The following is a 71,267-nucleotide window of genomic DNA, read 5'->3' as shown; positions in this document are numbered from 1 at the left end:
ACTGAAGAATGTCCGGCGGCCATCATCCTCCTCATCATCCAGCTGGTCCTCACCATGCTGATGGAGATCTTCATCACTGGCACCTTCCTGGCCAAGGTAGCCAACAGTCAAAGAGTTGAATGTCTCTATACAGTGAAACAAGAGAGGGATGCCTTGTATTTACTATATGACCGTGTAGTTTCCATAATCACACTGTAGAATATACAAGAGAGTTATATAGGTCAAAAGAGTGTGTAATTGTATTTCCAATGACTCACACACAGCTATTTGCAACACCCTGCATGTGGTGTACCAGAGACGTTGGGTGTACTCAACTGCTCTCTATGGTGAGAAACTGTGTGTGAGATCATCAAGCTGAAACCAGTGGTTGACAGTTTCCTCTGCTCAGGTCGCTCGGCCGAAAAAGCGAGGAGAGACGGTGAAGTTCAGCCAACACGCCGTGGTGTCGACCCACGAAGGCCGACCCTGCCTGATGATCAGGGTGGCCAACATGCGCAAGAGTCTCCTGCTTGGATGTCAGGTAAATGTTTTATAGATGAGTCCAGATGATCAGATATGAGCTTACTGAACACGCTGACAGGAACATTCATTGGTCACCGTGCGGTTTGTGTGGTTTTCATCTGTCAACAACAATCCGAGAAACAGTTCAGCAAAAACACCACGTGGTTTTGTTTTAGGTGACTGGGAAACTGCTGCAGACGTCTCTCACCAAAGAAGGTGAGACGGTTCGCCTGGACCAGAGGAACGTCCCCTTCCAGGTGGACACGTCCAGCGACAGCCCCTTCCTCATCCTGCCCCTCACCTTCTACCACGTCATTGACGACAGCAGCCCCCTGCGGGCCTGGGCAGCCAAGGGTGAGGTTTGTCGTGGTCGTGTGTGGTCGTAGTTTCACATGCAACATGAAACTAAGTGAAATGTCACACATTTTGGCTGCAGATTCAGGCCCACAGTTCTGGGACCACCCCTTATCTGCAGCAGTGCCACCTACTGGACGACTGTAAAACTGAAACTGAATTAACGTTAAACCTAAATAACACTTTTTTTTTTTTTGTAGTCGTACCCAGTGTTGGGGGCAGCAAAAAACGCGATTAAAATTGATGCAGTCAAACCGGAGTTACACCATGGCTACCCGGCGCTAGGATAGCGACAACGCTAACCCATGGGGGCAATTCTTTCAACCACAACAAACACTCAAAAAACAATCAAATATCTATGGTACATTTACTCAAATCCATACGACACACCACTGAACTCATATAGTGTACAGTATAAACAGTATAAACTTTGTGTTTTTGCATGTAGTCACTCACCTCAGATAGCCTAACTCTGAAAACAAACGGTGGAGCAGTGCAGTGGTAATGTCCATAATATCTCCGACCGTTTATTTTTGTAAAGAAATCATCACAACAAGGAAAAAGTGTTCGTTTCTGTGGCGGGGAGAGCAGGCGCTCTGTGATGGGATAGTAATGTCTTTCCAGGATGTTTCAGAGTTCAGCTATCTGAGGTGAGTGACTACATGCAAAAACACAAAGTTTATACTGTTTACACTGTACACTATGAGTTCAGTGGTGTCTCGTAGGGATTCGAGTCATGTATCATATTGTTTTTTGAGTGTTTGTTGTGGTTGAAAGAATTGCTCCCATAGGTTAGCGTTGTCGCTATCCCAAGCGCTGTAGCCATGGTGTAACTCCGGTTTGCCTGCATCAATTTTAGTCGCGTTTTTTGCTCTCTGCAACACTGGGTGACCATCAGGAAAAAGGATTTAGGGGTCAAAAATGACCGTAATTCTCCTTTAAGGTGAATGGCATTTGTATTTGGGCGTAATAAAAATGTCAAATTGTAACTTGTTTGACAAAAAGTGCTATTTAGATGGAGCTCCGTCTCCTTCGATATGTGTCGGGTCTGTCACAGTTAAAGCAGAAGTAAGCGATCCGGTGGTTTTGGCTAACTTCCTGTCAGCCGATGGAGTTAGCAGTCCCCGCCCTCGTCCTCCCACATTCACGCGCATCCCTTGGCTGCACACACAGAGAGGACTGCCCCTTTATGCCGTTCTCTCTCCTCATTGGATAAAGGTTGTAGGATACAAGGAAAGTTTTCTCCTCGGCTCAGAGCAGAGCAGAGTGACTGACAGACCCGTGTTTCTGACCAAACACTCTATGTAAGTGATTGCTGTCGGAAGATACAACTATTTAAGACTTATATTAACACAAATATTCTGCTTACTTCTGCTTTAAAAAATGTTGAGATTTAAAAAAATCTTCACCAGGCTTGAGTCTCCTCATATCTCGTTTTCCTCCACCAGGTGGCGGCTGGACGGACCCGGAGCTGGCCGACTTTGAGCTGCTGGTGATCATGAGCGCCACGGTGGAGCCGACCTCGGCCACCTGCCAGGTCCGCACCTCCTACCTGCCCGACGAGATCCTCTGGGGCTACGAGTTCCCGCCCGTGGTCTCCCTCTCCCCGTCGGGCAAATACGTAGCAGACTTTGCGTTCTTCGACAAAGTGGCCAAGACCAAGACCGCGCCCGTCTTCAAACCGTCCAGCCCCCAGCACGGTTACCAGAGCAACGGGGGCGGGACTGTGCCCGAGGTGTCCGACCCGGAGAAGATCCGCCTGGAGCAGAGCTACAGGGAGCGAGGGGAGGAGCGCGGCCGGGCCAGAGAAACTCCTCTCAGCGTTCGCATCAGCAACGTGTGAACAGACAGGGTTGACGGCAGGAAGACTGACGAGTTCAGTGTCCACAGAAAATCATCGGAAAACATCAAAACAGCTCTGGACGCTGTCTTTTTTTTTGGGGCGGTTGAAAACTTGAACTTACATCAGAACGATACTTTGGTTCTCAGTAGCACAGAACGATGCAGAAAGCAGATTTGGAAGAGTTCGAGAGACTCCTGTGTGGTCAATTCAAAATCTGTCACTGTCGTACATCTGCTGGGATAATTCATGGTTTGACTGCAGCGTATGACGCCATAAAAACACTACCTAACAGCCACTACCATTCACACTTGTGTGGCGAGTGTGCATTTACATCTGTACTGTTTTATAACTAAAAAAAAGATAATAATAGGTTGGATTATTTATTCATACAGAAAACAACAATATGAAACACAACATGAAGCAAACTATCTCCCTATCTCCTAATAATCGTGTTTATATACAACTAAACTGCAACAGCAAATGCATTTTGAATGAAAGACGGTTGCGACTGCGTTATGTTTTTATTAACTTAATGAAGATGTGTTGTTGATGTATTTGTTAGGTTGCAAATATGCAGTTAAGTAACAACACGAAAAAAGTTCACAGAGAGATATATTTGGTTTTCTACCAAGATATCATTTTGGTGACAGTTGCCACAAGTCTTATCTGCCCCAATCAGTAACATACGATAACTCATACTGAAGATAAGAACGTTTTTTTTTCTTTTCATAAGATACATCAAAATCTTATTTGAATCATAGTTTTCTTGACAAAGTTAACATGCATCTAGGTGTTTCCAGTTAGCACACGATGCTCGGTCATGCATGTGAGTTATTGTCACTTTACAAGTGAGACAAAAAGAAAAAATTGCTGGGATTTCCTGTAACATCCCTGTTCGATGTTGCAACATTCGCCAGGGTTGGGTCAGCTGTAACATCTGAAAGCTTGGTGTAAATAACAGAGGGATGAGACTTCATTATCATATATAAATGTTATATTATATAGTTATTGGAGACAAATACAACAAATGTTGCAACTGGTCCAATGGTATTCATTCAAAAAACAAAAGCAAAAAACAAAACAAAAACATGTTGCATATGAAAAATTTTAATTTGCAGTTTAGTTGTATAGAAAAGACATTTTCCAGGAGACTGGGTTGCAGAAAAAACAAAACGTTATAGACACCAAGTCATAAGGAGAAAAAAACTCAACAGCACACAACAAAGTGGCAGACAAAACGAGCGTAAACTTTCCAGTGTATGAGGCGTAGACGAGTATGTGGGTGATATAGGTGGTTTAAGTCAGCAGGAAACACACCCACACTCACAGGTTTATAAAGGTAAAATCCTCCTCTATACATGTAAGGTTAAAACACACCTAATGCTTATATAGCAAACGCGCATTTATTTAAAAAAAGGCCAGCGTTAAAAAAACACACTGGTTAAAAACCCCATGATAGTTCTTTTTATCTCCGCCCCACACTTCCTTTTCTCAGCACTACGTATATTTTTATCTTTCCTGTTGCGATAGCCAGACAGAAGCACACACTCACAGCCATCACAGACATTTACTGTGCATATATATACATGCACAATAAATGCACTGGAGGTTATGTTTCACTAATGTAGCACTACAAGTAAAATTTTGACGCACAGAGAGAATATGCTGCGTTTACGGTGCTCTATAAGCAGCATCTCTTTTGGGTCTTGAGAATTTCTTATTGTGCAACACTTACTGCTGATTCAAAACCGAAAGCTAGCACTTTATATATGTGTGATGTACATTTGCACCTATTAGAGCTGCCTTAGCGGTTGATTTGTACAGTAATACCACTATAGAAGCACTTACACCTTGAATATCTATGAATCTATGAACTTAGAAGAAACTAGAACACCTTCCTTCCAACACAGCTATAGAAAAATGAGAAAAAAATAATGCTGTTTCTCCCTCTCAGTGGTTTCAAACAAACAGCTGCTCATTTGGTAATTTTACTTGAAGAAGCTTCTCCTCTCCGTACGAAGAAGTCAAATGAACCACAGGCTTTTTGTTGAAGCCCCCCTCCCCCCTCTGTTTTTCAGTCTAGACTCCAAGGTGAACGTGAAGAGGACTTGGGCCGAGGTGAGTGCTGAAAGGTGACGATGTGATGTCTGTAAACTCACTGGTAACTCTGGTGGAAACGTGAGACGACGGTCATGGTTGTGTGATGGACATGGATATGTTGGAAACATGTATTTGTATTTGTAATATTTTCTTAATTAACATCGAGCTATGTGTGTAAGAGTGTACAGTAATTAGTGTTTAAAGTGCAGCTGGAGAGATCGAAGGAGAAACTTCTCTCTAAAAAAGTGATTAAATAAAGCTAATTATGAATCATTAAAGACTGTGTTTTGCTTCACTGGAGATATTTTCCTGACTGGACAGAGAGAGAGAGACACACACACACATTTGTCATGAAGAAATGTCAGTGATGACAAAGGGGAAGGACGCATTAAATAAAGTCTGAATGAAATACAACAATTGTGTTAATCAGGTGAATCAACAGAGAGTCAGAGATGAATAGTAGAGTCGTCTTCCACCCCTTTCCATATGTCTTGTTCTTGCAGATGTGTGGAGGCGTTGCAACAGAGCAGGCAAGGGGACCAGAGACGGCTGACATTGGTCCATATCAATGACAACATGACATGACATTGCTGATAGTTGTGAACATTGTTTTGAAAAAAAGAAGGGAAAAAAGTATCATCAATAGTTTTGGATTTTTGGATTAATTAACAGTTCATTTTTGCAGCCACATCTGGGGGTGGGAGTGGCAAGGTGCCCCCTTGCCTCGGGTCTCCAGAGTGTCTAGCTCTGCCCCTGTAGATGTGCCATGACCTCCACCCTTTATTTCCCAAGTCAGAGAGAGAAGGATGTGATAGACGCAACACTTCCATATTTTCTGCTGTGCCGACAGACTTAGGAACATTTCCCACATTAAAGGATTTATTACAGCCCCCATAATCTAATCTCATCTGAAATCTTTGAATGACAGAGGAAAGATATGTGGCATAAAACTGTAAAATCCTCCAACATTTTACATCAGTGATTTAAGTCCACAACACACACACATGAACAAACTTGGTCTCATTAAAAAATGCTGTTTTTATAGTTTACACAGAATAAAAACGTTGGGTCTTTACATTATATCTGGTACACTACATGAGTGATATTTGTAGACGGTCCCTGAAGACTAAACTCACTCACAAGTTTTTCTAAACCATCACTTCTTTTTTTTTTAGCCACACCCTATTGTGAAATAATAAAACATGCTGCCTTAAGTTCAGCTTGGTAAAATGAACTGACATTAAAAAAGGGGATTATTTATTTAAAGTTTAAAATCAGCCTTTTACATTAGCTATAGTAGCCTACTTATTACAGGAAAGGTACTGCTGCACAACAAATACTCTTCGAACTTCCTGCACAGCACATTTAGCAAAATGGCTTCGTTTGTGATGGTTCTGCTTTCTATGTCTCTGCTGTTTGAACATGAAGTTCACGGTAACAACACCATTTTCTATTCATTTTCCTCTTTAAATACTGTTTTATTGTTTTATTGTGTTGTTGATGTAGTTTGGCACTATTTTAGTATTGTAGGATGTTTGATGTTAAAACAATTGTTTTGAGGAATTGCACCTTAATGTTTGATGGCAACTACTTTGTGATTCTCAGCTCAGCTCTTTTTGTCAGTAGATTCAGAAGTGAAGTCTGTCTCTTTCCTCAATGACAGAAAATCACATGTCTGTTTCTTTTTAGTGTGAAAGGAAAATTACTTTTCTTTTTAGAGTTAGAGAAATTATACAAAACCATCATCACTATCAGCCGGGTGCTCAGCAAGGTCATCTGATATCATGTGTAGCTGGATCCAGAAAAAAATCTAACAAAACAGTTTAATTCTCATTTCAAATTGTAAAAACTTCCTTTTAAAACTTATTTTGAAATTTCCTTTCTTTTATGCTTGGAACTTAAATAATCCTTAAAATTTAACATAGTTAATGTTTGGATTTTCTCAGCCTTTACAAATCTACATTGCTGAGCCGCTTTTGTGTTTAATTATACTGAAAAATGTACAAACTGGTTGATGGATTTGTTTTGTTTTTTCATAGTGTGAGAAAAGACGTGTGAATGGCCTGTTTCTTTACACAGAAAACCACTTGAGGAAACAAATGGCTGCACAGTTCTTCCTTTTTTTTTTTTAGTTCCCAGAACTGTTTGGTTACTGTATGTTGTTTCCCCATGAGCTAATTACAGACTATCTTTAGCACTTGTCGATGGATGTATAACACACAGCGTTACGGTGGAGATTCTGCAAGTTAGTAACTGATAAAATTTTGACTATAGATAATTTAATAATGATTGAACGAGCTTGAACGAGCAAAAGCAGTGTGTCTGAGAAAGTAAAGTGTAATATTTCAGTGTAACAGAACATGGAATAAGAAACATGTGTATGATGTTAGGATGTCTTTATGTTGGTAATGACTCTGCTCCAGTGAAGATGGAGACATTTTAGAGGAAAAACTTATCACACTTCACCTTCTTTGTTGGCACTAAAGAGTTTGGACATTACAGAGGAAAGATGGAACAAAGGAACAAACACACACACTCAATGCAACAACTACAGTATAGGTTCTAAAACTCAGTCATAATCCTCCTTGTATCACTTTGATCAATGTTTAATGTGACTCATCAAAGTGACTAAATTGAACATTCAAGTGATTTTGTGATGTTGTTTTGTTTCCACAGGGTCCAGAGCTCAGACTCCTGTGTTTGTGAAGACAGGAGAGGATTTACATCTGGAGGTCAAGGAGGCTGATGTACCTGAGGATTATGATGATCTCACCTGGATACTCAATAAAACTGATCTTCTGGTGAAATTTTCAGCTGGTAGAGATCCAAGAGTTTTTCCCTCTTACAGAGGAAGGGTTGAGGTCACTATGGGAAATTTCTCAGTGAAACTGAAGAATCTACAAAAATCAGACATTGGAGTTTATACTGCACAACTGACAACTGATAAAATTAATCAACTACTTGGATACCTCGTCACAGTTGAAGGTGGGTTTGTTAACTCTTCAGACGCTGCCAGAGAGAATCTGCTGCTGTTTCTAAAACTCTTCCTGTAAACTCTCCCCTCAGATCCAGTGTCTCCAGTGAAGCTGAAAGTGAACTCCAACAGCGAAGCCTCTTGTAACCTCACTGTGACCTGCAGATCACTGGACTCACAGATCAGCATCAGCACCACTGTTACCTGTGACAACACCAGCTGCAGCCAGGAGGGAGGAGGGAAGTCAAAGAACACAACCTCTGGTTCTACTTTCCATGTTTATCTGAAGAATGACATGATCATCTGTGACCATAGCAACCGGGTCAGCAGGACCAATGAAACGATGAATATCAGGGGTTTCTGCCCCAAAAATCCTGTTGGTAAGAGTCACAGATTGTTAACGATTCCTTCTCTCAACAGAAACAAGAGTTACACGTCGAGAGAAAGTCTGTGTGGTGTGTAAATATGATCTAGTGGATCCAGTGACTTTTGAAACAATAATGGTCTAACAGTCCTGAAGACTCTCAGACATGTACTCATGTATTTATACTGCTTATAGAGTAGAAGTATTTGTGACATGGAAACTGTAGGTATGGACCATGTCAACATTTCTGATAAAGTTCTTGTTTTTGTTTCTTTACAGTTATTAATGCAGCCGTCATAATTGGATCTTCAGTTTCAGCTGCTGTTGTCGTTCTGGTTTCGATCCTTTGCAGCGTCCTTTACATGAAGTGTAAGTCCCAGTGTGCAGAGATTGATGCAGTAAAAGTCGTTTTTTTAAACACACGCATGAGAATACATCAATATGTCTTCCTACACTAAACTTCTATATTAGACAACAGAATCAGGATAATTAAAAGATTTATTTTTACTACACAGTGAATTCATTTTGACCTCAGGATATTATTTGGTTTTCAGTAATGCCTCCTATTACAAGCTGAAAATCTCTAGTCTCCAGTGTGTCATAACATCATCAGATAATATTATCACGAACATTAATAGCATTTTTCTAACTAATTCATTCAGGTTCAGTTTTGAGTGTGAGAGTAAGATAGACGAGGGATTACTGTTGAGCCTTTCTCTCATCATAACCCTTAATGTTTTCATGCCTTTTTCTGTGTGTCAGTAAAACTTACTAACCTGAATCATGATCATGTTTCCAACTTCAGAGAAATATTGTTTCTTTATTCTCTACACCCAGATTAATACACTGGTACTGTGAGGGATTGAAAAACTAATAAAAACAGAATGTAAAGTTGAGCAGAATAAAATCAAAAGTATTGTCAGAGCGGATGTGTCCCTCTGTATCTTCAAGAATCTTTTGAAGATTCATCTCTAACACAAACACCTACATCTCTAACACCTCTAACAAGATAACACCTATAGGGCGCACCTCTCCTCCACATCTGGTTTCACTTTGCCTCATTTAGAGCTCGATGCTAACACCAAAGTTTCCTGCTGCTCTGAGGCTTCAGTGTTGTCCCTCACATGTTGGTCATTTTCGGTTTAAGTGTCTGCCGGTCCTGTCTTTGGAAAAAAAAAGTGGCTTTACTAACACAGTAACTACAGTGGCTCACTGGATGAAGCAGTTTGAACAGTTTGGAAACTGGTAAAGATCAAGTAATTTCAGGTGTTTGATAGTGTGATAACTTCTAATGACACGCACTCATGTAAGATGACACATGATGTATGATGATACAATAAAATACAACTGCTCAAAGGAAACAGACAGTAACACTATGAAGTTATACCAAATGATTGAGAAATCAAAAGGTTTTTGATGTAGATTTAAAAATATTCAATGGAACCTGCATCCCCACCTGATCCTGCTGCCTGCTGAGTTTTTATTGATCTTGTGGCCAATTAAATAGTTACAGGAAGTGTGGTAATACATATGGGATGATTAGATCTGATAGATATGAGGGTGCAAGCCCATGTAGAGATTTATATTATATATGTAGGGGTTATGTAGTCAGATTTCCTGGTCCTGGTCAGTATTCCGGTAGCTGCAAAAAAAGGACATTGCAGTAGTCAAGTCTAGATGAGATAAAAGCTTGTACTAAGATTTCTGCCTCTGAAGCATTTAGCAAGGGACGGACCTCAGAGATGTGAAAATGTTGATTTCCCTAAGAGAGCTGAGTCAAAGGTCAAGCCAAGATTTTTTACTGTTTGGGGTTTGGCACAATTATGCAATTGTTGATATTTAAACGAAGGTCAGTGAGGAGTGGTAACTGGGATTTCGGACCAATGACGAGTAGTTCAGTTTTGTTGGTGTTTAATCACAGAAGGTTTTATGACATTCAAGTAGTAACAGCGGCTAAGCAGGATTCAATATTTGCAAGTTGGGAGTGGTCATTGGGTCTAATGGGAATGTTTATTTGAGTGTCGTCAACGTAACAGTGATAGTTAATACCGAACTGATGAAAAATTTCGCCAAAGGGCAGTGTGTATATGCCAAAGAGCAGAGGACCTACGATTGATCCCTGTGGGACACCAAACTGCACGGGTGAAAAAATAGATGCATAGGTTTATGGGTTTATGTGGGTATAGGTTTATGTTAAGATTTAAAATCATATAGTGTGTGGCCAGCCTGACTCACATTTTGACTTTGACTTGAATTATTAAGGAAATCAACACATATATACATATATTTCTTTTATGACTGACCTACAGGTAGAAGAAAGGACAGCGAAAATACAGTATATGCAGTTCCTCAGGTAAGCATCAAGTTTTATTTAATAAGGTCTGTCCCAGTCTTGGCCAGTCAATCTGAGGAATTGTAGTTTTCAGAAGGAGGTGAAATAAAGAAATGATCTTAAGAGAGAGCTTTGTGTTGGTTGTGCAACAGAAATACAATCTTCTGCCTGTTAACTGGTCAGTCTGTCTGACATCCATCCATCTCCTTGCTGCACTAACTGCTTCATCCAGTCTGCTGTCACTGCTGCAGCTACAGGACCTGCCACATGCTCATGCCACTGTTTATGCACTGTGTGTTCTGCTGATTCACACTCAACTCAATAACTTTCAGATGCACTGACATCATCTGCTCAAGTGATGTGTGTTTTGGTAAACTAATGGCAGACATGTATTTTTCTAACAATGTTGTTATTGTGATTTCTTTCCAGGAGACGGCTACAGTCCAAACTCAGAGTGAGAGTGCCGGAGAAGGCTGTACTACCTATGCTTTGGTGCAGTTTCACACTGGACCAGATGTATCCACCAAGACCAAAGTCCCAGACAAGCCAGAGACTATATACGCCGAGGTTAACAAAGGCCGAAAGCTCAAGACCAAACCCCCCCCAGAACCAACACAGAGAACTGAGATACCCCGATGAAAGATACTTATGGGGCTAAAGTGCTGGATACTTGGACTGTATTATTTGAAAAATATTTTATATTTTCTCAAAATACAAAACATACAGAACTGCTCAGACATGACAGAAAAGAGGAGAAAAAAACAGAATGTGGGTACAGTAAATAGAAAAAAGTTATGGAAATAAAAATAAATGACAATGGGCACATTTTCCAACCAGCCCCCTCACTTAGGCTGTATTTACCACCTTGTCCACAGGCGGCTGTGGTAAAACAAAAAAGGAAGAAAAAATTGCACTTTGTGTAAGAATTTGATTGTATTTGATTATGATTGTTTGTTTGCATGTAAATTTATTTGTACTTGTATTTGATATACTATATGTGTGTGTGGCAAGGTGAAGAGGGCCCAGGCGGGGATTGAACCCACACCTCCCAGGTAAGGTAAGAGTCACGCACGCTTGCCAGTCACCCAAAGGGACATCTCTTTGGCCAAGTAGCCAGGGCGCATGATCAATTGGAGGCATAGTGACAGGGACCTCAACTGTCACATGTGTATGGTGTGTGTGTGTGTGTGTGTGTGGCCCAGCTGTCTATTTGTGGAAATATTACAATTAAACCTCTTTGTAATAAATAAATAAATATTTTTGTAACAAAGACACCAGAAATATCAAATTCAATGCATCTAACTCCAGAATTATTATTATTAATTTAATTATTAGCAATTTATGGTCATTTTTTGTTATAATATATCCTGGGGCCGCATGGTGGTACAGTGGTTAGCACTGTTTCCTGTTAGCAAGAAGGCTCCTGGTTCAATTCCTCTGGTCCAACCACAGTGTCGTCTGGTTTGTGCAGTTAAGAATTAGACGCTCTGTACAGGAAGCGTAAAACCCCCCTGCAGCCATGAACAGTTATTTCCATTGGACATTTTCCTTCATTAATCATTCAAGATTGATTTGCTTTCAGGGTGGAGCTGCATGTTCTCCCTGTGTCTGTGTGGGTTCTCTCCTCCAGGTTGTACCTCCATATCCAAGACCTTAGTATAAACCTACGAAGGAGTATTAGCGCAAGGGAAAAAAGTAAGCAAAAAAAATAAAATCCGGCACAAAAAAAAAAAGTCCGGCAAAAAAAACAAAAAAAAAAACTGCAGAGGCTTGACCACGTACCACAACAAAGCGACTGTCGGCTCAATGACAGCAGCAGAGTGACAGACAGGCTGTCAAACTCTGCAGCGCCATAAAAGTGAACAATAAAGCCGATTAACTTTGACTCAATGCCGGAGTATGACAATGAAAACACGAAAACTTAAGCGGTAGGCCTACTTCAGAATCGGCACATGAATCACTTCTGTGTCCAACCCCTGCTACTAACGTACAGCAATCAGCAATGCATGTTCTTCATTGCTGCCCCCCCCCACCCCCCCCCCCCAAAACAAACAACCTGCCTCTTTTTTTTTCTTGTGCTGGATTTCTTTTTTTTTGGCTGACTTTTTTTTTTTCTTGTGCCGGATTTTTTTTTTTGCTTGCTTTTTTTTTTGGCTGGCCCTAATACTCCTTCGTATAAACCAGTACTTCAGTAAGTGCAGGAAAAACGTTAACAGGACTCTCCAGCAGAGCCAGACTGAGGATGTGCAGGCAGGGAACAGAGGAGGAGACAGGAGGAGGGAGAAAGGAGGACAGAGGAGGATCAGCTGTTGTATTCAAGTTCTCACTGTTGAGCTGAACTCAGGGCCACGACTAGGTGATTTGCTAATCATCTGCGTTTGGAGTCACACCTTCTCAGAATCACTACGGAGCAGCAGTGGGAACAAGCAGCATGAAAGGATTTGGACTGAAATACCAAGACTCTTCTGTGCAGAACTAAGCTTACAAGGAAGAAGCAGCCGGTGTCCATTTATTGTCTTGGTTTGGATCTAACTTTGTTTGTAGTAAAATATATTATATTCAAGGGCTACATATTAAAAAAGACAACGTTTCCAGCGACTGGCTCTTTATCAGGTCAATGATTGCTCTGTTATTTGCTACTTTTTTTTTTTTTTACAAGGTTTATTTCTGGTTATCTAAAAGGTCAAGTATTTAATTCTGAGTGGAATCCTGTGAAGTCTTCCTGAATATTAACTGCTTTTTCAAGTGGGGTGTTTGCACACTGATACCTTGCAACAGTGAAGGCACTCACAGATGTTATAGTTTTATTGTGATCTGTACATTGCAAATAAAATTAAATCAAAGCTTAGCTCACTAAGCATGAACACATGCGCAAGAGGAGCAGGAAGTGCATTTCACTCAAAGAGAAGTTTACTTCCTGACATAGATCACTGTGGCATGTGTCACTATGGGATGTATTTCATTTATATTTGCCATTTTGCTGGTAATACAAGGTAAAACTATATGTTTTTTGCTTGTTTTTACTGATATGCCATGTTTTGGATTTTCTGTCTTGTTAAATTCTGGTTGTTGTAGCTCCGCACTGAAACATTGCCACGAAGTCAGGAAGTCAGGAAGAGGTAAATGCGCGAAAAGGGGAAGAAATTAAAACTTCAAGAGAACAAAAAACTGATTAAATGTTGTAAAGTGAAACAGCAGACAGAAAAAAGCTGTTAAAGCTGTACTGACCTAAATGCTAAAACAGTTTATATTTTCTTGTTTTAATTTAATATGAAGTAATGAGTCTGATTCTGATCAAAGTCATTGATCAACTGAAGTCCAGAGGTTTTGTTTAACTGTGATCAGGTTTGACTGGTGGTTCAGGTGATTTGGTTGATATAGTTGTGAGACTCTTTGTAAAATGTATGATATACTGTAGCTATACATGACAATTAACAGAGTAACAGAGTAATCATCACATAGCCTGTTTTTTCAGTTTAATCTTAAAGACATGTTGTATCATAGTTGTAGTTAGTAGCCTATATGGTGTCATCCACTCAGCTATAAAACTCTTTATAACCAAATTTTAACAGTTAAAAAATAAGAGATTATGTGTAAGTCAGATGGATAACGATCTGAAATAAATTTAGACTGTCAATATGTGGAAATGTAGAGGAAGAGGTGGACGCAGTTTTTTTTCTTTCTTTTTTTACACACCTTGTGAACAGGAAACTGAACTGCAAACTCACTTCCTTATTCATTTTATTATTATATTATTTTTTTATATCTTTTTTGTTTGTTGCCTGCACAAAGCATCTTCTTGGTCGGGTGTTGCAGCCTTCAGCGCCTCAAGCATTACACAGGATGTGCTCTCTCACCACTCGACCACCTTTGTTTTTTTTAAAATCAAAAATATATTTATCTTTTTAATAGTCATTATTTATCTGATTGTATGAGACAGTGTTGCTTTGAGACTTTGAATCTTCACTGAACACTACTGTGTGGCTTTATACTAAATATAAAGTTTCAGTTACATTTTTTTTTTTTTTCAAAGGAGGTTAAATCGAAAGCAACTGGACTTAGTTATTTGTCTAGAAGACGTTTCACCTTCATCCAAGAGGCTTCATCAGTTCATGTAGCATCTGACCAGGCTGGGACTGGTCCAACTATCTGGTGTGGAGACTCACTATTTAACCTCTTGTGTGGGCAGTATTGTAAATTGGAGATAGGTGGTGTCTGAGACCTCCTCCCCTGTTGAGGGGTCTCAGACACCACCTATCTCCAATTTACAATGCTGCCCTTTCATCCCTTCCCAGGAGATTCAACAATCTAGCCTCAAAGAACAACTACTGTTCACAAGTGGCAAGTGCCCTTTTGTGCTCCAAGTGCCAACGACAGTCGTTTAAATGACTGTCTTTGATGGAAAGTTGGTTTCGACTTCGTTAGTGCCCTATTGTGTTATAACGACAGTCGTTGGAGTCACTTGCCACTTGTGAACAGTGGTTGTTCTTTGAGGCTAGATTGTTGAATCTCCTGGGAAGGGATGAAAGGGCAGCATTGTAAATTAGAGATAGGTGGTGTCTGAGACCCCTCAACAGGGGAGGAGGTCTCAGACACCACCTATCTCCAATTTACAATACTGCCCACACAAGAGGTTAAATAGTGAGTCTCCACACCAGATAGTTGGACCAGTCCCAGCCTGGTCAGATGCTACATGAACTGATGAAGCCTCTTGGATGAAGGTGAAACGTCTTCCTAGACAAATAACTAAGTCTAGTTGCTTTCGATTTAACCTCCTTTGAAATACTATGACCTGAAAAAATGAGAATATGCACCGGCTTATTGTTTCAGTTACAGTATTACAGTTATAATGTAATGGTCATTGTTAAAAGAAACTTAAAGATTTGTTCCATTAGAATAATAATAAAGAAACTATAATCAGACACATCTGATTGGTTCATGGTCCTGACATCAAGGAGTTTTCTATGTTTCTCTAATGCTCTTCTGTACTAATAAGTGTGTGTAGACACTGGATGGTTGTAATAACTCCACATGATTGCATGAGGTTTTAACTCATCATCATGAATCTGAAGAAAAAAGAAAATACAAAAACAAAGAAGTAAATATATCATCGATTTAACCTCCTTTGAAATACTATTGACCTGGACAAATGAGAATATGCACCGGATTATTAGATGTGTTTTCCAGGGAACAGTAAAGTTGTGAGAGCAGGAAAGTTTCTGTTCTTCAGAGGAGACAATGGATCCGCTGATACGTAGGACGAAAAAAAGTAAAGAGCTTGAGTGACGTGTTCAGTTTGACCTGGTCCACTCCTCTGTCCTCCAGCAGGCGGCGCTGACAGACTGAGTCAGTGCAGTTAAATATGTTCCCACAACTATTATTACTGTGAATCAGATGCTTTATAATTTTTTGAACTAATGATCAAAGTGTCAGAAATGACAAATAGAAACAGTAGAATTCAGTATTTACTAAAAATCTACTGTCTTTGATTTTTATTGTATTATGTGTGTTTTGTTTTCACAGGGTCCAGAGCTCAGACTCCTGTGTTTGTGAAGACAGGAGAGGATTTACATCTGGAGGTCAAGGAGGCTGATGTACCTGAGGGATTTATTACTATTCAATGGAGATTCAATGGAAGTATCAATGTAGTAACACTTTTACCAGCTGGAGAACCAAGAGTCTCTACTAATTACACTGGGAGGGTCGAGGTGTCTGTGGAACATTTCTCTGTGAAACTGAAGAATCTACAAAAGTCAGACAGTGGAGTTTATACTGCACTAGTGACAGGAACTGATAAAAGTCCAACACTACCTGGATACGTCGTCACAGTTGAAGGTGGGTTTGTTAACTCTTCAGACGCTGCCAGAGAGAATCTGCTGCTGTTTCTAAAACTCTTCCTGTAAACTCTCCCCTCAGATCCAGTGTCTCCAGTGAAGCTGACAGTCGACTCTGTGACAAACAGCTCAGACTCCTGTGACCTCACTGTGACCTGCAGATCACTGGACTCACATCAGATCAGCATCAATGTTTCCTGTAACACCACCACCTGCAGTCAGGAGGGAGGAGAGAGGTCAGAGGTCACAACCTCTGGTGCTACTCTCCATGTTTACCTGGATAATTACAAAATCATCTGTAACCATAGCAACCAGGTCAGCAGGACCAATGACAGTATGATGATTGATCAGTTTTGTCCCCGACGCACTGGTAAGTCATTATCATCATGTCAGATAGAAAAATAAGCTCAGTTTCATTTACAGACACATAGCTAGTGAATTAACCTTCACTATTATAACCTGTTTGTGTTTCATGTTGCTGTTGTCATCACAGAGTTTACAGCTGGGTCTTTAAACTTGGACTATATGGGTTAAATAAACAACAGATCTAAAGAAAACTGTTATCGTACTGTTTCAATTCAATATGGACAATCTGTAAAAGTCTACGCTCTATAATGCATTTAATGTAAACACATATTAAATGTTTATTACTGACAGGTTGAAGAACACAACCATGTAAACCTGGATTTAAGCCAGTTATAAATTATGAACAAATAAATGGCAAATTATTTACTATAAAAAACTATAATTCGTGTAATTTGTCAAAAGCACAAGATGAGTTTCTATAACAGGACACTTTATCAATAGGCACAAATTTCTAATCAGTTTTTTGTCTTTTATTACAGATCCTGAACCACGTGATCATATTGCTCATGTTGTTGTTGGTGTTGGTGGTGGTGTTTTAGCTCTTGGCCTGATTGCTGTAGGAGTTTTTAGAGGAGCTAAAAAAACCCGAAAAGGTGAGTCAGTGTGTGTTTTGTAACAGAATACACAGTTAAATATCCAAATCCTTTTAATGAGAATTAAAAGGGGTGGGGGGGGCGGATCCGACCCGCGCAGTGAAGTTACATAGTGCAGTTTCAGCCGACGCAACCCGGCTCTGGCTGCAGCGGCATCACGATAGTTGATATTGCCTTCATGTCCATTTATTGCCTTCATTTGATAGTACATAGTGAGATAGACAGGAAAGGGGGAGGCAGAGAGAGGGGGAATGACATGCAGGAAAGGTCTGCCCGACGCGGGATTCGAACCGAGACGCCTGCGTTGAGGACTGTAGCCTCTACATGGGGCGGCCGCCTTAACCACTGCGCCACCCCGTAATAGGTGTAGTTTGAATAATATAAATATTAATGCAGTTACACAGTAGAAATCTAAAGGTAAAGGAATGTAAGATAATATTCTTTATGTCTAACTTGCAGATTACCCAGTGACCGGGAAAAATACTGTTTATGCCGAGGTAAGTTTTTCCAATCTGTCTCCCAGAGTTCAGTCAGACAAAGAAATCAGAGAAATTTAACAATAAAAATCAGATATAAGGAAACAGGAGAAGTAAAGAAATGTCTTTGATATCAACTACCACTTTACTTCCCTGTGTCCCTGCTCCATCAGCTGGTCCTGGTTCTGCTTCTTGCTCCTCTGCCACATGTTTACGTCACTGGTCTCACTGCTTGTTTGTGCTCAAACTAAACGCTCTGCATCAGATCAGCCTGATGTGTTTCAACATGAACAGTAGGTTTCTGCCATTTTAAATGTTTAATGTGTCTCAGTTTGCTTGTGTTACTGTACATGCTTTTGTTTCATCACTTTGCTGTTGCTTTGTTCCAACAGACGTAGTGTTCTCACAAACGTTGGCACTTTGCAGCGTGTGATCACAACTGTTTTCTTCTCTCTTTGCTTCTGTTCTCTGTCTCACATCAGGTACAGTAATATGTCATATCTGTATATTCTCACACAAAATGAAATTCAACTGTCAGAGTATTATTTGTGTTAATGTTTTTATAAACCATATTTGATTTCCTGATAATGATATTACTTCATATGCAAAGAGAATAAAGGCACCTTTAAGACACTCTCTGTGGTTTATCTTCCAGACTGGAACACGCCAACCAGTGGATCGGAGTCAAACCAATGATGCTTCAGGTCCTTCTACAACCTATGATTTAGTGGGAACTCACAACGGACCCATAAAATCCCCTGAGACCAGGACAAACTCTCTACCAGAAAACCCATATGCTGAGGTAACTGTACTCCACTCACTGCACTGTATTCACTTTGCACCAGTTATATGTGCAGATACACGACAATTTCAGCCGTAGAAAAAAATAACATGTGCTACCTGATACCTGCACACAGAATTAAAGTATAAAGACATTATTTTCTGATGAAGACATTGTCCCAACATGGACGTTATGAGTGAAATGCTGTTCCATATGATCATGGCTTTGTTAATTTTAGGCAAACAAAACTACTTCATTCGGTTCAGGCTGTAAAATTCCTTGGCTTAGTAAAGGTTGTTTAGAAAAAGTTAATGATTCTGTTTCTAATAAAACTCCTGCATAAATATGACTCAAGTAAAAAACAAAAAAAAAACTGAACCTCACTCTCCTGCACAAAGTCCTCTGATTGGTCCATTCATCCTCTGGAGTCTATAACCTCCTCCTGATGGAGCCTTTTTCACTCTTCTGCCTGATTTACATTCAATCTGTTATTTGTAAAATGTTAAATCAAGTGGTTGTAAAGAGCTTTGTATCAGAGTGAGTGATACCATCTTCATACAACTAACACTACAACTATGATATTTAAACACCTTCTTTATACAGATACCACACCTCTCCCTCTGCTTCTCTCATAAGGACAATTGATGTTGCCTTAAAGCAGAAGTAAAGCGGAATATTTGTGTTAATATAAGTCTTAAATAGTTATATCTTCCGACAGCAATCACTTCTATAGAGTGTTTGGTCTGTCAGTCACTCTGCTCAGCTGTAAGCCAAGGAGAAAACTTTCCTTGTATCCTACAACCTTTATCCAATGAGGAGAGAGAACGGCATAAAGGGGCTTTCTGTGTGTGTAGCCAAGGGATGCGCGTGAATGTGGTGACGTAGGGACGAGGGCCAATAGATCCATGACGAGGGCGGGGGCTGCTAACTCCATCGACTGACAAGAAGTTAGCCAAAACGACCGGATCGCTTACTTCTGCTTTACAGAAAAGCATGGATTATAATGAGCTGCAGAACAAAAGACCTGCATCCAAACACTGTGTTTTCTTAAATGTGTGCTACTCATTTCATGACAAACAAGGAAAACTTAATCAAAAATGTTTTCTGTGATTTATCTCCCAGGCTGAAATAGGCCAAACTCTGGAGCAGAGTCCAACCAATGAGCCTTCACAGTCCATCTACTCAACGGTCGGACCTCACACTGGACCCACTGCATCTCCTGAGACCGGAGGGAAGCCTCCAGAGAGTCTGTACAGTTCAGTAGATGGACATTCAGAGGTCTGAAAGAAAATCTGTAAATGTTGATCATTGATGCTTTTTGTCATGATGAAGGTGTAGAGAGTGAAACATGTGTCATTACTATAGAGGGATTATTAGTCTACATCACTCTAGCCCCGACAATGTTGTACTGCACACGTGCAAAAAGAAGTGCTGTTGGTTGCACTAATCGTTTTGACAAAAATAACAAATGCGCAGGTTTTATAGAATAGAGATAGAGTTTAAAGGGATAGTTCACCCTAGAATAATATTTCGCTCATTATCTACTCACCCTCATGTTGACTAAGGGCTGGAAGAACTTTCAGAGTCCACCGTCCCTTCTCTGAGTTACAGGGGGTCTTGGTGTAGCAGTGCATTTCAATGCAACGGTTGTAAAGGGACACCAGAGCTCTTCGTAAAAAAACACACACAAAAAAACATCCAAATACCTCCATGCTGCTCGTATGTAATGTCCGTCTTGTGCTGAAGCCCCAAATTGCGTAATTGTCCCGAAAAAAATTAAATAAGTCCACATTCCAAGCATGTTTGTAGCATTAGCTCCGGAGTGTCTGTTGTCCGGTCTTCCGCTGCCAGCGCGCATGCGCAAGGGAACTGGGGCTTCAGCACAAGACGGACATTACATACGAGCATCATGGAGGTATTTGGATGTTTTTTTGTGTGTGTTTTTTTACGAAGAGCTCTGGTGTCCCTTTACAACCGTTGCATTGAAATGCACTGCTACGCCAAGACCCCCTGTAACTCAGAGAAGGGACGGAGGACTCTGAAAGTTCTTCCAGCCCTTAGTCAACATGAGGGTGAGTAGATAATGAGCGAAATATCATTCTAGGGTGAACTATCCCTTTAATAGATAGTTTGAATAGAGTTTTCTTCTGAGAGAAAATAGTACATTGGAGATTGATTTAGAACAATATAATGTGTTAGACACGTTGGTTTGGATGGTGATAAAGCTAGATACCGTATACCTGCAGGCACAGCTGTGTAACAGATGAGTTATGAAATGTTTACTACAATAACAACAGTGATTGAAGACGAGGATATCTAGTAATAGAAAGCAAGCTAAGATTAATGAACGTAATATTATTTTACATTACATATTCAGCCATGCAGGTGCAGTTCGTGGTCAGGATGCGGTTGTTCTCAATGACTCAGACTTTATACTTCATGATCTCCGTCCTCTTCCCTTGTCTTTGACGAGGCAGCACCTCAGTCCTCAGAGCCACAAAGGTTTTATTGTTGAAATCGTGTAAGAGTAGCCTACATACTGGACATGACTGTCTGTTACATAGCTGTAGGCAACCAGTGTCTTGTAGGATGTGAGGGTCTCCTGGGAATAGAGACTAGTGTCTCTATCAGGTAAGAATGGATGTCCAGCCACCGAAGTCTGGGCCATTTTTTATTTATCTACTCACCTGCACCAAAGGCATATGGGTCTTAAGACGTATCCCATTCACCAGTGTTAATTTAGCAGCATAACTGGTTTTAGGTGACAACATTATTAGCTAACATCGCTTGACAACCGGTCAGACAGGTAAAAGGCGTTGTTCTTTTTGCAGCCATATACAGTATGTAGGATGTATTATGTATGTATGTATGTATTTAACGCCCGAAGAACTCAATGATTTGCCGTTACGAGCTTTATGCTCATCTAAAGACTTGAAATAACTTTTATGTGCCATGAGAAACAACAAAAATATTTTTGTCAAGATCCTGTAAGAGATTTTTAAAAATATGTATATTATATATTATATATATTTTTTTAAATATTCGAGATAAACTCATACTTTGGAATTGGATTATTCTGTATGTCAGACACCTTGTACTTATCATCTCAAAAATGTTTCTGTTTGAGTGAAGTGTAGTTTTATCAGTTCTGTGTTTCTGTGTTATATTTGCTGAAAACATATTTCCTCAGGTCATTTCATTTCAGAGTGGTTACCGTTGAATGTACAATAAACAGCTTTGCTATGAGAAAAATAGAAAAAGTGTTAAGTGCTGCCCTGGGTTGGAATGAGGTCAATAAACCACTCATGTGCTGTTCGAGATTGGACTCCCTTGTATTTTTTGACAACCTGTACCAGGACAGTCTCCATGCTGCTTTTATCTTGGTTTGTTTCTGAAGGTGAAATTCCCAAATGTCAGAATATTTCAGAATATTGTAAAGATGACCTCATTCATTGATACATTACAACAATGCGTTAATCAAAGTTTTCAAGATTTCAGTTTCAATGATTGTATTTATTGAGTAAAAACTGATTTGGCAAAACTGATGGATAATCAAGATTTAAAACTTTACTTTTGTACAATTCCCTGCCGTGTTATTTTTTTTTATTGTAAGGTCTTGATCTCATCTACTAAAAGAACTTGACCTGGTGTGTTGTGATTTGTGCTTTCTTTCTTTTTGAACAATAGGAAGTCTGGTCAGCCACAGAAAAGAAGTGGACTTCCTCATATAGATCACTGTGTGATGTGTGTCATGTTCAGGACGTCTTTAAAGTTTCTCCTGCACTGAAACCAAATGTTGGAAGGCGAATAATGGGACGTATTTCATTTCTATTTGCTGTTTTCCTTTCCCATATTTGGGTTCTTCAACTTCTTGTTGTTGCACCTCAGCACTGAAACATTGTGGTAAAGTCAGGAACTGAAAATAAGTGAGTGCAAAACAAAGAAAGCAAAACTTATAGTTCAAAAACAAAGCAAGAAACAAAACAACAAACGATTTAAGAAAAATATAAAATAGGTAAAAAATACAAAGAAATACAGGATTGTATGAAAATCAGGCTTTAAATAAATTTACATTGTTAAACGATAATACGTAGAAATGTAGAAGAAGAGGTGTGGACACACGCCTGTGGTTTGTCTAGTTAAGAGTGAGTTGAGAAACATTCATATTTTATATAGAGAAAAAGCTTTTTGGATATTAAACTCTTAATGGTCTAGGGCTGGGCGATATGAGAAAAAATCACAATATTTTTTTTCATATCAGTCGATATCCATATATATCACGATATGACTCAAGTGTTGTGTCTTCCTGTGCTGTGTCAACCTAACCTGCTCAGCCATTAGTTCAGCTGTTTATATTTTCTGTCAAAACATTAATGAATGAAACCTATCGACTTTCTATCGACCACGTCTCATATTGCTATCGAGTATCAAGTAAAAGTTATTTCGCGATATCGTTATCGTTTTATCGCCCAGCCCTATAATGGTCATGACCTCACTGAATGTGACAGTGTTCGTAATTTTGAACTAATGATCCAAGTGTCAGAAATGACAAGTAGAAACACAGTAGAATTCAGTATTTATTAAAAAATCCACTGTTTGTGATTTTTATTGTATTATGTGTGTTTTGTTTTCACAGGGTCCAGAGCTCAGACTCCTGTGTTTGTGAAGACAGGAGAGGATTTACATCTGGAGGTCAAGGAGGCTGATGTACCTGAGGATTTTTTTTCTCTTTTATGGAGATTCAACGGAAGTATCAATTTAGTATCATTTCCACCTGCTGGAAAACCAAGAGTCTCTAATGTTTACAGTGGAAGGGTCGATGTGTCGAAAAGAAATTTCTCTGTGAAACTGAAGAATCTACAAAAGTCAGACAGTGGAGTTTATACTGCACTAGTGACAGTGGATGAAGACCAACAACTTGCTAGATACGTCGTCACAGTTGAAGGTGGGTTTGTTAACTCTTCAGACGCTGCCAGAGAGAATCTGCTGCTGTTTCTAAAACTCTTCCTGTAAACTCTCCCCTCAGATCCAGTGTCTCCAGTGAAGCTGACAGTCGACTCTGTGACAAACAGCTCAGACTCCTGTGACCTCACTGTGACCTGCAGATCACTGGACTCACATCAGATCAGCATCAGCACCACTGTTACCTGTAACACCACCACCTGCAGTCAGGAGGGAGGAGAGAGGTCAAAGGTCACAACCTCTGGTGCTACTCTCCATGTTTACCTGCTGAATGACACAATCATCTGTGACTATGGTAACCATATCAGCAGGACCAATGACAGTATGATGATTGATCATGTTTGTCCCCGACGCACTGGTAAGTCTGACAGAGAAAACATCCTCTTCATGTCAGGTAGAAAGGTACATTAAAGTAGCACTATATCGCAAATACAGCAGTAATAGCAATAAAAAAAGAAAAGAAATATGCAATAAATAGGTCCAGGGGAGCAGCAGGAGAACTTCCTGTTGATAATATTACACAGTTAAATTTAGAACAAATGACATGAATGTATTTTCTAAATACTAAAAAGCAGGGGCGGAGCTATGGGTGGGCCTGAATGGGCACAGGCTCACCCATATTGACCGATTGCCCACCGACTGAGATTCATGAAAAAAAAAAATAAAAAAATAAAAAAATAATTATAATAGCCTATATTTTTTAAAATATAATTTGCTTCAAAAATGTGGTTGTGTTTTATTTTTTTAAGTAACAGAGCCTTCTCAAGGAATATGCTGATGTTTTCCAGGGCATAGGAGAGTTCCCAGGGGAGTGCAACCTCCATGTCGACCCAAGCACCACACCGGTGGTATACCCACCGCGCAGAGTTCCCATTGCGCTTCGAGAAAGACTGAAACAGGAACTCGACAAGATGGAGGCAAGCAACATCATCTGTAGAGTGACAGAACCCACAAAATGGGTCAACGCCCTTGTAGTTGTGGAAAAGCCCCAGACAGGAAAGTTGAGAGTCTGCCTGGACCCGAGGGACCTCAACAAGGCAATTCAAAGACCACACTACCCGTTACCTATACCTTAGAGGACGTCACCACCAAGCTGGCCAGAGCACGCTACTTCAGCGTCCTCGACGCCAGGTCTGGTTATTGGGCCATAAAGCTGAACACTGAGTCGTCTCTGTTAACAACGTTTAACACCTCTTTCGGCAGGTATAGGTTCCTGAGGCTGCCCTTTGGGATCAATTCGACCCAGGATGAGTTCCAGAGGCGGGTCGACGAAACATACGAAGGCCTCAGTGGCGTAGCTGCCATAGTCGATGACATCCTGGTCTTCGGGAGATCAAAGCAGGAACACGGCGAGAATCTCAAGGCCATGCTGAGACGCACAAGAAAGAGAGGGGTGAGGCTTAATCCCGACAAATGCCAAATATGTGTTTCAGAGGTCAGCTACTTTGGCCACACCCTCTCACGTGAAGGTGTCAAACCAGACCCACGGAAAATAAAGGCAATCCAGGAAATGCAGCCACCCACAAGCAAAGGGGAGCTCGAAACCATCCTCGGGATGATCAACTACCTGGCCCGGTTTGCACCACATCTTTCCGAGGTAAATGCACCCCTGCGACACCTCTTAAAGCAAGACAGTGAGTTTGTATGGGACAGCAATCATGACAAAGTGTTCATGCAGATGAAAGAACTGATAACACATCACCCCGTACTTGCCTACTTCGACCCTCAGAAAGAGCTGAGACTCCAAGTGGATGCCTCGAAATGCGGCCTGGGTGCTGTGATGCTCCAGGAGGGACGGCCCATCGCATATGCATCCAAATCACTCAATAGCACCGAAGAAAATTACGCGCAGATTGAAAAAGAATTGTACGCAGTACTTTTCGGGTGAAAGCGTTTCCATGAGTACATGTACGGGCGCAGAGTGACTGTAGAATCTGATCACAAGCCCTTAGAAGCAATCCTCCGAAAACCCCTAGCCGCAGCACCACCACGGCTACAGAGGATGATTCTGCAGCTCCAAAAGTACAACATTCACATCATCCACCGCCCGGGGAAAGATATACCAGTGGCTGACACCCTGTCCCGTAAGTCCATTGAGCACCAGGACAACAGCCTGAAAGAAAGCATGGAAGCACAGGTACACACGCTCATCAGCAGCATCCCAGTGAGTGATAACAAACTGCTGGAGAGCAAAGAGGCGACAGCACAAGACACACAGCTCATCGCACTCAATAGAGCCATAAAGGATTGATGGCCTGAGGAAATGCCCACTCAATATCCAGGAATACTGGAACCACAGAGATGAAATCTCCGAAATTGAAGGAATTCTCTTCAAAGGTGAGAAAATCATAGTCTTTGACGAGGCAGCACCTCAGTCCTCAGAGCCACAAAGTTTTTATTGTTGTAATCGTGTAGTAGCCTACGGTATGTCCTGAACATCATTGTCTGTTACATAGCTGTAAGCAACCAGTGTCTTGTAGGATGTGAGGATCTCCTGGGAATAGAGACAAGTGTCTCTATCAGGTAAGAATGGATGTCCAGCCACCGAAGTCTGGGCCATTTTTTATTTAGGTCAATCAACCACTCAGGTGCTGTTCGAGATTGGACTGCCTTGTATTTTTTGACAACTTACCTGTACCAGGACAGTCTCCGTGCTGCTTTTATCTTTGAAACAACTTTGCAATTTCTTTTTTAAGTTTGGTTTGTTTCTGAAGGTGAAATTCCCAAATGTCAGAATATTTCAGAATATTGTAAAGATGACCTCATTCATTGATACATTACAACAATGCGTTAATCAAAGTTTTCAAGATTTCAGTTTCAATGATTGTATTTATTGAGTAAAAACTGATTTGGCAAAATATGGATAATCAAGATTTAAAACTTTTTTTTTGTACAATTCCCTGCTGTGTTACTTTCTTTATTGTAAGTCTTGATCTCATCTATTAAATGAACTTGACCTGGTGTGTTGTGATTTGTGCTTTCTAAATAAAACTGAATTGAATTTTAAGCATTAAAGTCGATAAGTGACGTGTGCACATGCTGTGTTAGAACAATAGGAAGTCTGGTCAGCCACAGGAAAGAAGTTGACTTCCTCCTATAGATCACTGTGTGATGTGTGTCATGTTCAAGACGTCTTTAAAGTTTCTCCTGCACTGAGACCAAATGTTGGAAGGCGAATAATGGGACGTATTTCATTTCTATTTGCTGTTTTCCTGGTGTCTTCATGTCAAGGTAAAATAATATCTTCTAACTAATGCTCCATATTTGGGTTCTTCATCTTCTTGTTAAATTCTGGTTGTTGCACCTCAGCACTGAAACATTGTGGTAAAGACAGGAACTGAAAATAAGTGATTGCAAAACAAAGAAAGCTAAACAAAAAGCAAAACAACAAAAGACTTAGGAAAAACGTAAAATAGGTAAAAATACAAACAAATAAAGGACCGTATGAAAATCAGACAGATATTGAATTAAAATGAATTTATATTGTTAAATGATAATAGGTAGAAATGTAGAGGAAGAGGTGTGGACACACGTCAGTGGTTTGTCTGGTTCAGAGTGAGAATAGAAACATTTATATTTTATATATAGAGAAAAAGCTTTTTGGATATTGATTTCATAGTGGTCATTACCAGTGTCATTCGATGTTAATTATGACTAATTTGTGTCACTCTGTTAGATAAAGTGAAGAGCTCTGTCCTCCAGCAGGTGGCGCTGAGAGACTGAGTTAATATGTTTTTACAACTATACAGTAGGCTTGTTCCATTAGAATAATAATAAAGAAACTATAATCAGACACATCTGATTGGTTCATTCATGGTCCTGACATCAAGGAGGTTTGTATGTTTCTCTAATGCTCTTCTGTACGAAATAAGTGTGTGTAGACACGGGATGGTTGTAATAACTCCACATGATTGCACAAGGTTGATTCATGAGTCTGAAGAAAACACAAACAAAGAAGTAAATATATCATTAGATTATTAGATGTGTTTTCCAGGGAAAAGTGAAGTTGTGAGAACAGGAAAGTTTCTGTTCTTCAGAGGAGACTATGGATCCACAGTGTTTACGTTACTGTAAAAGAAAAGTAAAGTGCTTGAGTGACATGTTCAGTTTGACCTGGTCCACTCCTCTGTCCTCCAGCAGGTGGCGCTGACAGACTGAGTCAGTGCAGTTAAAGTAACATTGCGGAGTTTTTCGGCCTTAAAATAATGTTTCCAGACTCATTGCAATGGTAGAAAAATGGTTAATAGGATGAATGGTGCTGCCGCCGCAGCCTGAGCTGGGTCGCGTCAGCTGAAACTGCACTACGTAACTTCCCTGCACGGGTACGAATCACCGCCCCCCCTCCCCCCCCCCTCCCCTCTGCGTCGAGGAGAGACGTGGTGGGTAAAAGCGAAAGTTACGGTTCCCTTCCGGTCGTCGTCATCACCACCGCTGCCGCATCTCCTCCCTGCAAACATGTGGGAAATACTGTCGTTTATTAATGGGAATATACGCTGGATGCGCTGGCTGATAAGTTTCGTTTTTCTCACCAGATGGTGGAAGCACTGAGCTGAAACTCCGCAATGTTGCTTTAAATATGTTCCCACGACTATTATTACTGTGAATCATGATGAAACACAGATGCTTCATAATTTTGAACTAATGGTCCGAGTGTCAGAAATGACAAGTAGAAACACAGTATTCAGTATTTAATAAAAATCCACTGTCTGTTTTATTTTATTTTATTTTTTTATTGTACTAGGTGTGTTTTGTTTCCACAGGGTCCAGAGCTCAGACTCCTGTGTTTGTGAAGACAGGAGAGGATTTACATCTGGAAGTCAAGGATGATGTACCTGAGGATTTTATTAATGTTCAGTGGAAATTCAATGGAAGTATCAATGTAGTATCATTTTTACCTGCCGGAGGACCAAGAGTCTCCACTACTTACACTGGAAGGGTCGAGGTGTCTGTGGAAAATGTCTCTGTGAAACTGAAGAATCTACAAAAGTCAGACAGTGGAGTTTATACTGCACTAGTGACAGGAACTGATAAAAGTCCAACACTGCCTGGATACATCGTCACAGTTGAAGGTGGGTTTGTTAACTCTTCAGACGCTGCCAGAGAGAATCTGCTGCTGTTTCTAAAACTCTTCCTGTAAACTCTCCCCTCAGATCCAGTGTCTCCAGTGAAGCTGACAGTCGACTCTGTGACAAACAGCTCAGACTCCTGTGACCTCACTGTGACCTGCAGATCACTGGACTCACATCAGATCAGCATCAGCACCACTGTTACCTGTAACACCACCACCTGCAGTCAGGAGGGAGGAGAGAGGTCAAAGGTCACAACCTCTGGTGCTACTCTCCATGTTTACCTGCTGAATGACCAAATCATCTGTAACCATAGCAACCAGGTCAGCAGGACCAGTGTCAGTTTAATGGTTGATTACTTTTGCCTCCCGCCCCCTGGTAAGTCTGACAGAGAAAACATCCTGTTGATAATATTACACAGTTAAATTTAGAACAGATGAGAATTTATTTTAAGTAAAACGAAACTTATTTTAAAGAGACAGTAAATGATGATAATGATTAATAACTTAATGACATCACCCACTTTGTTTTTTCTGATGTGACGTCACCAAGTTTGACAGATGTTGTGGATGTTGTTACTGAGTGTAAAACACACAGGTGCTGAGCAAACAGAGGAAGAATAATAAGAGGTTGATGACTTCCTGTTGACCAGTGTCAGTCTGATGAAGGTGGTTGTTGTGTTGCAGGTTCAGAGAGTCTCTCTGCTGGTGTCTCTCTCTGCCTGGTGAAGACAGTCGTCTTCTCTGTGGGTCTGGTCGTCATGGTGGCTGCTGTCATCAGTGTCCATGTCATGGAGAGACTCCAGAAGAAAAACTGAAATGTCAAGTTAAAGGAGCCTCTGTGTTGTCTCTGACCACTGGGAGCACTGTGGACACGTTTGGGCTTTTTATTTTTATTGTCATGTGTGAACCTTTCTCTAGTTTGATGCATGTGAACAAGAAATGAAACCTGGATGTAAACAAGTCAGGATTTTATTTCCTTGTTAAATCAGCTTCTAAAATACATGAAACTCTTTTGTAAAGCTTCAGTGATTCTCGGCTTTAACCCAAATCCTGCTCATGATTTGATGTATAATTTATATAATGAGAAACAACTGAAATATTCTCTGAATGCAGCAAAGACACAAGATGCTGAAAATGACAGCTGGATCAATGAACCACAATTATCAGCAAAGAGCAAGAATAAAATCAACTGCTTCTGCAGAAACTGAGGCTGAACTGTGTGATTTTTATGGACATAAACATTATGAATATCTTTGAATTTGGTTTTTACATCTTTTGAAACTGAGTCTCAGTTGCAGAAAAAATGTTTCAGCTTTGTCATTTTTCAGTTTGGACTCTAAAGCAGGTGAAGGTGGTTTCAAGTATTTTATAATATTGATCCTCTACAAAGTGATGCAGAAGCCTGCAGGGATGATGTATGTTAGCATCACCATGGTTACCTTGATTCAAGGGTAATGCGATTTTTTCCACTGGCTTTTTGATCATTTTAGTAAATAAGTTCAGTGGCAAACAAAAGTTCAGCAACATAATCTTTATACATAAATAAAGATAAAACTAAAGGTGTAATATGTCATAAATCAAAAATGTTGCACTGCTGTGAGTTTTTAGCTGCAGACGATGACCGATACTGATGTACAGTAGATCAATAAATAGAACTTACAGTAAAAGGGAAGTTTGAACAGTGGAGTAAAGTTAGGTGGAGATGGTGTGACATTGACAGGAAGTGTGGCTCTATCTTAAGAACACGTCACACTGGTTCAGTTTGGTCTGAGAGAAGTCAGAAAACATGAAGTCCGTCTTTGTGATACTGGGACTGCTGGTCTGTGTAAAGGCTGCAGGTAAGACATGAACACTGTCTGATTAACTGATATTGACAGATAGATCAATGATAATGGAGGTCTGGATCATTAATATTAAGTACAAGTTAAGTTTTAGTAACAAGAAGAAGAACCAACAGTCTGGATATAAAAAGGAAGAGATGAATCGTCTGTGAAACATCTGTGAATAAATTCAGCTTCATTTAACATTTTGAGGTAAAATCTCGGAAAAACTTGTTTTTAATCAATGACTTTTTAATCGCAAACAACATTTTAGGCTTAGGGTTACCAGACAGATATATTAACAATCATTATTATGTATTACTTAGGATTAGGAAACACATTAATTAATGCAGCCTATTAGTAAGCAGTTAATTTATGTTTACTGCTCAAAGTTAGTTAATACATTTAAAAGTTGAATAATGTAATTAGTTATCATTATGTATGCATTACTCAACATTAATTAACTAATAATTAGTTTATATATTAATGCTTAATAATGTACTAACTAACGTTAATTAAGGGACCCTTATTGTTAAGTGTTACCAAAGATTTTAAACGACATAGGTGCAACCTGGATAATCATAAACTCACAGTCTTGGTACTACACGGATCGAACCATCACTTGGTCCGGGTCCGGGCCGAGGTCCGCCATTTGGTGATGCCTGCCCTATAGACTCGCATTATATGGATCTATAGGCTGGAGCTAATTTCGTCAGAACGACTTGTACACCAAAGTGATCTGGGTGAGTAGGCTAAATGATCGTATTTTATGCTAGAAATAAGGTCCAGGTTGTAAAAAATGGCAATTCTCCTTTAATCTTTATTTTATATGATTTTAGCTATATGTTTTACCGTAAAACTTCAAATAATGGCCGAGTCCCAATTAGCCGGCGGTCCCAATTAAAGCAGAACTTTGCAAGTCGGCCGGAAATAGCTCGCTCCTTCGTTGGTTTCTCATTTTTTCCCTCTCCGGAGCTCCCCCACAGTTCTGGGAGGCACATGTCACTGTCGTAAAAAAAAAAAAAAAACTCGCTGCCGCCACCTCCTCCACCCCCCCTACACGTGCTTGTGTTTACTGCTGTTTGCTAAGCCCTGCTAACACGGAGCTAATACTAACACGGAGCTAACGCTAACACCGAGCTAACGCTATGCTAACACGGAGCTAACGCTAATACAGCCACACACAGGCACAAAGACAGACATACACACACAGGAATAAGGTTCCAAAACGCGAAGGTGTGTGTGTGTGTGTCATGATGTATTACATTATCTTATTTCAAAGGAGGTTAAATCGAAAGCAACTGGACTTAGTTATTTGTCTAGGAAGACGTTTCACCTCTCATCCAAGAGGCTTCATCAGTTCATGTACGCATCTGACCAGGCTGGGACTGGTCCAACTATCTGGTGTGGAGACTCACTATTTAACCTCTTGTGTGGGCGTTCACAAGGGTGATGATGTCACTGGTTCCCATTTGTGCTCCAAGTGCCAACGACAGTCGTTTAAATGACTGCCTTTGATGGAAGGTTGGTTTCGACTTCGTTAGTGCCCTATTGTGTTATAACGACAGTCGTTGGAGCCACTTGCCACTTGTGAACAGTGGTTGTTCTTTGAGGCTAGATTGTTGAAATCTCCTGGGAAGGGATGAAAGGGCAGCATTGTAAATTGGAGATAGGTGGTGTCTGAGGCCACCTCCCCTGTTGAGGGATGGTTTCTCTACTTTTACAAAAATAGCTTCTTTGACTCCTCTTTCAAACCATCTGTCCTCTCTGTCTAGGATTTGGACATTGCTGTCCTCAAAGGAGTGGGCTTTCTCCTTGAGATGTAAATGGACAGCAGAGTCCAGTCCTGAGGAGTTTGCTCTCCTGTGTTGGGCCATGCGTTTATGCAGTGGTTGTTTTGTTTCTCCAATGTAGAGGTCTTTGCATTCCTCGTTGCATTGGACTGCATACACCAGATTGCTTTTGTGGGTGTGTGGTGTTCTGTCCTTGGGATGTACCAATCTCTGTCTGAGTGTGTTGCTGGGTTTGAAATACACAGGGATACGGTGTTTGTTAAAGATCCTCCTGAGTTTTTCTGATACTCCAGACACATATGGAATGACTATGTTGTTTCTCTTGTTTTGTCTTTCTTTCTCAACCACTTTGCTGGTTTTCTTTCTGGAAGCAGCTGCAGTTTTCACAAAGGTCCAGCTAGGGTAACCACAAGTTGTGAGGGCGCCTCTCAGGTGCTTGTGTTCTGCCCCTTGGGCCTGTGAGCTGGTGGGCACGTTATCAGCTCTGTGTTGTAAAGTTCTGATAACCCCAAGCTTATGTTCCAGAGGGTGGTGAGAGTCGAAAAGTAGATATTGGTCTGTATGTGTGGGTTTTCTGTATACCCCAATGTGGAGGCTCCTGTCCTTTTTCATATGGACGTCACAATCTAAGAAAGGCAGACTATTGTCCTTGACATCCTCTCTGGTGAACTTGATGTTTTTGTCCACCGAGTTAATGTGTTCGGTAAAAGCTTGCACCTCTTTGGTTTTGATTTTAACCCATGTGTCGTCCACATACCTGAACCAGTGGCTCGGTGTTGTTCCTTCAAAGGAGTTTAGAGCCTTTTTCTCTACCTCCTCCATGTACAGGTTTGCCACAATAGGGGATACTGGTGAACCCATGGCACAGCCGTGTTTTTGCCTGTAAAATTTGCCGTTGAACTGGAAGTATGTGGTGTTCAGGCACAAATCCAGAAGCTGGCAAATATGTTCAGGTTTGAGTTTTGTTCGGTTTTGCAGGGAGTTGTCTTGTGTGAGTCGTTCTCTTACTGTGGCCGAAGCCTCCATAGTTGGGATACAGGTAAAAAGAGAAGTCACATCATAGGATACCATAGTGTCATCTGGTTCCATTTTTATGTCCCGGACTTTATCCACAAAGTCTATAGAGTTTTGGATGTGGTGTGGGGTGTTTCCCACCAAAGGAGCCAAGATATTAGCAATGTGTTTGGCTATGTTGTAAGTGACCGAGTTTATGCTGCTGACAATGGGCCTGAGCGGGGACCCTTCTTTATGGATTTTGGGGAGTCCATATAGGCATGGGGTTGAGTCCTGGGGGTAAAGCCTGTAGTATTGTGTTTTGTCAATGACCCCTTCTTTTTGTAATTGTTGTAGACATTCTATCACCTTCTTTTTATAGCCACTGGTCGGGTCTCGTTTCAGAGTTTCATAAGTGTTAGAGTCGCTGAGTAGTGTAGATATCTTAGCCTGGTAGTCAGTTGTATTGAGCACAACTGTGCATCTACCCTTGTCTGCTGGGAGGATTGTAATGTTTTGGTCTTTGCTCAGAGCCGTCACTGCTTTCCTCTCCTCAAAAGTGAGGTTAGAGGGGGGGACCTTAGCCTCGGCCACCGCCGCTGACACTTTTAACCTTAGCTGATCTGCCTCAGTTCCGGTTAAGTTGTTTTTCCTTATAGCAGATTCTGTAGCTGTAATCAAATCCACTATAGGTAGCTCTTTCGGTGTCATGGCAAAATTCAAGCCTTTGGCTAGGACCTCTTTCTCAGAGGTCGATTTAACCTCCTTTGAAATACTATGACCTGGGCAAATGAGAATATGCACCGGCCTACATTATCTTATAAAAGACCCATGGTGTGTATATCTGTGTTAGCATTAGCTCCCCGTTAGCCACAAGCTGAACTTCATCAGTAAACATTTCATGTTTCCATGGTTTCCTCCGACTTTCCGAACTCAAACCAATCACGATTCGTGACATGCATGACGTCATCTGCGTTCTTATCTCGTACTGCCGTAAGGCAGTTTCTCGCGATACTTCTATCCATTGACGAGATTTGTAACACCGAGACGGACGACTGATCTTGCAAGTGCGGTTTTCAGCCAGTGGGGGGGGTAAGCGCATTGGCCTAGACCCCATTCACTTCATAACAGGTCACTCAACCATCACAGTGACTCTGAGCCACAATAATTACAGCCCAAATCCTGCATAGTTCTGCTTTAATCGCCGGGTGTAGCAAAATATTTTTTGTATTAAACGCCCATCCCAAATAAACGCCGGGTCAAACATTGTTTTTCTGGTTGCCAAAAATATTCTATGCAAATATAGCCTCCCTAAATACAAACAAATAACCTTAAACAAATTGAAAGGGGTGTCTCGAGACATTAAAGACGGCCGAGGACCGACGAGACGCCTCTGGGTTGCTCCTGCCCGCTCTGTCCACTCCTCTCATCCACACTTCTGCACCTGTCCGGGCTGCACCGTGTTGGCTCGGCTCGGCTCGGCTCACTACTCCTCGTTTAAATGACTTATTACTTCATTTAAAAGTAGACAATTCACTGTTCTGTTCTCATACGTACGGAGCCCGTGATATATCATGGAATAAAAAAAATATAATTTGTGGCCACGAAATAGCAAGTCGTTCCCACGAAATAGTAAGTCGTTCCCACGAAATAGCAAGTCGTTCCCACGAAATAGTAAGTCGTTCCCACAAAATAGTAATTCGTTCCCACGAAATAGTAATTTGTGGCCACAAAATATTTTGTGGGAACGACTTACTATTTCGTGGGAACGAATAAGATATAACGTGAGCACGAAATACTAATGTACTCCTGGACACATATGCGCCTGGTCCCGACCAGGTTATGTTCAGAGTTTAATCATAAAATATATATATAAGTGCCGCTGTTTCATTATTTTAACCTATTTACAGCTGCGTCACCTTTACTTTGAAAGTCCAGTGGAGCTGAGCGTCAGGAGCTTATTATATATTAGGCTATAGCCTATATGTCATTTTATGTACAGTCACCGCTGAAAGAAGTTGTGCGCTATAGGCAATAGGCTACTTGATCAAAGGGCAACTTAGGTCCGCCCACCAAGAATAGGCTTCCTTCGCATTACAGACCACGGTGATCCCCTTATTGCAGCGACCTGGCTCTCAATAGTCTATAGTCTACAGGACACCCCCCCCACCCTCCCCCTCGCTCTGAAAATATTGTAAAGACCCCGCAGTAATGTATGGTTGGATGAGAAACTGAGGGGCTGGGGTGATTGTGAGGAACAGAGTCCTGTGTGTCTGTGTGTGTCTGTGTGTGTGTCTGTGTGTGTGTAGGTGAGTGAGGAGGAGCAGAGGAAGAAGTGAGAGCTGTCAGATAAGTTTGTGTTATGTTGTTGTAGTTACGTCGGGTCTGACGCTACAATATCAATAACAACATGTGCTTAACATAGACGTTGGACGCGAAATAGCCGCGGAGCGGAGCCAGTTTCCTTTCGGTCCCGTTAACCGATTGTGCCAGATGCGCCAGAGCGCGCACCTCTGTGCCAGGCTCGCGCTCTGCGGCGATTTGTGTTTAGCTATTCGTCTTAACAGAGATGCTGAACAGAGGGATTAACACTAGAACCGCCAAGACGGTCTCACAGACCGTTTGTGTTTTTCTTATGTAAATTACTCTGTTTACATTAAACCTACAGGTCTATCAGTCCGTGACTTTTCCTAAATATGTGTGTTTAATGGTTTCTGAAGCTTACAACTTATTAAAATGAAACACACTCGATTTCTGAGCAGTTATACCTCGCACCGGCTGTTCCTATGTGGCTATATTTATTTTTATATGAGGAGAGAGCGAGAGAGAGAGAGAGAGAGCGAGAGAGAGAGAGAGAGAGAGAGTGTATACGGGCAATACCTGAAACAGCGGTTAGAAAAGAAAAAGGATACAGGATATGTCCAGGAGACTCATCGGGACGCGAGGGAGGGGGGATCGGTTGGTGGCTCAGGTAGTGATGAGGACATTGTAAACTGCATCTGTCAGATAGGCTATACGCATCTGTCAGCTGTCAGCTGACGTGTGCTCCGTGCAGATGTAACGGAGGTGCGCGGAGGCGGAGCTCCGTTACACAGACACTTCACAAACTTTATTTTGTGGGCTCAGGACAGACTAGATCATGATTAGTCTGTGTTAGATATAAAGCGCCATATGTATAGCCTACTCACTCTCGGTCATAATGATTATTGAATTATAACGTAATAATAGCTTATCTCGGCTGCTGTCCAGTCCGGTAATAACAGGTTTCTGTGGGCGTGGAGCCTAAACTACGTAGTATCCAGGTAGAACAACTGTAAAACACTGGAGTTGATAACAAACTGACCTAGAAAAAATAAAAATCCAGTGAACAGCGACATCGACTCTTGACATGAGAGCAGCACATGTGTCCAGATGCGTCATTTTCAGCTGTAGGCAGAAGTGTGTGCTGCAGGTGCAACAAGCGGTGCTGTAACATCACTCAGTCTAACCCCCCAACCACATCCAATCAAGACCCCAACACAACATAATATGAAGAAGGACTAACACTACTAAAAATTAAATATTATTTTTTCCACTTACAGAACTGTTTGCGACTGGAAACAATGTAATTACACATGACGAGACCGCTGTGGCGTTTTAAGGGGGATTAGAATGTTGGCGGTTCTAGTGTTAATACACACATTGACACAGGCTACGCACACACGAGCTACCCACAGACACACAGCTGAGGGGCCGAGGGGCACGGAGAAATGCACATCTGGTGGCGTGCCCCCTCAGTGTGTGCTCAACCTGGTCAGTGGGTGGCCGGAATCGGCGCATATGTGTCCAGGAGTAGGATTAGTATTTCGTGCGCACGTTATATCTTTTTCGTGGGAACGAATTACTATTTCGTGGGAACGACTTGCTATTTCGCGGCCACAAATTATATTTTTTTTATTCCATGATATATCAAGGGCTCCGTACATACGCGTGTTTAGGCTATACGTTGCATTATTATAAGCAATACTTCATTCCCTCAAAAAAAAAAAAAAAAAAAGGACGGAGGAGCGAGCCAACACAGGTGCTGAAGTGAGGGAGAGGAGTGGAGAGACTGGGCGTCCGCGGGGCTCTTGCAGCTTGTGGCGGTTGACCGGGGATCTCGGTCTCCTGGTACCTGTGTGGGCCAGGACCACGGAGGTCAGCGAGACCGAGAACTAGTCTGCCCCGCCCGTATAATGTCTTGAGAAACACGTATCGTTCCACCGCAGCCTGCTGCCATGGACACACTATTAATAAAGGCAGGTCCCAAATAAACGCAGGTCCCTAATAAACGCCTGTTGATTTAAGCGATTTAAGCAAATAAATGCCCGGGCGGTTATTTGGTGTTTTACGGTATTTATGTTTTTATGTCTGTACTTTGTATATTTTATACCTTTTATCTTATCTTACTGTTTTAGTCTTCTAGCTTTTATACTAGTTTTAGTCCATTGGTTTTTAGACACACTGGGAGTTGCTCTGTGGATGGCTCAGGCCCGGGGGGCTGGAGGGCTGCGCACCTCGGTGTGGGGCCTCCTGTCTGCCCGGGTCGGGGTCGTCTCTGTGGCGGTGCTCCTTAGTCGTGGGCCGGGAACCTAAGGCTTTCGTCTCGCCTCAGGTCTTGGTGCCTGGCAAAGTCTCTCTAATGACAGCAAGTGTGTGTGGGTGTAAACTTTTGAGTGTGAGTGCGTGTGGTGTGGTTGTGTGTGTTTGTGTGTGTCTGTATGTCTCTGTGTGTATGTCTGGGGGTGGCAGGTCTGGGTTTTCTTCTTTGTTGCTTTCAGCCTCTGTGAGGCACTTTGTGTTGCTTTTATGAATGAAAAGTGTTATACAAATTTGATTTGATTTGATTTGATGTTAAAAGAAAAGTAAAGAGCTTGAGTGACGTGTTCAGTTTGACCTGGTCCACTCCTCTGTCCTCCAACAGGCGGCGCTGAGAGACTGAGTCAGTGCAGTTAAATATGTTCCCACAACTATTATTACTGTGAATCATGATGAAACACAGATGCTTCATAATTTTTAACTAATGATCCAAGTGTCAGAAATGACAAGTAAAAACACAGTAGAATTCAGTATTTATTAAAAATCCACTGTCTGTGATTTTTATTATGTGTGTTTTGTTTCCACAGGGTCCAGAGCTCAGACTCCTGTGTTTGTGAAGACAGGAGAGGATTTACATCTGGAGGTCAAGGAGGCTGATGTACCTGAGGATTATGATGATCTCACCTGGCTACTCAATAAAACTGTTGTTCTAGTCAAATTTTCAGCTGGCAGAGGACCAAGAGTTTCTACTACTTACACTGGAAGGGTTGAGGCCACTATTGGAAATTTCTCTGTGAAGCTGAAGAATCTACAAAAGTCAGACAGTGGAGTTTATACTGCACAAGTGACAACGATTGATAAAATTGATCAACTATCTAGATACGTCGTCACAGTTGTAGGTGGGTTTGTTAACTCTTCAGACGCTGCCAGAGAGAATCTGCTGCTGTTTCTAAAACTCTTCCTGTAAACTCTCCCCTCAGATCCAGTGTCTCCAGTGAAGCTGACAGTCGACTCTGTGACAAACAGCTCAGACTCCTGTGACCTCACTGTGACCTGCAGATCACTGGACTCACATCAGATCAGCATCAGCACCACTGTTACCTGTAACACCACCACCTGCAGTCAGGAGGGAGGAGAGAGGTCAGAGGTCACAACCTCTGGAGCTACTCTCCATGTTTACCTGCTGAATGACATGATCATCTGTAACATTAGCAACCAGGTCAGCAGGACCAATGGCAGTATCATGATTGATCACTTTTGTCCACGACACACTGGTAAGTCTGACAGAGAAAACATCCTGTTGATAATATTACACAGTTACATTTAGAACAAATAAAAAATATAGTTCATCATCATGTCAGGGAGAAAGGTACATTAAAGTAGCACTATCGCAAATACAGCAGTAATAGCAATAAAAAAAAAATGAAATATGCAATAAATAGGTCCAGGGGAGCCATAAGTATCTGTACACAAAATATAGCCAACGGTGTTGTGTCTGTGGAGCAAATGCAGAATTCCTTTTTTATTTTTTATTTGTCATGAGACAAGCTGCTTAGCGCCACCTCCTGAACAGCACGCTAAAGAAGACGAGGATGTTTATATCTGATGCTGCACCACTGGCTCCATCTAGCGGCCGAACCAAGTATTGGAATTTGCTACTTTTGCTACTTTAAATTATAATAGTGAATAAATTAGTTAAAGGTACAGTATGTAAGAATGTGGCCAAAAACGGTTACTGCAGTCAAAATCAAAACACAGCGATCTCATTTTTTCTCCCAGTCGTAGCGGCAGCTCAGTGGACCAGACCGGAGGCTGAAATGCCACTGACGCCGCCGTGACTGGGAGAGAGGGCTAGGTGGTGCAACATGTAAACACGTAAATTCAAAACATAAACATGATTTGCAGTCTGCAAAAAATGATTTTTAATGCGAATACTCTGGCTGTACTATTGTTGTTGGTGAGTTCATCATGTTATATGAACATTATTCCTGAGTCTCTGTGACATATTAGGAGGATTTTACAGCCAGTTGCTTTAGATTTCTTACATACTGTACCTTTAATATCATAACCTGGTTGTGTTTCCTGTTGCTGTTGTCATCACTGAGTTCACATCTTGGTCTTTAAACTTGGACTATTTGGGTTAAAGCAGAAGTAAGTGATATATTTGTGTTAATATAAGTCTTAAATAGTTCTATCTTCCGACAGCAATCACTTACATAGAGTGTTTGGACTGAAACACGGGTCTGTCAGTCACTCTGCTCTGCTCTGAGCCCAGGAGAAAACTTTTCTTGTATCCTACAAGTTTTATCCAATGAGGAGAGAGAACGGCATGCAGGGCTGTGTGTGCAGCCAAGGAACGCCGTGAATGTGGCGACGTAGGGACGAGGACTGTTATGGTGCGTTCAAGGAAACTCGTATTTTTCCGACCGTGAAGTGGTACCAGTTCGATCTGGTACGAGTTCACCGGTCAGAAGTTACGAGTGGCCGTTATAGTGACTTTCACCGGTAAAACAGGTCGGAAAAACAGGAGTGGGTTGCCTGGAACGCTACAAAGTCGTAAGTTGTGACTTGAAGCTGTAATTTACGATTTCAAAAGCCTGCCTGGAACGCAGCATTAGCCAAAACGACCGGACCACTTACTTCTGCTTTAAATAAACAACAGCTTTTTTCCCACTGCCATCAGGCTACTGAACTCCACTCATCTCCAAACTCCATCTGTGTTAAATGTATAGTCTGTATGTAAATGTCTGGTCTAATGTTGATGTGTCTGCTCATGTATGTTAAATGTATAACTGATGTCTGTTGCCACACAGTACTATGTGCTGGCACTATGCTGTGCCGAAAGCAAATTCTGCCGACTTGTTGTGCAGTCCTTAATAAATGAATTGAATTGAATTGAATTGAATTGAACAGATCTAAAGAAAACTGTTATCGTACTGTTTCAGTTCAATGTGGACAATCTGTGGAAGTCAAAGCTATGCATGTAATTTAACTTAAATACACAAAATAAATGTTTATCACTGACATGTTCATCAGAAGAACAAAACAATGTTTAGCCTGGATTTAAGCCAGTTAAAAAACATAAAGAAATAAATAGTTGTTTTTAATAAAATGATTGTGTTTAAGGGTTTTGTTTTTTGTTTTATTAGAAGTTTTCCATTTGGCTTTAATATTTTGACTGTCAGGTTGGCATAGCTTCTAATTTTGCAACATATTAGTCTATTTTTATTATTATTTAGATTGTACACCGTGAAATGTGTGTAATCAGCACAAGATGTGGTGAACTTGTGGACAATTTAAGAACAAATACAAATTTCTAATCATTTTTTTTATCTTTTATTACAGATCCTGAACCACTTCATGGCCAATACTCTCTCTACTCTACTATTCTTATTGTTGTTGTTATTGCATTAGTTATTGCAGCAGTTGTGTGGGTTAGGGGTCATCTAATAAAACAAAGAGGTAAGTCAGAGTGTGTTTTGTAACAGAATACATAGTTAAATCTCCAAATCATCATAATGTCCATGAGAATTCAGCGTCTTCACAGTATGTGTGTCATTTTCTATACTTATACATTTAGTTGTACAGTACAAAACAATAATTACACTATTAACAATTTCTCAGACCCTTCGTATAGTTATAGGATCAATAGGACAGTTAATCGTTCAGTGTTGTGACAAACATCTGTTTAACTTAAAGCACCTATGTTAGTATATGTGGGTTTTACTGTATATTATTGACTATTTGTATCATTTAAATTGCTCTGTTAACTGAACTGTAGCAAAAGAAGTCAAGGTCAGAGTTGGTGCCGTCTTTATGTCCATTCATTCTTCATCTCCAGGCTGCATTGCAAAGTATAAAATCCTAGAAATAGAGGTTTCAAGTTTGAATAATGTAAATATTAATGCAGATCACACTAGAAATCTAAAGGTAAAAACAATTTTAAAATATTCTTTATAACTAACTTGCAGGTAACAAAGTGAGCATCGAAAATACAACTCATGCCGAGGTAAGTTTTTCTCTGTTATCTGTCTCCTAGAGTTCAGTCAGACAAAGAATTTTGAGAAATTTAACAACAAAAAAAGAAGTAACGAAATGTTTTTAAAATCAAAACATTTTCCCTGCTCCATCAGCTGTTCCTGGTTCTGCTTCCTGCTCCTATCTGCCACATGTTACATCACATCACTGGTCTCACTGCTTGTTTGTGTTCAAACTAAACGCTCTGCATCAGATCAGCCTGATGTGTTTCAACATGAACAGTGACTGCAGTAGGTTTCTGCTGCTTGCTTTGTTGGCAACACAAAAATCCTTCTTCCAACAGATGTAGTGTTCTCAGAAACGTTGGCACTTTGCAACAACTGTGTGATCACGGCTGTGTGAATGTTTTTATAAACCATGTTCTCCATGTGAGTTTCTGATAATGAAATTACTTAATGTGTATCATAATGGCACCTTTAAAAGACTCTCCGTGATTTATCTTCCAGACTGGAACAGTCCGACCAGTGAATCAGAGTCAAACCAATGATGCTTCAGGTCTTTCAACCACCTATGCTGTGGTAGGACCTCACGCTGGACCCACAAGATCCACTGAGACCAGAGGAAACTATCCACTAGAAAGCCTATATGCTGAGGTTCATTAACCAGGAAGTGTACCACACTTACTGCACTGTATAAATTTTGCATCAATACAGATACACGACCATTTAAGCCATTAGAGAAAAACATGGACATGCTACTGGACGTAAAATGTGCAGAAATGAGAGACCAACATGTGTACGACTCTCCTAAGAGCAATATAACAGAATCAAAAAACACAATCACTCTCTCATCAACTCTGGTGAACCAATTGACACAAACAAGAGAGTTTGAAAGATTAAATTATTTGAGAATAAATCAAGAGGAAGAAGCAGTTTTGCGCAAAGTGGATGGAAGAGATTTGTTACTTGAACTTACATGTGGTTGTTGTTTTTAAATCACAAAATTGATGTATAAAGACATTATTTTCTGTCGTCATAACATGAACATATCAGAACCAAACATTTTGAGCCAAATGACGTTCACCCACTTCATCAACCAGAGGGAAGTCTCAGTTGATAAACCTTAAAAAGTCTGAAAGAAAATCTGAAAATGTTGATAACTGATGCTTTTTGTCATGATGAAGGTGTAGAGAGCAGCAGCTGTGAAACATGTGTCATAGTTAACACATCTGGATCTTTTTATTTATTTATTTGCATTCTGCAATAGCTCTTATGTGTCATTTATATCTATTTTTTTTTCTGTATCTATTATTGTAATCCGATTAGTGTGTGTTCAAAAGTACTTGATTTTCTGTTAAGAGACACAGAGCTTTATGCTTTTCTTGTTTCTAAAGACTTTAACTTGTTTAACTTGTTTCTTTAAAGACTTTAACTTTTTTGTGCAATGAGAAATGAACACACATAGAAAAACATTTTAGTCATTCATAAGATATTATATATTGTAAGATATTGTATAAGATATATTTAAATGTTGTTGTTTAATAAAATATTAGCAGTAAACTTATACTTGAAATGGATTAAATATATGTCTGGTACCATATATTTAGAATCTCATAGCTTATTTGATCAGTTTTGTGTTTCTGTGTCATATTTTGTTGTGCATGTGTTGTATCAGTTGTTGCTGCATATAATAATGTTCCATTATACTCAAAATTTGTGATATATGTTCCTCAGGTCCAGTATGTCAGAGTGGGTTATAGCTTTAATGTTTGCTTGATTATCCAAATATTAAAACTAACTTTAAACAAACAAACAAGTGATTGAATTTGTACATTTCAATGTATTAAAGCAGAGGTAAGCGATATTTTTGTGTTAAAGCAGAAGTAAGCGATATTTTTGTGTTAATATAAGTCTTAAATAGTTATATCTTCCGACAGCAATCACTTACATAGAGTGTTTGGACCGAAACACGGGTCTGTCAGTCACTCTGCTCTGCTCTGAGCCCAGGAGAAAACTTTTCTTGTATCCTTCAAGTTTTATCCAATGAGGAGAGAGAACAGCATGAAGGGCTGTGTGTGCAGCCAAGGGACGCCATGAATGTGGTGACGTAGGGACGAGGACTGTTATGGTGCGTTCAAGGCAACCCGTAACTCGTGTTTTTCCGACCTGTGAAGTCGTACCAGTTAGATCTGGTACGACTTCACGGGTCAGAAGTTACGAGTGGCCGTTATAGTGACTTTCACAGGGAAAACAGGAAGGAAAAACACGAGTGGGTTGCCTGGAACGCTACAAAGTCGTAAGTCCTGACTTGAAGCTGTAATTTACGGTTTCAAAAGCCTGCCTGGAACGCAGCATTAGCCAAAACGACCGGATCGCTTACTTCTGCTTTAATTGAAGCTATTTTACGTTTTTTTTGCCAAGAAAACAGCCTCCACAAATATTTTTATCTGAGGAATGTATTTCAGTTATTGTATTTACAGAGTGAGAAAATTGATAATTGGGTTTAATTGATGTATAATCAATTTATCTTTTAAAGAAACAATGTGAGAATCTTGTAGCCCCCTAAAGTGTTGTCAAAAACCACACATTCCCACGCTAAAGTAAACTCCTCTATGCAAACTTCCTCTTTCAGTTCTGTATAGGCTATTGATCTTCATCAGTCCCAGTGATGTAGTTTGTGGCTAAAGATTCACAGCAGTAGCAGCGCAACACATGAGGCATCTTTATTTATATAGCGCATTTCATACCAAGGCAACTCAATGACAAAACAGCAATGACAGCATGAAAAAAAACAAAAAAAAAAAACAGAGTTAAAAGCAGGAGCAAAAAAGAATAAAAAGTAAAATAAAAGAAAATAGATGAAGTTTGAAGATCTTAATGTTTTTAACCTTGAATTTAACACATGAAAACACAACTCAGGTTAGGACCTCTGTCTTCATGTGAAGCATCACGTATATGGACCACCACTTCCTCTACGTGTGACAACAACCGTTCTACACAACCTCATCCTCTGTCACCATGAAAACTGTAAAATGCAACTGACACCTGGCAAACAAAGTCATCAACACACATCATCACCATCAGCACTAATCTGTTTCCACAGTTTCTCTTTTTTAGTTTTCAAGATCATTAAACGACTTTTACAGCTAAGTGACAGGTGAGTAACTGACTCTGCTTCCAGGTGCAGACAAGGAAGTGCAGGACTTTAGTTTTCATGAAAACACCATTTTCTGATTCTGTTAGTGACCCAGCAGCATGTTATCAATCTTGTTACTTCCTGTCATTTTATCTTTATTCATTTTTGAAGTTAATGCAGAGTCAGATCTCTGGACCCTGTGAAAACAACACAACATGCTTCAATTAAATCACATGATTCAGTCACAATGACGATTAAAAGTGAGCTGAGTAACAACAGACGTGTTTTCAGTCAGGACTGTTTTGTGTTATTATATTCAGGAATTATATTTCAGATGATTCCATCACACATCATCATCATATATATTTGACTTTGACATTTTCTCCAAGAAGAATGCAATACGTAAGATCTCATTAGATAGATTTCCATAAACCAGCTGATAGCAAATATATCCTCCTGTACTGTAATATTGAATAACAGGATTAGACCTAATAAAAAACATAACATTTAATACAAAACTTTCTTGGGGGAAATTTCCTGCAGTTTTGCTTTCTTTGGAAACTTTTGTAAAGTTTTGATCTCATCTATTAAAGGGACTTGAGGCCAGGTGTGCTGTGTTGAATTTGAAGCATTAAAGTCAATACGCATGCGCACAATGTTGTGTTAGAACAGTAGGAAGTCTGGTGAGCCACAGAAGAGAAGTTGACTTCCTCATATACGTAGATCACTGTGTGACATGTGCCATGTTCAGGACGTCGGTAAAGTTTTTGCTGCACTGACGCCAAATGTTGAAAGGCGTCAGAATGGGATGTATTTCATTTCTATTTGCTGTTTTCCTGTTGTCTTCATGTCAAGGTAACAGAATATCTTTATTTCATATCTGGGTTCTTTTTCTTCTTGTTAAATTCTGGTTGTTGCACCTCAGCACTGAAACATTGAGGTAAAGTAAGTGAGCAAAAACTGACAGAAAGAAAAACTTCAAGTTCAAAAACAAAACAATAAAAGATTTAAGGAAATTGTAAAATAGGTAAATAAAATACAAACAAATAAGGGATTGTGTGTAAACCAGGCAGATATTGAATTAAAATGAATTTACACTGTTAAATGATATTACGTAGAAATGTAGAGGAAGAGGTGGACACATGTCTGTGGTTTGTACGGTTCATTGTGAGAAGAGAAACATTTACTTTTTATAAATAGAAAAACATATTAATGATCATTATCTCACTGATGGTGACAGTGTTGTTGTAATTTGCTTCACTCTGCACTGTGTGAACAAGTAAAGAGCTCTGTCTGTGGCGCTGAATGGTGTTAAATATGTTTCCACAACTATTATTATTGTGAATCATGATGAAACAGAAACACAGATGCTTCATAATTTTGACTTAATAAATGAGAAATAGAAACACAGTATTTACTAAAAAAAATCCACTGTCTGTGATTTTTATTGTATTATGTGTGTTTTGTTTTCACAGGGTCCAGAGTTCAGACTCCTGTGTTTGTGAAGACAGGAGAGGATTTACATCTGGAGGTCAAGAAGACTGATGTACCTGAGGATTATGATGATCTCACCTGGATACTCAATAAAACTGTTGTTCTAGTCAAATTTTCAATTGGTAGAGACCCAAGAGTCTCTGATCGTTACAGAGGAAGGGTCAAGGCGTCTTTGAAACATTTCTCTGTGAAACTGAAGAATCTACAAAAGTCAGACAGTGGAGTTTATACTGCACTAGTGACAACAATTAATAAAATTGATCAACTATCTGAATATAATGTCACAGTTGAAGGTGGGTTTGTTAACTCTTCAGACGCTGCCAGAGAGAATCTGCTGCTGTTTCTAAAACTCTTCCTGTAAACTCTCCCCTCAGATCCAGTGTCTCCAGTGAAGCTGACAGTCGACTCTGTGACAAACAGCTCAGACTCCTGTGACCTCACTGTGACCTGCAGATCACTGGACTCACATCAGATCAGCATCAGCACCACTGTTACCTGTAACACCACCACCTGCAGTCAGGAGGGAGGAGAGAGGTCAAAGGTCACAACCTCTGGAGTTACTCTCCATGTTTACCTGCTGAATGACCAAATCATCTGTAACCATAGCAACCAGGTCAGCAGGACCAGTGACAGTATAATGATTGGTCACTTTTGTCCCCAACACACTGGTAAGTCTGACAGAGAAAACATCCTGTTGATAATATTACACAGCGTCCATGAAACCGAAAGTAGGAAATGCTGGTCGACTCGCCTTTCTGCTACGACTAATAATAACAAATTAACAATAGAGACGAAACTAGATATTTATCGAAAATGGAGCCATTAATAAGTGTGGGTAACGTAGATTCATCCACATTAATGAGACTTTTTTATAACCAAATACAAACTCCTCGTTGTCCCTTTAAATAAACAACAGATCTAAAGAAAACTATCATTTTACTGTTTCAGTGCAAAGTAGATTATCTGTAAAAGTCAGTGGTCTGTAATATAATTTAAATACTCAGATTAAATATTTATTACTGACATGTTAATAAGAAGAGTAAAACATTGTACAACCTGGATTTAAGATAGATGTGAACAAATAAATGGCTATTTATTTCTTAATGATTAGATCTTTCGTAAACTGTAATTTGTGTAATATGTCAAAAGCACAAGATGAGTTGCTAAAACAGGACACTTACTTACTATGAATAGGCACGCATTTCTAATCATTGTTTTGTCTTTTATTACAGATCCTGAATCACTTCATAATCACATTGCTCCTGTTGTTGTTGGTGTTGGTGTTGGTGGTGTTTTAGCTCTTGTCATGTTTGCTGTAGTGGGTTTTGCAGCAGCTCGAAGAGGTGAGTCAGAGTGTGTTTTGTAACAGAATACACAGTCAAATCTCCAAATCCTTTTAATGTTCATGAGAATTACCGCTCATAGAGTTACAGGATCAATGGGACTGTTCAACCTGTGTAACTTAAAGCACCTACAGTAACAACATGTGGGTTTATATTGTGTTGTTAAAGTCAGCTGAACTGTAGCAACACAAGTCGAAGTCAGAGTTGATATTGCCTGTTTATTTATTCTTCATCACCAAGCTAAAACATATAGAAAGTGTGATCTGTGCAGTTTGAGTAATATAAATATGAATGCAGTTACAAATCTAAAGTTAAAGAAATAGAGGATAATATTCTTTATGACTTACTTGCAGGTTGCAGAGGGAAGGAGGAAAATACGGTTAATACTGAGGTAAGTTTTTCCAATCTGTCTCCCAGAGTTCAGTCAGACAAAGAAATCTGAAAAATGTAACAATAAAAATCAGATATAAGGAGAACTTAGTAAAGAAATGTCTTTAAATTCAAAACCTACCACTTTACTTCCCTGTGTCCCTGCTCCATCAGCTGTTCCTGGTTCTGCCACATGTTTACATCACTGGTCTCACTGCTTGTTTGTGCTCAAACTAAACGCTCTGCATCAGATCAGCCTGATGTGTTTGTGTTGTATTACATGTTTTTTTCATTACATTGCTGTTGCTTTGTTAGCTTTGTTCCAACAGACGTATTGTTCTCACAAATATTGGCAGTTTGCAACTACATGATCACAGCTGTTTTCTTCTCTCTTTGCTTCTGTTCTCTGTCTCACATCAGGTACAGTAATAGGTCATATCTGTATATTCTCACACACAAAATGAAATTCAACTCTCAGAGTATTAATTGTGTTAATGTTTTTATAAACCATATTTGATTTCCTGATAATGAGATTACTTCATATGCAAAGAGAATAAAGGCGCCTTTACTCTCTGGTTTATCATCCAGGCTGGAACAGGCAAACCAGTGGATCAGAGTCAAACCAATGATGCTTCAGGTCCTTCTACAACCTATGATTCACCAGGACCTCACAATGAACCCACAAGATTCACTGAGACCAGAGGAAACTCTCCACCAGAAAACCCATATGCTGAGGTACATTAACCAGGAACTGTACTCCACTCACTGCACTGTATATTCACTTTGCACCAGTTATATGTGAAGATACACGACCATTTCAGCCACAGAGAAAACTTACATGTGGTACCTCATACCTGCACACAGAATTAAAGTATGCATGTGTTTTCTTGTAGTAGTCATTTCATGTCCCTGCAGTCATCAGGCTGTTAAATGACCAATGGTAAATGTTTTTTGGATGTGTGTGTTGCATGTTTGTTTGCTACTTGCTGTGAAACAAATTGCCCCGAGGGGATGATAAAGACTCTTGAACCTTGAACCTTGACAAACAGGGAAACTTGTCAAAAATATTTTCTGTGATTTATCTCACAGGCTGAAATAGGCCAAACTCTGGAGTTGAGTCCAACCAGTGAACCTTCACAGTCCCTCAACCCCACGGTCGGACCTCACACTGGACCCACTGCATCTCCTGAGCCTGGAGAGAAGCCTCCAGAGAGTCTGTACAGTTCAGTAGATGGACATTCAAAAGTCTGAAAGAAAATCTGTAAATGCTGATCACTGATGAGCCTCAACATGGGGCGGCAGCTCTACCCAGTGAGCTATACGCCACCCCGTACAGTTATGTTGAATGTACAATAAACAGCTTTGCTATTTAAAAAAAACAAACTGTTTGTTTTCTTAATGAAACCGAAATTTCAAAAGTCCAAATATTTCAGAATATTGATGACCTCATTCATTGATACATTACAATGTATAGTTTTCAATAAAAGTAAAGTAAGTAAAAGTAAAACGGCGTTTATATGACTAACTCAAAATGGTGAGTTTTAATACATTTGAAAGGTAAACAATGAGTTGGCACAACTATGATGGTTTATAATTTTAAGTGTTTGAAACTCAAAACTTGTTTTGTTTGTTGCAGTTTGGGAACAAAACATTGAAACTGGGCCCCTCCTCTCGGGCTCAACTGTGTAGCCTCCTGCCCCTGACAGCAGCAGTTGTCAGCACCTCAAAGGAGAGTAAATATAGTCTGTGTGAAGCACTGGAGCCGTGGGCTGATACCTGCCGTTGTTGTGGTGAGCTGGGAAGAGGATATTGGAGGCGGATGCTAACCGCTCCCACTAGCTGAAGTTAGCATCGAGCTAGCTCACCACAATGGCCCTCAGAGCCTGGTGACGCGAGGCTACTGTTATCACTCGAGGCTATACAGTACATCCAGTATCTGTTGCAGCTCCAGCGCTTCACTCAGACTGTAAGCTGTTTCTTTGTCTTTGCGGTGCTGAATGCTGCTGCTGAGAGAGAGACATGCTCAACATCTTCCCCTCTGATCCTCAATACTGGCACGCCGCAGGGCTGTGTGCTAAGCCCCGCCCTTTTCACTCTCTTCACATATGACTGCTCTGCCATCCACCCCTCAAACATGGTGGTGAAGTTTGCGGATGACACCACTGTAGTGGGTCTCATGTCAGACAACAACGAAACCCACTACAGAGCTGAGGTCCAGCACCTGACACAGTGGTGTTCATATAACAACCTTATTTTGAACACCGCAAAGACCAAAGAGGTCATAGTCGATTTTAGGAGGTCCAGGAAGACTCAACATGCCCCGATTTGGATACAGGGGGAGGCGGTGGAGCGTGTTGACACCATCAAGTTCTTGGGCATCCACATTTCCTCTGACCTCTCCTGGTCACTGAACATCTCACTCCTGGTGAAGAAGGCCCAACAACGGCTCTTCTTCCTCAGGAAATTGAAGCGAGCTGGTCTCTCCTCTAAATTGCTCGCAGACTTTTATAGAGCAACAATAGAGAGCATCCTGTGCCTCAGTATGACGGTGTGGTACGGCAGCTGTACGGAAGGGGACAAGAAGGACCTGGTCCGGGTGGTGAGAACTGCACAGGGGATCGTGGGCTGCTGTCTGCCTGATCTGGACTCTGTTTACACCTCTCGAGTCCAGAGGAGGGCTAGATGCATCACCTTAGACCCCACCCACCCAGGCTACGAACTGTTTGTACCGCTGCCATCTGGCAAGCGGTACAGGTACATCAAAGCAACCACTACAAGGCTTAAGAACAGTTTTTTTCCTAGAGCGGTGAAGGCAATCGCCCCCTTGTAGTGGCATACACGCACACACACTCACACACTCACACGTACTTTCCCTCCCAGACACACTCAGACTTGCACTAATGCACTTTATTCCCCTGTCCCCAGCCACCCTCACATACTGGTGCAAACATCTCTGTTGCATCTCTCTTTCCTTTTTTTAATTAAATTGTATTAAATTGTATTTTTTTATTTTTTTTTTTATTTTTTTTTTAATTATTTATTTATTACTGTATTGTATGTTGTCTTTTTAAGCCAATTTCATTATCCAGAATAATGACAATAAAGATACTCTGACTCTGACTCTGACTAGCACTCAGCAGCATCAGAGACAGCTAATTGCGGCTAGCAGCCCTGAGCCCTCCTACTCTGCTGCATGTAGCTTCACCTGAGCTCCGTCATTGGCTGGAGAGAAAACACCAACTCTCTCGCTCTCCACCCAGAAACGTCCCCGTGCACAACAAAACAAAGCAAAAGACCAAAATACAGGGGGGGGGGGGGGGCTGCAGACACAGTCATCACCACACAGGACTAGAAGAATGTTCCCACGCTGAAGTAAACTCCTCTAAAACATCTTCTTTCAGTTCTGTTGTAGGCCTATTTATCTTCATCAGTGTCAGTGTTGCTAAAGACTCACAGCAGTGCAACACATGAAAACACAACTCAGGTTAGGAGCTCTGTCTTCATGTGAAGCATCACGTATCTACAGACCACTTCTCTACTCTACGTGTGACAACACAACCTCATCCTCTGTCACCATGACAACTGTAAAATGCAACTGACACCTGGCAAACAAAGACATCATCAACACACACATCACCATCAGCACTAATCTGTTTTCACAGTTTCTCTTTTATAGTTTTCAAGGTCATTAAACGACTTTTACAGCTGAGTGACAGGTGAGTAACTGACTCACTTCCAGGTGCAGACAAGGAAGTGCAGGACTTTAGTTTTCATGAAAACACCATTTTCTGATTCTGTTAGTGACCAAGCAGCATGTTATCAATCTTGTTACTTCCTGTCATTTTATCTTATTCAATTGTGAAAATTATGCAAAGTCTCTGGATTAAAAGTGAGCTGAGTAACAGACGTGTTTTCAGTCAGGACTGTTTTGTGTTATTATATTCAGAAAAATTTCAGATTAATTTATCACACATCGTCATCATATGACTTTGACATTTTCTCCAAGAAGAATGCAATAAGATCTCATTATCATTCCCGTTATTTCTTTGTCCTTCATACATAAAACCAGCTGAATGCAAATATATCCTTCTGTACTGTAATATTGAATAACAGGATTAGACCTAATTACAATCCTTTGTCCGTTTGTTGATTCTTGATATGAATAATGTAATTACATGAAACTTTCTGGGGAAAATTGCCTGCAGTTTTGCTTTCTTTGGATACTTTTGGAAAGATGTGCTGTGTTGAATTTTAAGCATTAAAGTCAAGCATGCGCACATGCTGTGTGTGTGGGAAGTCTGGTGAGCCACAGAAAAGAAGTTGACTTCCTCATATAGATCACTCATGTTCAGGACGTCTGTAAAGTTTTTGCTGCACTGACACACAATGTTGGAAGGTATCAGAATGGGACGTATTTCATTTCTATTTGCTGTTTTCCTGGTGTCTTCAAGTCAAGGTAAAAGAATATTTCATTTAATTTCATATCTGTTTTTTTTTCTTCTTGTTAAATTCTGGTTGTTGCACCTCAGCAATGAAACATTGTGGTAAAGCAAGTGAGCAAAAACAGAAAGAAAGCGAAACTTCAAGATAAAAAAACAAAACAAAAAACAAAACAATAAAAGATTTAAGAAAATGTAAAAAAAAAAAAAAAAAAGAAGGTAAAAATACAAACAAATTAGGGATTGTGTTTAAGCCAGGCAGATATTGAATTAAAATGAATTTACACTGTTAAATGATAACTAGAAAATTTCCTCTCGGGAAATTTTGAATGGGCCGCGGGGCTACTGCCGATTTTGCCATCTCTGTCAACATGGGAATCAAACCCACGATCTTAAGGTCAAGACAGAGCTGATCAGACAGACACATGATCATCTTTCTATAAGCACTGATATGGAGGAGCTGTAATCACATTAGGTTGTGTGTGTGTGTGTGTGTGTGTGTGTGTGTGTGTGTGTGTGTGTGTGTGTGTGTGTGTGTGTGTCACCAACAAGGTTTAACTTTAAAACCAGATTAAATCATGGTTTAAGTTTAAATTCTGTTGCACGTTAACTGTGTTTTAATCACATGAAGGTGTGTGTGTGTGTGTGTGTGTGTGTGTGTTTGTGTGTGTGTGACTGTAATCACATGAAGCTGGCTCTAGAGTCTGTGTGTGTGACTGACTTGACACATAGTTAGTTAGTAGCTGCATCCTGTGTCAGTCTGATTTAGCTGTGTCTGTGTTTATAAACATTTAAACGAGCGCCAGGTGGATTGTTTATGAAGTTAACGAGCTCTGGCCTGAGGATCAAAGAGGTTACCACGGCGATAGGGGCCCCCGCAGGCTGAGACAGACAGAAACGTGGAGAAAAAGAGCCATTTTCTGCCTCTGCACCGGTCTCACATTTAGGCTTAGGGTGAGAAAACGGTAACTCCTATCAGAACAAAACACAGATCAACGTTGCTCTAAGGACTTACTGAAAATTTCGGTACGATTTGGTGTTTCTACAGTAAATATTTTGGAGACGCTGGCAGTTTTAAAACATCGGTCCGTTCTGCTCCTCTCAGAAAATATTTGTATTGGACTCAATGAGGAGCAGAGACAGACGTGGCCGCACTTAGAGGCTCAGAGTTTAAATTCTGTAAGTCTCTCTGATATTTTGAGCAGATTAAGAGATCAAGGATGAGCTCGTCTACAACCGTGGCCGAAATTATGTTTGTAGAGTGTAAATTGTGGCCGTTTGGAGTTTGGATAGAGAAAAAATCTGGAGTTTTTCTGGCATCTCTCCCACTCTAACCGATGATGTCACGCACTCTGACACGAACATTCCGTCCAATACACACCCATTATAATCTCATAATTTCTCCAAAAATGATCATGGTCATTGATCATGGATTGATCAAAAACTATATGACCTATCAAAACGTGGAGTAATACGACAATACACAAGACTTGTGTCTACTGTTTAAAGTTTAAATGGAGTCTCTAGGTGAAAGTATGCCTGAGCAGTAGACGTTTGTTAAACTCCAATGATTGGTCTTTTTCGCTCTTTTTTTTTCGCCCGTCCCATTGACTTACATGCGAAATTTTGCGCAGTTTTTCGCGACTTACGTCGCGAAAAATTCGTACACTGTTGAGAAAAGTAATAGCACACCGATCCCGATCAGGACACACGTTTTGATATATAATTTGTCTTGCAACTCGAGTCCTACTAGTAGCGAACCGAAAGTCGGCCGGAAGTGGAAAAATAATAATAAAAAAAAGTAGGAAAAAATCCACACAATAACAGTAGTGCCCGGGCTTCGGGCACTGGTCCCTGCAGCTATTTCATAGCTGTTGGGACCAGTGCCCGGTGCGATTGCCCGCGGCCCTAATGAGTAGAAGGAGAGGTGGATACATGTCTGTGGTTTGTCTGGTTCATTGTGAGAAGAGAAACATTTATTTTTTATAAAGAGAAAAACACATTTTAATTATCTCACTGATGGTGACAGTGTTGCTGTAATTTGCTTCACTCTTCACTGTGTGAAGAAGTAAAGAGCTCTGTCCTCTCCAGCAGGTGGTTATATGTTTCCACAACTGTGAATCATGATGAAACAGAAACACAGAACACCGATGCTTCATAATTTTGACCTCGTAATCTAGGTGTCAGAAATGAGAAATAGAAACAGTATTAAAGGTTCAGTTGGTAACAAATATTCTGTCATATTTACTGGAACTGTCACTATATTCTGATGGTCACACATTAAATGAGTAATTTAGGACAAAATCCAACTCCTCTGGCTCCACCAATCGTATTTGCCGAAATCCATCCGACCGACGTTTCTCCTCCAGTCAGGTAGAGGAAGCAGGAGGAGCAGCCAATCGCCGCGCCTACACGTCGTAGAAAGTGAAGTTAAAAAAAGTAAAAAAAAAATTCACCCCTCTCAGAGTGTGTGCGGGGGTAGAAACTATCGATTGAGACCAAAAAACTTTCTGACACCAGGCTTTGATCATGTTTATTGAGGATGTAAAGTCGGTGATTTTAACATGGGGTCTATGGAGAATGCTGCTTTCTGACACCAGCCCTCAGAGGAAGCCGAGGGGATTGCAGTTTGTTGAACGCGGAAGTGAGCTTCACTTCTCAGACCGACAACTGCCCCCTTGGTTCCACCACAGCACCTTTATATACATGTGCTGTCAAAATGGTGGAATTTATGCAAATTTGCTCATGTTAACAAAGAATTTCAAAAAACCTGTAATACATTTTTTGTTTGTCTTAATGTAAGTAATCAACTCAGTAATTTTCATGGAGATATCTAAAGGTTACAAATTGTACCCTACGTGAGAAAAATAATTAATAGGCTTATGAATGGGACTTTTTCTAAACTTTCCCCTAATGGGATTCTTCTGGGCTTTTTTTCCCCTCACTCAGGTCATGTTGTGGATACAAAATCAGTTGAGTTTGCTTCTGTTGCAATTTGTTCAACCTTTTTTCATAAAATGACTGGACTAGAAGTGTTTCATGGTGAGAGACGTGCGATCGTTGTGGAGTCTCCGGTTGCTATGGAAACGGTACGTCTTCTGTGGTTGCGTTTATGGTCAGTTTATCTTTTGGTTATTGGATTTTCTTTTGATGAATGGGAATTAAAAAACAAAAATCATTGGTTTATTCTATTTTCGTTTTGAAATACAAAAAGTAAAATTTAAACAAAAAAAGGGTTCTTGTTTTTGAGTGTCAAAGAAGAATTAACTAAAATTTAATAACAGTTTGATTTTCATGTTCTATTTCACAAAAAATAAAATCAGCAGTCAACAGAAACAAATAAACAAACCAAAAACACTTTTTTTTTTTTTTCATATTCTGTCATTTTCAAGGCAAGAGCACCAATGAGCACTATGGTACCTGTGTCTGTGGTTCTGTAGAATAAAATCTACTCAGATAGGATTTCAGACAGCAAAACAAGGCCTGACATCTACAGAAATCTGTAGCTACACATATCAGAGGTGGCAAAGGTTATAACCAAAGTATGAACCTGCCATATCCCCCCTTTTCCCTTCTTCTACTCTATGTATGTGTGTGTGTGAAGACAGACAGGTCTGTTGTCCCGGCCCAGTGCAGGAGGGGGCCCACATTAAAGCAGAAGTAAGTGGTCCGGTCATTTTCGCTAATGCTGCATTCCAGGCAGGCTTTTGAAATCGTAAATTACAGCTTCAAGTCACAACTTACGACTTTGTAGCGTTCCAGGCAACCAGTGTTGGGCAAGCTACTTGGAAAATGTAGTGAGCTAAGCTACAAGTTACTCTACATGAAATGAAGCTTCACTACACTGAAGCTACCCACCAGAGAAATGTAGCAAGCTACGCTACAATAAAATGCCAAAAGTAGCTTAGCTACATCAAAGCTATTTTTTCTTTTCTTTTTTTTTTTTTTTTACATCAAACCAACTTAATTCCAAGTAGGGGTGCACCGAATGGCATTTTTTTGGCCGAAGCCGAATATCGAATAAAATCAAAACGCTTGGCAGAATAACCGAATACCGAGGTTTTTTTTGTTTGTTTTTTTAAATGGGGCCAATTGGATAAATAAAATATTTTAAACTTATTTTATTTAAAAAAAGTAAATGTTTATTGACTATTCTGACAGTTTTTGAATATTCCAGTTGCCGTTGCTCATCAAAAAAGCACAAGAAGTTAAATAAAGTTTTTCATTTATATCGGCCCATTGTGAGTGCTGAAAGATCTATGCAAGTATACATTCCAAAAAAACCCAAGTGTCTTTTCAAACAGTGGTTCCTAACCTTTCTTGGTCAGATTTCTTTTTAAATTCATCAATTAGGCTACTAGACATTTCAGGCGACCTCATCTGAATCTCAGGCGACCCCACGTGGGGTCCCGACCCCAAGGTTGGGAAACACTGTTTTAAAAGACGTCGGCCACGGACGGAGTGGGCGACATGCTGGGACGAGGAACTTTCGTTTTAACTGCTGCAGTCGTCTCTCCCTCTGGTACTCTGATGCTGTTCAGGGTGTTTGGTTTTTAAATGATTTATAAAATGGCGCGTTCCTACAGGAACGGTCCCCTCACTCAGTCCTCTCAGTGGCCGTGTCTCCGCTGACAGGACGCACCGGGCTCTTGGAGCGACGTGCAACGGTGCGCGCGGCCGCTGTGCAGCGATAAAGTTGTCCAGCTACGGCTCAGATTCACAAACTTAACTATCCCTCCTCCTCTGTCACCTGCTGTGTGCTGCGCCCCGCTGCAGTAGACGAGACGGGCATCTGCAGATACGTACATGACGTCACATGGAAGCGGTGCATTTAAAGTCTAGAAATGCCTGGAGAAATGTAGCTTCTGTGGATGCTACCGCGCTACTGATCAATTAAATAGCTTAACTACTGAAAAGCTATTTGATGTAGAAAACAGCGACGCTACGACCACGCTACTGAGAAATGTAGTTAAGTTACTAACGCCGCTACTTGTAACGTCGCTACTGCCCAACACCGCAGGCAACCCACTCGTGTTTCTCCGACCTGTTTTACCTGTGAAAGTCACTATAACGGCCACTCGTAACTTCTGACCCGTGAACTCGTACCAGATCGAACTGGTACGACTTCACGGTCGGAAAAATACGAGCTTCCTTGAACGCACCATAACAGTCCTCGTCCCTACGCTTTAAATAAAATAAAAAACACTGTGATTTTTATTGTATTATGTGTGTTTTGTTTTCACAGGGTCCAGAGCTCAGACTCCTGTGTTTGTGAAGACAGGAGAGGATTTACATCTGGAGGTCAAGAAGACTGATGTACCTGAGGATTATTATGATCTCACCTGGCTACTCAATAAAACTGTTGTTCTAGTGACATTTTCAATTGTTAGAGATCCAAGAGTCTCTGATCGTTATAGTGGAAGGGTCATGGTGTCTTTGAAACATTTCTCTGTGAAACTGGGGAATCTACAAAAGTCAGACAGTGGAGTTTATACTGCACAAGTTACAACAATTAATAAAATTTATCAACTTGCTAGATACCTCGTCACAGTTGAAGGTGGGTTTGTTAACTCTTCAGACGCTGCCAGAGAGAATCTGCTGCTGTTTCTAAAACTCTTCCTGTAAACTCTCCCCTCAGATCCAGTGTCTCCAGTGAAGCTGACAGTCGACTCTGTGACAAACAGCTCAGACTCCTGTGACCTCACTGTGACCTGCAGATCACTGGACTCACATCAGATCAGCATCAGCACCACTGTTACCTGTGACACCACCACCTGCAGTCAGGAGGGAGGAGAGAGGTCAAAGGTCACAACCTCTGGAGCTACTCTCCATGTTTACCTGCTGAATGACACGATCATCTGTGACCATAGCAACCAGGTCAGCAGGACCAATGACAGCGTAATGATTGATCACTTTTGTCTCTAACACACTGGTAAGTCTGACAGAGAAAACATCCTGTTGATAATATTACACATTTACATTTAGAACAAATAAAAAATATAGTTCATACAAATGAGAATTTATTTTCTAAAGTAAATGATGATAATGATTAATAACTTAATGACATCACCCACTTTGTTTTTTCTGATGTGACGTCACCAAGTTTGACAGATGTTGTGGATGTTTGTGACAGTTGAGGTTCCTATCACTATGCCCCCAATTGATCATGCGCCCTGGCTACTTGGCCAAGGGGATGTCCCTTTGGCCAAGTGTCAAGCGCACTCTTACCCGGGAGGTGTGGGTTCAATCCCCGCCCGGGCCCTCTTCACCTTGCCACATGTTGTTACTGAGTGTAAAACACACAGGTGCTGAGCAAACAGAGGAAGAATAATAAGAGGTTGATGACTTCCTGTTGACCAGTGTCAGTCTGATGAAGGTGGTTGTTGTGTTGCAGGTTCAGAGAGTCTCTCTGCTGGTGTCTCTCTCTGCCTGGTGAAGACAGTCGTCTTCTCTGTGGGTCTGGTCGTCATGGTGGCTGCTGTCATCAGTGTCCATGTCATGGAGAGACTCCAGAAGAAAAACTGAAATGTCAAGTTAAAGGAGCCTCTGTGTTGTCTCTGACCACTGGGAGCACTGTGGACACGTTTGGGCTTTTTATTTTCTGTGTGAACCTTTCTCTAGTTTGATGCATGTGATTTTTGACTCTGAGCTTACTTTTATCCTACACATCAAGAACATAACAAAGATAGGTTTTTATCATCTTAAGAACATATCCAGAGTCGGCCTGTTTCTCTCTCAGGCCAGCACGGAAGTGCTGATGCATGCTTTTATCCCCTGTCGTTTAGATTATTGTAATGCCCTACTCTCTGGTCTTCTCAAAAAGAACATGCACAATTTACAATTATTACAGAATTCAGCCGCACGCGTGCTGACGAAGACCAGAGGGCGGGAGCATATTACACCTGTTTTAAAATCGCTGCATTGGCTCCCCGTGCGCTTCAGGATTTTAAGGTTCTTTTAGTCTTTAAATGTCTTAACGGTCTTAGGCCTTCTTATTTATCTGACCTACTTTTACTTTATCAACCCTCGCGGACCCTGAGGTCCTCCGGTGCTGGCCTTTTAACGATACCACAAGCAAGAACTAAAACACACGGGGAGGCGGCATTCAGTTATTATGGCCCCCGATTGTGGAACAGCCTCCTGGAGAACCTCAGGGCCGCAGAGACTGTTGATGTTTTTAAAAAGAGGCTCAAGACCCACCTTTTTAATCAGACTTTTAACTGAGTTGTTTAATTCTAATTTTATGCACACCCCCGTTTTTACATTTTTATTATTATTCTATTTTATATTATCTAGTTTAGCTTACCCTGTTTTATTGTTTTACTTTTATATTTTACATATTTATTTTAATTATTTTATTTCAATGTCTTAGTCAGTTGACAGATTTATCCAATTTCACGTCATTTATTTTTTGTTGTTTTATACATTTTACTATTTCAATTCCCTCAGTTTTTATCTTCTATACCTTTTTACTGTTTTTAGTCCCTCGGTTTTCCAGTGTTTCCTCCAGGGGGCCTACCACACCGGGAGTTGTTTCTGGTCCACCGATGGGGGTGCTGTCCCGTGGACGGCTAGAGAGCTCTACATCTTGGGTGTGGAGCCTCATGTCTACCCAGGCTGGGGGGGGGGGGCCTAGAGAGGCGGTCCCTGTGGTGGCGCCCCTGCAGTCATGGACCATGATTCCTCTCGGTGTGCGCGGCCCCCAAAGGTAGCTTCTTCCTCACCTCAGATCTTGGTGCCCAGCCATGTCTCCTCAGTAAAATAGCTAGTGTATGTGTGTGGGTGTGTTGGTGTATGTGTGTGGGCGTGCATGTCTGTGCGTGTGGCTGGCTGTGTGTGTGTGCGTGTGTATTTGTGGGGGTGGGAGGTTTGGGTCGGCAGTGGCTCAGGTGGTAGAGCGGTTCGTCCAATGATCAGAGGGTTGGCGGTTCAAGTCCCGCTCTGTCCCGGTTGCTGCCGTAGTGTCCTTGGGCAAGACACCTTACCCACCTTGCTCCTGATGGGTCGTGGTTCGCGCCTTGCATGGCAGCTTCCGCCATCAGTGTGTGAATGTGTGTGTGAATGGGTGAATGTACTATAAAGCGCTTTGGGTATCGTTTAGATATATATATTATATTTATATATTATAAATACAAGACCATTTACCATTCATGGTTTTTCCTTGTTGTTCATGCTTTGTTTTTATTCAACTGTGAGGCACTTTGTGCTGCCCACGGGTATGAAAAGTGCCAAAGATTGATTTGATTTGAAGGGAGGGGGGCTGACAGAGGTGAAAAGAGGGAGTTGAAGGTGTAGCGTCCCAAAATTTCGGACCAAGTCACGGACTTTACTTTCACTTTCTACGACGTGTAGGAGCGATGATTGGCTGCTCCTGCTCATGATTTGATGTATAATTTAAATAATGAGAAACAACTGAAATATTCTCTGTTTGCAGCAAAGACACAAGATGCTAACAATGATAGCTGGATCAATGAACCACAATTATCAGCAAAGAGCAAGAATAAAATCAACTGCTGGCTTCTCCAGAACCTGAGACTTAACTGTGTGATTTTTATGGACATAAACATTATGAAAATCTTTGAATTTGTCTTTTTTTTTTTACATCTTTTGAAACTGAGTCTCAGTTGCAGAAAAAATGTTTCAGCTTTGTTACTTTTCAGTTTGGACTCTAAAGCAGGTGAAGTTTTTGTTATGACAACTTGACATAAAGACAACATAACCTGTCATAGCAGACCTAATTACCAAACTTTAAAAATGATGTCAAGTTGTCATAAAAAGGACATCTCAAACAATGTGTAGCTACACCGGTTCAACAAAGGCCACGATTCATACTGATGTCTTGATTTTCATTCTTTTATTCTCCTTCTCCACCGACATTGGTAAAATCATAGAATACCGTGAAAACTACAAATAGAAGCAGAGAGTCCATATGAGTCCATTGTAGCTAAATGCTAACTCAGCGTAAACAAATAAACACATGAAGTGTCACTGTATGCTCAAAGCATTTTGTATACAACCACAAATAAAATATATATATGAGACCAAACACAATTACGGTTTGCGCCTCTTGAACGCAGTGCATTTATCTCTGAGTGTTCAGTGGCATGACTTCCTGCCTCCATTCTCTGTGGTCCCACATTTTACTTCTGACCCACAATCCCACAGTTCACCCTCAACAGACCAGGGGGTCATGTGACCACACACTTTCAAAATAAAATGTCCTCACATGAAGGTTTTTAAATATCACAACTGAGATCATTTTATCAACTTATTGATACACGTAAGCTCTTTTTAACTCTTATCATGAATTTATATGTCTATTTATTAATCTTTTTAAACACTTCATTAACTCATGAAATACTGTCTCCCACAGTTACACAATGTCAACTTTGCATCAAAAGTGACATAACTTACCGAATGACACTTAACTGTCATAAGTATTCGTTGATGTTTATGACAGGTGTCATGTCATGGTTATGACAGTGTTATGTCTGTTAAACACGTATTCAAGTAAAGTGTTGCCAAACTTTTGAGTGTGAGTGTGTGTGGTGTGGTTGTGTGCGTTTGTGTGTGTCTGTATGTCTCTCTGTCTCTGTGTGTACTTGTGGGGGTGTTGGAGAGTTGGATTTTCTTCTTTGTTGTTTTTAGCCTCTGTGAAGCTTTTATGCAATAAAAGTGCTATACCAATACAATTTTACAAGAGTCAGTGCAGTTAAATATGTTCCCACAACTATTATTACTGTGAATCATGATGAAACACAGATGCTTCATAATTTTGAACTAATGATCCAAGTGTCAGAAATGACAAGTAAAAACACAGTAGAATTCAGTATTTATTAAAAATCTACTGTCTGTGGATATTGTATTATGTGTGTTTTGTTTCCACAGGGTCCAGAGCTCAGACTCCTGTGTTTGTGAAGACAGGAGAGGATTTACATCTGGAGGTCAAGGAGGCTGATGTACCTGATGATTATGATGATCTCACCTGGCTACTCAATAAAACTGCTGCTGTTTCTAAAACTCTTCCTGTAAACTCTCCCCTCAGATCCAGTGTCTCCAGTGAAGCTGACAGTCGACTCTGTGACAAACAGCTCATGTCGGATGATACACGTTTGAACTTAGCCTACCACTTTTTGTTTTATTTTTTCTTCATCTTCTTGTTTTTTTGTTCTTTTTGCATGCCCTGAATGATCTGCTCGCTTTTTTGCTTCTGTTTGATACGAACCGAAAGCACGGCAGAAGACGACAAGTCGGGGCCCCATAAGGGAGATTCCAAACGTGTCGCTGTAGACTGTCTATGGGGGTTTCAGGTTGTGTCATTGATATGGATCAATACCGGCCGTGTCTCGTAGGGTCCCTTAACAGCCACTAGCCAGTAACAGCTAGTAGGGGCCCTATGCGGGGGTTTCCCCGATACATCGACAATGCAGTGTCTAAAGTAGTCCAATCATTTTGTTATTGATAAGGACCATTGACCAATGTCAGCCCTGTCTTGGGCCCCCTTCCAGCTCGGGGCCCTAGGCAATTGCTCTGGGTTGCCTGCCCCGTTGCGACGTCTCTGCACATGTGCACATGCTGTGTTAAAACAGTAAGTCTCGTGAGCCACAGAAAAGAAGTTGACTTCCTCATATAGATCACTGTGTGACGTTTGTTATGTTCAGGACGTCTGTAAAGTTTTTGCTGCACTGACACACAATGTTGAAGGGCGTCAGAATGGGACAGATGGGTATTTCATTTTTATTTGCTGTTTTCCTGGTGTCTTCATGTCAAGGTAAAATAATATGTTTCATATCTGGGTTCTTCTTGTTAAATTCTGGTTGTTGCACCTCAGCACTGAAACATTGTGGTAAAGCAAGTGAGTGAAAACAGACTGAAAGCAAAACTTCAAGTTAAAAAACAAAGCAAAACAATAAAAGATTTAAGAAAAATGTAAAATAGGTAAAATATAAACAAGGGATTATGTGTAAACCAGGCAGATATTGAATTTCAATGAATTTACACTGTTAAATGATATTACGTAAATGTAGAGGAAGAGGTGGACACATGTCGGTATTTGTCTGGTTCATTGTGAGAAGAGGTGTGGAGGCTGATGCACATCTAAAAAATCTTGAAAAACAGGTGCGTTGGCCTTTTTAAATCTCTGCTTGAAAAAGGTCCTGTGGACCGAAACGTTGTTTTTTATTAAAGTATTTTGCAAGTGACTTGACAGTGTGCGGGAGACCCTTTTTTCCTTTGTTCATTGTGAGAAGAGAAACATTTCGTATAAATAGAAAAACATTTAAATGATCATTATCTCACTGATGGTGACAGTGTTGTTATAATTTGCTTCACTAGTCTGCACTGTGTGAACAAGTGAAGATCTGTCCTCCAGCAGGTGGCGCTGAGATATGTTTCCACAACTGTGAATCATGATGAAACACAGATGCTTCAAAATTTTAACCTCCTAATCTATTTGTCAGAAATGAGAAATAGAAACACAGTATTAACTGTCTGTGATTTTTATTGTATCATGTGTGTTTTGTTTTCACAGGGTCCAGAGCTCAGACTCCTCTGTTTGTGAAGACAGGAGAGGATTTACATCTGGAGGTCAAGGAGGCTGATGTACCTGAGGGATTTCTTCTTCTTTCATGGAGATTCAATGGAAGTATCAATGTGGTAACATTTTTACGTGGTGGAGAACCAAGAGTCACTGATCTTTACAGTGGAAGGGTCGAGGTGTCTGTGGAAAATTTCTCTGTGAAAGTGAAGAATCTACAAAAGTCAGACAGTGGAGTTTATACTGCACAAGTGACAACAACTGATGAAAGTCCAATACTATCTCGATACGTCGTCACAGTTGTAGGTGGGTTTGTTAACTCTTCAGACGCTGCCAGAGAGAATCTGCTGCTGTTTCTAAAACTCTTCCTGTAAACTCTCCCCTCAGATCCAGTGTCTCCAGTGAAGCTGACAGTCGACTCTGTGACAAACAGCTCAGACTCCTGTGACCTCACTGTGACCTGCAGATCACTGGACTCACATCAGATCAGCATCAGCACCACTGTTACCTGTAACACCACCACCTGCAGTCAGGAGGGAGGAGAGAGGTCAAAGGTCACAACCTCTGGAGCTACTCTCCATGTTTACCTGGATAATTACAAAATCATCTGTAACTACACCAACCAGGTCAGCAGGACCAATGATACGATGAATATGAGGGATTTCTGCCATCGAAATCCTGTTGGTAAGAGTCACAGATTGTTAACGATTCCTTCTCTCAATAGAAATAGATAGAAAATAGAAAGTCTGTGTGATGTGTAAAGTATGATCTAGTGGATCCAGTGACTTTAGAAACATTTATGGTCTAACAGTCCTGAGGACTCTCAGACATGTACTCATGTATTCACACTGCTTACAGAAGTATTTGTGACAAGAAAACACTTGAATTGTGTCAACATTTCTGAGTAAGTTTGTTTTTTTATCTTTACAGTTCTTAATGCAGGCGTTATAATTGGATCTTCAGTTTCAGCTGCTGTCATTCTGGGTTTGATCCTTTGCAGCGTCCTTTGCATGAAGGGTAAGTCCCAGTGTGAAGAGATTGATGCAGTCAAGTCTGTTTTTTAAACAAATGCATCAGTGCAGCAGAGCTCTGCTGCATGGGCATGTTTAGGGCATGGGCATGTTATGTCTTCATGCCTTAAACCTAACTACAGTACAGCATCACAATGAGTAGAGTTCAACAAGATTTTTACTACACAGATCTTCTGTTCATGAGTTATTAGCATCACGTCTCCTCTAAATTCATTTTGTTAACAGTTGTGAACAGCTTGACTCAGGTGTTTCATATCTGTCTCCAAAAACAGCAAGAATCTGTAAAACAGGATGAGCTGTGTAATTTTGATTTTATCTAATGTGACAAACCCTGTAGAAGTATTTTGTGTAACGTGTACGGGTAGAACTGTGACAAACGTGAATTAAAATAAAAACATTGTTAAATGCCACTGGTGCTGCTGTGTGTAGGAACAACTCAAAATATCTTCCTACTTTATTGGGGGAAAATAAAATAGAAAATAAAATAAAAATAGAAAAAGAATTCTGACCACTTCTGAGAAAAATGTAAATTTTAATGAAAACACATACTGTATATTTTTTTTATGACTGACCTACAGATAGAAAAAGGGACAGCGGAAATACACTAACTCTGCAGGTAAGCATCTGCAATGTGTGTTCTGCTGATTCACACTGAATTAGTCATTTTCAGATGCACTAACATAATCTGCTTAAATGACATGTGTGTTTTTACATTTAAAATCCTCATGTGATTTCAGTCGCCAATTAACCTAACCTGCATGTCTTTGGACTGTGGGAGGAAGCCGGAGTACCCGGAGAGAACCCACGCATGCACGGGGAGAACATGCAAACTCCACACAGAAGGGCCCCAGCCGGCCGGCGGGTTCGAACCCAGAACCCTCTTGCTGTGAGGCGACAGTGCTAACCACTGCATCACTGTGCAATTAACCACTAATGTAATAATAATAATATCTCATAATACAAGTAAACTCTTTCAAATTCAATAAACTTTTATATATTAGTATATTTTTCTCGTGTTCAGACAACAGGGGTTAAAGTTCTCCGTCGCCACGACGGATTTCTGTCAATGGGAAAAAATGAGGGGAGAAAAAGGCTACATGTGTTTTTGTTGTGGTTTACTAATGCTGCTCTCAACCAATAAAACTAGCCAGGACCATAGCCCAGTGGTTCTCAACAGGAAGGCGGGGGCACTCTCCAGGGGGTGCGAGCACGAGCCGGCTCCCGGTCGGTAATTTCTCCCACTAATCAGTCAGTACGTTTACATGACACTTGAAAAAAACGAATTATGGCCTTAATCCGACTAACTGGACAACTGAAGTGCATGTAAACACCTTAGTCCGACTGAAATCGTAGTTGGAGAACTCCGACTAAGACACCCAGATAATGCGATTAGAATTCGATTTTCTCCGTCATGTATACACCTTAGTCGGACTGAAGCTGGACAATGAATGTGCGCATGCTCCACAACAATAGAGACGGCACAAAGTGGAGCAGAGAAGCCGCCCGAACCCGGCAAAGTAAAGAAAAAAAACCCAACGTCAGCGCCGATTCAATGCATTTCACACAGCGCCACCAGCAAGAGTGTTTTATTGAGAGAGAGATTCTCAGTGCGAATCCGGCCCAGACTGCGCGTCGGGAACTGCAGTTGAGAATTTATTATTACGCTTACTAAGTTGTTTATATTCAGTTTTTTACGAGGTGACAGAAAAGTCAACAGGACAGGCGGCGTATTAACCTGCTGAAACGACGGGTGACGCCGCATGAGGGGGCGGACCCCGTCAGTTATTCGATTATCTCAGTTGCATGTATATTGAGACAAGGAGTCCAACTAGACGCCAAAATCGAATCTCGAGCATAGCTCGATTAAGCTCTGCATGTAAACGTACTGAGTGAAGCAAAAAACTAAGATTGTGGGGGATATTTTTCTGAAACAAAATGAAAGAAATGTTCCCTTCATGTTCTTCTCAGAGTACACCAGAATGCGAAGCACCTGATGGTTCAGTTTGTCATGTGAAACACTTGGCGGGCTTGGGACCGTTCAGGGATTGGGTATCCTTTTTAATGGCGTTCATTTGAATATGTCTTTGCAGAGTAGGTTGGTTGGTTTGTTGCGATTGAGAGAGAGATTAGTGTATTTAGCGTATTTTGTGGAGAATTTGACAGACAGGTAGATAATATAGTTAGATAAATTAGTTATATAGATATAGTATAATATTACATATAGATAAATAGATATAGATACACACACACATCTTACACTCACACACACACGTATACATGTTTATACATGTGTGGCGGCCTGGGAAAACCAGTCGCTGACGTTCGATTGTGGCAAAATAGGTGGAAAAGTACTATTTCAACGATTTTGATATGTTGTGTGATTCTGGTACTTTGAACTCCCTACTACATCGTGGTGAATAAATATTTTAAGAAAACAAAACGTTAAGTAGCCTACTTATTTTTATGTTTTTGTGGCGAGTAAAACGTTTCATTTTCAGCTGAGACCATAGACTGTATAAATAATGGACGTAGCACCCGTGACGTCACCCATTGGTTTGGGGGAGTCTGTTTTGTGCCGCTACTACAGGGGTTTGAACTGCGCCATGTTGGATTCTACTTGCCATATTTGGAGAGGTGCGGCGGTTAGCCGGCCGAGAACCCGCCCCCTGGCCTCGAAGCAGCGGTCTCCGGACCTGTCACTCAACGTTTCTGCGCCCTAATTGGCCAGAACTTTTAGCCTAATAACAGTAAAACGGTAGAGTTAAAAAAAAAAAAAAATCACCCCCCTCAGAGTGTGTGGTCTCAGTTGAGACCATAGACTGTAAAAAGAATGGACGTAGCACCCGTGACGTCACCCATTGGTTTTGGGGAGTCGTTTGTGTGACTCAAATATGGCGGCCTGAATAGCGCCATGTTGGATTGGCCGGCCGAGAACCCGCCCACTGGCCTCGAAGCAGCCTGTCTCCGGACCTGTCACTCAACGTTTCCGTGCCCTAATTGGCCAGAATTTTAATCCAATAACAGTAAAACGGTACAGTTCACAGTACACCCTCCTCAGAGTGTGTGCGGGGGTAGAAACTATCGATTGAGACAAAAAAAAAAAATTCTAACCCATCATTTTGTCTTTCTTCAATGGAGCCTGACACAGTGGCTAGTTGCAAAGTAAGTATTTGCACATATTTTGTAATTGTTCTCGTATTATGTGTAGTTGGATGTTGTCAAGCTTAACATGTCCACTCTGTCATAGTGAAATATAAATTAATATAAATACCTTTCAAAAATTTTAAACATATTTGTTAAAAAGTACACAGTCAGCTTGCCAACTGAATCATGTTGCTAACTGAAGGTCCACCATGTGCTCATTTAAAGCAGATAACAGCGGCACGGCCGTTTCGGCTAATGCTGTGTTCAAGGCAGGCTTTTGAAACCGTAAGTTACAGCTTCAAGTCACAACTACGACTTGGTAGCGTTCCAGGTAACCCGTAGCTCGTGTTTTTACCGTCCTGTTGTCTGTGAAAGTTCCCTATAACGGCCACTCGTAACTTCCGACCCGTGAACTCGTACCAGATCCAACTGGTATGACTTCACAGGAAGGAAAAACACAAAGTACGAGTTTCCTTGAACGCACCATGAGTTAGCAGCCCCCGCCCTTGTCAGGCATCAATTGGTCCTCGTGCTACGTCACCACATTCACGCGCATCCCTTGGCTGCACACACAGCCCTTCATGCCGTTTTCTCCCCTCATTGGATAACACTTGTATCCCACAAGGAAAATTTTCTCCTCGGGTTACAGCAGAGCAGAGTGACGGAGAGACTCGTGTTTAGGCTGAAATACTTCATGTAAGTGATTGCTGACGGAAAATAGGACTATTTAGGACTTATATTAACAAAAACATTCCACTGATATCTGCTTTAATGTCCACCCTGTCATTGTCCACCCTGTCAGTAAACCTCCCATGACAGTGTCATGGCCCTTGGTCTTCCGCCATTTAGTGGCTCGGTTTTCTGTTCTGTTTTGTTATTGGACTCCTAGTTTCTGTGTTCCCCTGTTTAGTTTAGTTCCTGTTTTATTTTGAAGTTCTGTGTTGTGTCATGGTCTGTGTCTTGTCCTAGTTTCCTGTTTTATTTTGAAGTCCTTGTCTTGTCTTCCTGTGTTTTCCCTCCTCAGTCTCCTTGCACACCTGTCCTGCGTTTCACATCGTCAGCCCTGCTCCTTGTGTGTCCACCAATCAGGTTTCTTTGCCCTCCTGTCTCCTCACCTGTTGCTTGTTGGTTTGATTAGTTCTGTTGTATTTAGTCTGGTGTTTCTTTCAGTTCCGTGTTGGATTATTGTTTGATGTCACGGGGTTCTGTTCCTGCCTGTTAAGTATTAAACGTCCAATTGCAAGTACCTCCCTGTGTTTGTTCCTGCATTTGGGTCCTCCTGCTTCCCCAACCTTGACAGAATAATCCAACCAACCATGGACCCAGCAGGTGATTCCCCACCACAGAGGATGACTCTTCTAGAGTATTTTGCCATTTGGCTAGGAAGACTGCTGTTAGGGAGGCAGCGTCCTCGGCCATGCCTGCTGAGAGACCCTCCACGAAGGGCTCCTCTCACCGCCGCCAGCAGCCCAAGCTTAGTTTGATAAGGCAAGCCTAGTTTACCTGGACCACCAATTAAAGTATTTAAGGTAACATTTTGAATTGTATTTTCCAAGGAATGAGATCAAAAGGAGCTGAAATAGCAAGGAGATATTGGGAACGCCGTGATGCTGACCCAGAAAGAATAAGAAAATACCTTGAGAAAGAGAGCGACAAATGGAAAAGACGACAGAGAGTATGGAAAGAAGAAGGGTGTCAATGAGCTCAGTGAGAGAGAGGGCAAAAAGAAAGGAATGGAGAGAAGCAAAAAGAAAAGCCAGAAACAGGGCCAGTGCTTTGCTACAGTCAGAGACACCACCCAACTCCCCTGCAGCTGCTGAAACTCCTGAACATCAGCCTGAGCCAGGGCCCTCCAGGTTAGATCACTGAAGGTTGTATTTTATATTACCTTGTGATACATTTCAGTAAGTCTATATGTAACCAACAGTAATGCATTGTTGTTCTTTATTAGGCAATAGAAAGCGAGACCTGGATGAAGCTTTGGTCAACTTCATCATCCAGGACTCGCAGACGTTCTCTGTGGTGGAGGACGTTGGATTCAGGGAGTTTGTGGCCAAGCTGGACCCCACATACTCCCTGCCAACGAGAAAAACTGTAAAAAAAACAATGGTGGCTACAAAATATGAGGAGAAGGAGAAGGCAAAGGCGGGACTCCAGAAGGTTGAAACTGTGACTCTCACTTCGGACATGTGGACATCTATAAACACAGATGCCTATCTTGCAGTCACATGTCATTTTATTAATGCAAGTGACCAGCTGTCCACTGCTCTTCTGGGGACAAAGCCTTTTCCACAGACCCACACCGCTGCCCACATAGCCGCCGAGGTCGACTCAATGTTGGATGAGTGGGGTCTAAAGAACAAAGTGCGCTGTATAGTGCCGGACTCGGCCAGTAACATGATTGCTGCTGCAAATAACCTCAACCTCAGGCACAGCAAGTGCATTGCACATTGCCTCAATCTTGTGGTTAAGAATTCCATCGAAGCAACTCCGGGCCTTGATGAGATCCGAGCCTTGACCCGGAAAATTGTCACCCTATTTAAAAAACAAGCACAACAGCAAAACAGAGGCTTGTTCACATGCAGCAGCAACTGGGCCGCAGTGAGCAGAAACTGATATTAGAGGTGGACACCCGCTGGAACAGCACCTTCGACATGCTGCAAAGAATGTTTGAAGAAAGAGAGCCAGTGGCAGCAGCACTTGCCTCACTCAACACTGACCTGACCCCACTCACACACCTACAGTATCAAAGCACTGAAGAATGCATCAAGGTATGTATTTCGCAGTCATTAACGGTTTAGTCACTACACAACAGCAATGTAACCAAGGTTGCTACACAGTTTATGCATTCTGACACTGTCATTTCAGGTGTTGGCAGCATTCCAGGTTGCCACTGTAGAGTTGTCGGAGGAAAAAAGAGTGTTGGCCTCTAAGGTCATCCCCCTCTACCGGGTCCTTCACCACACCATTGAACAGCTTGAGCCGCAGCTGTCCACTGGCATGGCCAAACATCTGGCACGAAACCTCATCAGGTGCCTGGTGGACAGACTGCAAGATAAGGAGAGCTCGTTGTCAGTGGCGACGATG

General features: G+C 41.0%; 5 protein-coding genes and 1 pseudogene across 9 annotated transcripts in view; all 6 read left to right on the top strand.

Annotated features, from left to right (window-relative positions):
- LOC146970179 (ATP-sensitive inward rectifier potassium channel 10-like) overlaps positions 1 to 3,743 on the top strand; it is a 17,147-nt gene extending 13,404 nt beyond the window's left edge. For all 4 annotated transcript variants that reach the window (XM_085803695.1, XM_085803696.1, XM_085803697.1 and 1 more), the window contains exons 3-6: positions 1 to 96; positions 389 to 520; positions 678 to 855; positions 2,304 to 3,743. The exon at positions 1 to 96 is cut by the window's left edge and continues 116 nt beyond it. In XM_085803695.1, coding sequence (XP_085659821.1) covers positions 1 to 96; positions 389 to 520; positions 678 to 855; positions 2,304 to 2,698 — 801 coding nt within the window. In that variant the 3' untranslated portion in view covers positions 2,699 to 3,743. The remainder of the gene's footprint in view (positions 97 to 388; positions 521 to 677; positions 856 to 2,303) is intronic.
- Positions 3,744 to 6,171: 2,428 nt separating this feature from the next.
- LOC146970178 (uncharacterized) lies at positions 6,172 to 11,407 on the top strand. Its single transcript, XM_085804647.1, has 6 exons — positions 6,172 to 6,232; positions 7,475 to 7,615; positions 7,865 to 8,152; positions 8,416 to 8,505; positions 10,446 to 10,489; positions 10,898 to 11,407. The coding sequence occupies exons 1-6, from the start codon at positions 6,172 to 6,174 to the stop codon at positions 11,105 to 11,107; spliced, it is 834 nt and encodes a 277-aa protein (XP_085660773.1). The 3' UTR covers positions 11,108 to 11,407.
- A 1,994-nt stretch (positions 11,408 to 13,401) lies between these two features.
- LOC146970176 (SLAM family member 7-like) lies at positions 13,402 to 29,840 on the top strand. The gene is made up of 4 exons (XM_085804716.1): positions 13,402 to 13,461; positions 15,992 to 16,303; positions 16,385 to 16,672; positions 29,233 to 29,840. The coding sequence occupies exons 1-4, from the start codon at positions 13,416 to 13,418 to the stop codon at positions 29,361 to 29,363; spliced, it is 777 nt and encodes a 258-aa protein (XP_085660842.1). The 5' UTR covers positions 13,402 to 13,415; the 3' UTR covers positions 29,364 to 29,840.
- On the top strand, positions 25,387 to 28,971 carry LOC146970177 (uncharacterized). The gene is made up of 4 exons (XM_085804426.1): positions 25,387 to 25,617; positions 25,763 to 25,817; positions 28,241 to 28,549; positions 28,631 to 28,971. Exons 1-4 carry the CDS (start codon positions 25,387 to 25,389, stop codon positions 28,969 to 28,971), a joined length of 936 nt encoding a protein of 311 aa, XP_085660552.1.
- Positions 29,841 to 37,654: 7,814 nt separating the features above from the next.
- Positions 37,655 to 42,236, top strand: LOC146970175 (uncharacterized). Its single transcript, XM_085804646.1, has 4 exons — positions 37,655 to 37,751; positions 38,299 to 38,610; positions 38,692 to 38,985; positions 42,196 to 42,236. Exons 1-4 carry the CDS (start codon positions 37,655 to 37,657, stop codon positions 42,234 to 42,236), a joined length of 744 nt encoding a protein of 247 aa, XP_085660772.1.
- Positions 42,237 to 45,552: 3,316 nt separating this feature from the next.
- Positions 45,553 to 59,112, top strand: LOC146970174 (uncharacterized; annotated as a pseudogene). The gene is made up of 4 exons (XR_015038053.1): positions 45,553 to 45,679; positions 57,715 to 58,026; positions 58,108 to 58,401; positions 58,864 to 59,112. The product of XR_015038053.1 is annotated as an uncharacterized LOC146970174 (transcript).
- The last annotated feature ends 12,155 nt before the right edge of the window (positions 59,113 to 71,267 follow it).

This window comes from Trachurus japonicus, chromosome 17 (genome assembly GCF_045865225.1).
Source record: "Trachurus japonicus isolate A0001 chromosome 17, Traja_1.0".
Classification (NCBI taxonomy): Eukaryota; Metazoa; Chordata; class Actinopteri; order Carangiformes; family Carangidae; genus Trachurus; species Trachurus japonicus.
Note: the sequence above shows the minus strand (reverse complement) of the source record. Positions and strands in the feature narration are given on the sequence as shown.

Bases quoted from the DNA above. Each gene is read 5' to 3' on its own strand.
- LOC146970175 (XM_085804646.1), top strand. From the start codon at position 37,655: ATGGCTCAGGCCCGGGGGGCTGGAGGGCTGCGCACCTCGGTGTGGGGC. The intron at 37,752-38,298 runs GTGGGCCGGGAA...TTGTTTCCACAG, and splicing joins TGTGGCGGTGCTCCTTAGTC to GGTCCAGAGCTCAGACTCCT. The intron at 38,611-38,691 runs GTGGGTTTGTTA...CTCTCCCCTCAG, and splicing joins ATACGTCGTCACAGTTGTAG to ATCCAGTGTCTCCAGTGAAG.
- LOC146970178 (XM_085804647.1), top strand. From the start codon at position 6,172: ATGGCTTCGTTTGTGATGGTTCTGCTTTCTATGTCTCTGCTGTTTGAA. The intron at 7,616-7,864 runs GTAGAGATCCAA...CTCTCCCCTCAG, and splicing joins TCTGGTGAAATTTTCAGCTG to ATCCAGTGTCTCCAGTGAAG. The intron at 8,506-10,445 runs GTAAGTCCCAGT...ACTGACCTACAG, and splicing joins CAGCGTCCTTTACATGAAGT to GTAGAAGAAAGGACAGCGAA.
- LOC146970177 (XM_085804426.1), top strand. From the start codon at position 25,387: ATGTACGGGCGCAGAGTGACTGTAGAATCTGATCACAAGCCCTTAGAA. The intron at 25,618-25,762 runs GTACACACGCTC...CTCAATATCCAG, and splicing joins AAGAAAGCATGGAAGCACAG to GAATACTGGAACCACAGAGA. The intron at 28,550-28,630 runs GTGGGTTTGTTA...CTCTCCCCTCAG, and splicing joins ATACATCGTCACAGTTGAAG to ATCCAGTGTCTCCAGTGAAG.
- LOC146970176 (XM_085804716.1), top strand. From the start codon at position 13,416: ATGGGATGTATTTCATTTATATTTGCCATTTTGCTGGTAATACAAG. The intron at 13,462-15,991 runs GTAAAACTATAT...TTGTTTTCACAG, and splicing joins CATTTTGCTGGTAATACAAG to GGTCCAGAGCTCAGACTCCT. The intron at 16,304-16,384 runs GTGGGTTTGTTA...CTCTCCCCTCAG, and splicing joins ATACGTCGTCACAGTTGAAG to ATCCAGTGTCTCCAGTGAAG.